Source organism: Lycium ferocissimum, chromosome 1, assembly GCF_029784015.1.
Source record: "Lycium ferocissimum isolate CSIRO_LF1 chromosome 1, AGI_CSIRO_Lferr_CH_V1, whole genome shotgun sequence".
NCBI lineage: Eukaryota > Viridiplantae > Streptophyta > Magnoliopsida > Solanales > Solanaceae > Lycium > Lycium ferocissimum.
This window is the reverse complement of record NC_081342.1, coordinates 2,258,152-2,329,507: the sequence shown is the minus strand read 5'-3', so window position 1 is coordinate 2,329,507 and position 71,356 is coordinate 2,258,152. Positions and strand designations below refer to the sequence as shown.

The 71,356-nt window shown below is 33.1% G+C and overlaps 8 protein-coding genes across 20 annotated transcripts in view; 4 read left to right on the top strand and 4 right to left on the bottom strand.

Moving 5' to 3' along the window:
• Positions 1–2,459, top strand: part of LOC132053725 (disease resistance protein Roq1-like) — a 79,412-nt gene extending 76,953 nt beyond the window's left edge. For 2 of the 12 annotated variants that reach the window (XR_009414231.1, XM_059446316.1), the window contains 3 exons: positions 847–1,094; positions 1,599–1,655; positions 1,748–2,419. Coding sequence is in view for 3 of the 12 variants with exons in the window: in XM_059446316.1 (XP_059302299.1) it covers positions 847–1,094; positions 1,599–1,655; positions 1,748–1,754 (312 nt within the window). In the remaining 9 variants the exon portion in view is untranslated. Of the gene's footprint in view, positions 1–359 lie in introns of all 12 variants that reach the window. The other 10 variants (XR_009414211.1, XR_009414242.1, XR_009414235.1 and 7 more) reach the window with 6 other exon arrangements.
• A 2,074-nt stretch (positions 2,460–4,533) lies between these two features.
• Positions 4,534–5,010, bottom strand: LOC132053657 (protein RALF-like 32). Its single transcript, XM_059445790.1, has one exon. It carries the CDS (start codon positions 4,997–4,999, stop codon positions 4,640–4,642), a length of 360 nt encoding a protein of 119 aa, XP_059301773.1. The 5' UTR covers positions 5,000–5,010; the 3' UTR covers positions 4,534–4,639.
• A 9,913-nt stretch (positions 5,011–14,923) lies between these two features.
• Positions 14,924–17,320, bottom strand: LOC132053594 (uncharacterized). The gene is made up of 2 exons (XM_059445703.1): positions 16,857–17,320; positions 14,924–15,306 (listed from the first exon to the last, which is right to left on the bottom strand). The coding sequence occupies exons 1-2, from the start codon at positions 17,047–17,049 to the stop codon at positions 15,080–15,082; spliced, it is 420 nt and encodes a 139-aa protein (XP_059301686.1). The 5' UTR covers positions 17,050–17,320; the 3' UTR covers positions 14,924–15,079.
• A 10,343-nt stretch (positions 17,321–27,663) lies between these two features.
• Positions 27,664–33,602, top strand: LOC132053508 (selenium-binding protein 1-like). The gene is made up of 7 exons (XM_059445608.1): positions 27,664–27,924; positions 30,156–30,351; positions 31,077–31,304; positions 31,703–31,934; positions 32,031–32,138; positions 32,227–32,499; positions 33,181–33,602. Exons 1-7 carry the CDS (start codon positions 27,783–27,785, stop codon positions 33,460–33,462), a joined length of 1,461 nt encoding a protein of 486 aa, XP_059301591.1. The 5' UTR covers positions 27,664–27,782; the 3' UTR covers positions 33,463–33,602.
• Positions 33,603–36,949: 3,347 nt separating this feature from the next.
• Positions 36,950–43,374, top strand: LOC132053431 (epimerase family protein SDR39U1 homolog, chloroplastic). Its single transcript, XM_059445500.1, has 13 exons — positions 36,950–37,095; positions 37,184–37,252; positions 37,625–37,700; positions 38,446–38,505; positions 38,603–38,721; positions 38,879–38,923; positions 39,000–39,078; positions 39,226–39,287; positions 39,353–39,455; positions 41,725–41,785; positions 41,909–41,979; positions 42,346–42,485; positions 42,881–43,374. The coding sequence occupies exons 1-13, from the start codon at positions 37,003–37,005 to the stop codon at positions 42,980–42,982; spliced, it is 1,080 nt and encodes a 359-aa protein (XP_059301483.1). The 5' UTR covers positions 36,950–37,002; the 3' UTR covers positions 42,983–43,374.
• A 1,898-nt stretch (positions 43,375–45,272) lies between these two features.
• Positions 45,273–46,205, bottom strand: LOC132060860 (F-box/kelch-repeat protein At3g06240-like). Its single transcript, XM_059453769.1, has one exon. It carries the CDS (start codon positions 46,203–46,205, stop codon positions 45,273–45,275), a length of 933 nt encoding a protein of 310 aa, XP_059309752.1.
• Positions 46,206–47,070: 865 nt separating this feature from the next.
• On the top strand, positions 47,071–49,915 carry LOC132053357 (pentatricopeptide repeat-containing protein At4g14050, mitochondrial). Its single transcript, XM_059445383.1, has one exon. It carries the CDS (start codon positions 47,876–47,878, stop codon positions 49,706–49,708), a length of 1,833 nt encoding a protein of 610 aa, XP_059301366.1. The 5' UTR covers positions 47,071–47,875; the 3' UTR covers positions 49,709–49,915.
• A 308-nt stretch (positions 49,916–50,223) lies between these two features.
• LOC132053222 (probable acyl-activating enzyme 16, chloroplastic) lies at positions 50,224–63,280 on the bottom strand. Of its 2 annotated transcripts, XM_059445187.1 has the most exons (18): positions 62,939–63,280; positions 61,454–61,645; positions 60,957–61,071; positions 59,134–59,221; positions 58,707–58,918; positions 58,358–58,476; positions 56,975–57,124; positions 56,719–56,786; positions 56,020–56,125; positions 55,319–55,477; positions 55,033–55,086; positions 54,868–54,948; positions 53,968–54,105; positions 52,671–52,830; positions 51,888–51,967; positions 51,670–51,815; positions 50,682–50,739; positions 50,224–50,587 (listed from the first exon to the last, which is right to left on the bottom strand). In XM_059445187.1, the coding sequence occupies exons 1-18, from the start codon at positions 63,086–63,088 to the stop codon at positions 50,495–50,497; spliced, it is 2,169 nt and encodes a 722-aa protein (XP_059301170.1). In that variant the 5' UTR covers positions 63,089–63,280; the 3' UTR covers positions 50,224–50,494. The 2 variants fall into 2 exon arrangements, with proteins under 2 accessions (XP_059301170.1, XP_059301250.1); XM_059445267.1 differs by lacking the exons at positions 50,224–50,587; positions 50,682–50,739; positions 51,670–51,815 and having other exon boundaries at positions 51,913–51,967; positions 52,651–52,830.
• Positions 63,281–71,356: the final 8,076 nt, after the last annotated feature.

The window sequence follows — 71,356 nt, the reverse complement described above, 5'->3', positions numbered from 1 at the left end:
TCTCTATTGAACTGATCATTTCATGCCATCTATGTGCAGCCTTTTGAATTTTCTAACACATGTAATATTAATTAGCATATATACTATCACACCTTTGAATTTAGTTGATATTTATTTTTTCATTTTATTTACTCTCATTCAGAAAATTTTCACATTACGCAGAATTGATGCATTTTAAGAAAAATGAATTGAGGTAACTAAAAGTTACTGATATAAGTTCTTAATTTGGATTTTTTCCCCTTTTTTTGGAAAATAATTTCTCACTTTTGTTTATCCGAGTATTTTCTAATATTATCATACTATTCTAAAAAGGGGATTATATAAAATATACTGCAGTTTTTAGGTAGTATTTGAAGGAGTCTCATCTTAGCTTTTTGAGCAATTTTAAATTCGTTGACCTTCTAGTTGTATAATTCATATTTCTCTCTTGATTTATGGAGTAACCATGTCTTAAGATCCTTTTACATTTACTGAACTATAGGGTTCCAAAAAAGTAGAAGTACTGAAGATAGATCGACAGACATTAAAAGGAGTCAACTTAAGCACTAAGGCATTTAAGAAAATGAAAATTCTTAGGGTGCTTATGATGGATGAGTTATATATTAGTGGAGATTTTGAGTTGTTGTCAAAGGAGCTCAGATGGTTGTCTTGGCAAAAATGTCCTTTAAAATGTATACCATCAAATTTTCCAGCTGAGAAACTTGTAGTATTAAATATGCAAGAGAGCAATATCCAAGATTTTGGTTTGAATTTACAGGTTTGTTACTCGATTCTACAATTTCATGTGTATTGTTATTGCAACTGCTTGAAAGAAAATCTTACCCGAACTATATTTGGTTCTTTTAGTGTTGTAAAAGTTTGAAGGTGTTGGATCTCTCTAATTGCAAGCGCCTCAGAAGAACTCCGAACTTTAATAGTTCACGAAGTCTCGAGACTCTGCGGTTTCATGGTTGCTCAAGGCTGATGGAGATCCATCCATCAATTGGCAATTTGGACAGACTAACTGAACTGTACTTGTATGGTTGCAAAAAGCTGATGGATCTTCCGAGTAGCATATGCCAGCTAAAGTCCCTTCGACTCTTGAATATTCATAGGTGCTCATCTATACAAACACTACCGGTTGACCTTGGAGATATCCGAGGTCTAAAATATCTTAATGCAAGTTGTACTGGTATAAAACAATTACCTGGATCTGTTAAAATGCTAAGAGATCTTGTATATTTAGAAGTGGGAGGTGAGGCCAAAAGGAGCTTTTCTCGAAAGAGAGTCCATTGCATACAGTCCTTGTAAGGCTTACATACTTTAAATTGTCTGAGGCTGATATTCCTAGGGATATTCGGAGTTTATCCTCCCTGAGATGTTTAGACTTGAGCGGCGACAGTTTTCTCTGTCTACCCTTTGGTTCTGTTGAGTTACGATTCTTGGAGTACTTGTGTTTGAACAACTATAAGAATCTTCAGACAATCCCATTAGTATCAAATTTAGAAAATCTTGAGTTTTATGAAATTGGAAATTGCAAGAAGTTGGTCGACATTACAGGGTTGGACAACCTCCCTTCTATAGAGCAGCTCAACATGCTTAATTGTAATGCTCTGCAGCATCCGTTCAATGAAGGCTTCTTTAGTGCATTCCAATCTAGAAAAAATTGGAATCTGGTTAGTCTCTCTCTCTCTCTCTCTCTCCCCCCCCCCCGCCCTCCCCCCCTCATGCCACAGTAATAATCGTTCGTCTTTGTCTAATAAACCAGGGGTTAGATATTTATCTACAAAGCAATGAGATTCCAGATTGGTGCAGCAACCAAGTTACAGCTCCGTCTATCTGCTTCATTATGCCCATGCATAATAAGGAGTATCAGTTTTTAGGGATGATTGTCTGGTGTGTTCGCAAGTTTGTCAATGTACCCTCTTCTGGTCCATGGAAAGGCTTGGGGTTTAGTATTGCAGGAAAAATGTTTCCAGATGTCTTCTCGCATGATGATAATGAATTACCTGCTGGACACGTGGAACTATCATTTGTATTTTACAGATCTTACACGCAAAGACCTTTTGATGGCCAGATGAAATGCGGAGAAAAAATGGAAGTCTTCGAGGTGGGCATAGAAAATACAGTAAAGAAGATAGGGATCCATTTGTTATATTTAGACCAACAAGGTTAAGTTACATCTTTACCAGCAATAGTGGATCAATCTCATTCTCAGATGAAGAGAAGCCGGGAGATAAGTGACAGAGTCTCAATGGAAAAGAACCCAAAAAGAGTTTCAACAGAGCATATCAACTCAACCCTTGATGAAAAAGCCAAGTTTTGAATGCCTGAGTCAATGTAGTTTTCCAAATTGAACTAATCATGGTGTCTTATACATGACAATATTAGTCCTATTTAGTGGGTCAAACAATGTATAATTGACTACGATATTTTCAAATATTTCTTTTACATTTTAGTTATTAAATATTTTGCTAAAAGTGGGCATCTGTATCTCTAAAATGAATCAAATAAACAAGGCTAAATACAGGGAAAACCTCTTAAACTTAACATCGTTTGTCAATTATTACATCTTAACTTTTTCAATGACCATTTGACCACGTCGTGACGTCGACATAATTAAGTCTTGTGAAAATTGCTTAGTACTTAATCACCATGTTAGAAGAAATTTGGAAATCCAGATCTATGTAGAAGGCTTATGATATTTGATATCTTTTGTATTCTTTAGCTGTGTACGTCGATGGGAAAATTATTTTCTAGAATTTATTTATAATCAAGTGAGAAACATCATGTGTTCACTAATGAATAAAAATCATTTCTCTCGCAATTATGTTAACTTCTAATTTCATATCACTTTTTTCAATCAACAATTAGACGTTATTGCCAATATGTAATATTAAAAAATTTCATCTAACTACAATCTAATTAGGCAAAAAAATATTTTTCATTCGCAAACAAAAACACCAATCCCAGATTATTATTTTTTTCATTCGTCATACCAAATACACTTGACTGCGGTCCTAGTTGTCTTCCCATAAAACATTTCGCAAGTGTATGTAAAAAATGAGGGCGGATCCACCATAGAGGCTACAAGATAGGCACAACTCAGTATTTTTGTTCAAATCTCCCTATTTATATTAAAATTCACTTAATATGTATAAATAATAGGGCCACTTACACAAATGATTACATTTTGGATTTTTTTTTTTTAAGGCATAGCTATATTTTTACTACTTACATTTCGAAGCAATTTTAAGGCATAGCTATATTTTTACTACTTACATTTCGAAGCTACAGTAACGCTTATTCAAATACGATTATATTTCGCTGCATTCAATTCGGATGGATTCAATATGGTTGTATTCAATCGCAACAACTTATTATATATATTTAATTCGGTTGTATTCAAACAACATAAATACAAAAAAATACAGGGATATTTAGTTGTATTCAAAATTCACTATATTCATTTGTATACAAAAAAAAAAAAACTCCTTTCGAAATACAAGCGAAAAATACATAAAGAAACTCTCTATTTTACACTCAAAAAATAATGAATACACTGAAATACACTCAGATCTGAGATACAAGAAAAAAAATACACTCAGATTTGAGATACAAGAAATAAAATACACTCACCTTAAAATACATTACCGACGATTTTTCCATCGCCGTCATCCGCTAAGGATCCAAGAAACCATTTCTTTCTACGTATTCAACATAAAAATAAATACATCTCAAGTAACAACAATGATAAATACTCAAATCTGAGAAATATATCCATATCTAAGCAAAATACACTTAGATCCGGTAACGGCGAAGTCCGTCGCTGTAATCGATCTTGAGTCTTAAGAATTTCGGTTGCAGATCTGATAAATACACTCGACCGAAGACGCTGGAAAAGATGACCCGCGGCGGAGGTGGGCTAGCTCCGTCAGAGAAGATGACAGTTTGGTTTGGAGTTAAACAATACAGTTTGGTTTATTGAAAAAGTGAGAAAATGTGCATTTCGTTAATTGTATACGTTGTTGATCTTGAAAGCTTAGTAACCTTGTAAATTCTTCGAAAATCTGGAAAACATAAGAACCTTCTTATGTAAGGAAAGACAAGCAAGTAAAGTTACAGAGATCAGAGTTTGGGGTTTGAAGCTCTTCCATACGCCCTCTTGTTCATGTAGTGGTTCAAGGCACAGCCGCCCTAGAAAATCTATTATGGTGTTTGGACTGTATGATCTGGAAGAAGAGAGAGTGAAAAAGGATAGAGAGTCGAGGGAGAAGAGAGAGAATGGGAGTTGAGGGGAAGATTATGAATTTTGAATTAGTTATCTTGTGTAATTAAAATATAACATTTAATTAATAAATATAATTAAATTAAAATATAGTTACTAAATATAAATATATTTATATGTTCTCTACACTATATAAAATTTTCTAAATAACATTCTACTAAGTAGAAAGGATCGGATCGTAATCTATGACACATAAACTCAACATCCTAATCCGCCTCTCACAACTAAGTATGACTAAATAATGTATCCATCAACAATAACATCAATAACACCAGCAAAAGCAAAATTCATTCACAACCACAATACAAAATCATAAGTATTAAGTAGCAAAAAAAAAAAACATATATAAACTCATAGACACATATTTTTCTATCATTGATCACCTCTACAACGATAATACTTAGAACAACCTCTATTATACGGATTCGACGGCGGCGGCAGGCAGCTCCGGGAATACGGTTGGCCGCCACCGCCGCCGTTACACACCGGTTTATCTCTTTTCAAAGCACCAGGAGAAATATATTTTTTTCTTTGTTCAAGAAATCTTCTACTAATATCAGATTCCATTAACATCTCCAACTCTTCATTACACTTAGCTATTGTATCATTGCATTGTGATTGGCTATTTACTGATGTGATTATAAATAACATGGTAAGAAAAAGAGTGAAGAAATAGAGGAGTTTTGTGAAATTTGAAGCTCTCATTTTTTGGTTTTTGTGTGAATGGTACATTTGGTTCTACTATTTTTAGTCCTTTTTATCGTGTCTTTTTTCAACCTTTTTTTGGTAGTGGAAGACCCACTGAGTACCAGAGGAACCGCACTAGTCCACCAACCAAAACTTAATTATTATATTCACAAACAACAGTATTCAAGTTTTGTATAGTATAGCGTGAGAAAATTTTATACAATTAGTGGGATTCACTCTATTTAATGTTACAATATCAGACTTGATATAAAAGTTATCTATATTGGTGACGTAAGAAATTTATATACCGATTGTATACATAATTTAAACTCAATGTGGTGCTGTGCTTTGAGATAGTTCAAATAAATAGGTGTGAGAAATTAATTATATGCTTTATGGAGGAAAATAATTAGCAATATATTTCTAAGGAAAATATATTCGAAGTTGTCATTTTTTGTCATCGTTGACTAATAAGCCTCGAGATCTTACAGATGTTGAGAATCGTAATTAATTAATCATGTATCGGACATATCAAAGCTACGAGTTCGACAGAACTCAGTAACTTTGATTCAAATCACGTATTTGTATTAAGACATTCACTTAATATTATGAATAATCTATCAAGAATATTGCAGTAAGCAAAATTCGTGGTTTGGAACACATAAATTCAAAATCCTAATTCGCTTCTCGTAACTAATTAAGTAATGACTGCAAATTGAATCTATCAACAACAACATCAATAGCAACAGTAAAAGCAATATTCATTCACAAATCACAACCACATGAATACAACGTCATAAGTAGACACAACAGCTTCATCTCTTTTTCCAGTTTTTTTTTTTTGTCCTATATTTTGTCTTGAATTTTAATGTAATGCCCCTCGATCTACTATGGGCTCAACCTTAAAATTGATACAACATATATTTTGTCTTGAATTGTCATCCTAATAAAAAAAAAAAAATCTCAAATGAGATCTCCTCTCATGGAGATATTTCTATACAATTTTTTTTGAGAAAGGTAACAGCTCTCAAATGAGATCTCGTCTCATGGAGATATTTCTATACAATTTTTTTGGGAAAGGTAACTATACATTGAACAGAAAAAAAATAGACCAACACAATTTAGGGAGCTAAATGTTTTGTAACTTCCAAAACTAAGTTTCTATGGGCCTGAATAGAGGGGTGATGCTAGTCCATTTGAAGGACAAGCCGTGCAATTTCTTGGACCCAAATGCCCACACACAGAATTCAATGGATTGCCCTTTAAATGCACTGGTCTTTAATTTTTGTCTTTCGCAATACTTAAGTGTTCGGATTGAGCCACATTTCAGGTAAAAAAAAAAAAAAAGGAATTTCGCAAGGCAGAGGTTTGAATTCGCAGGCAAAGTTTTTAAGGCAAAATTCTACCTTGCGAAGCCAAACTCTACCTTGCGATTTTTTTTTTAATTTTTTACTGAGCGGGGGTTCGAACCAGAAACCAAGGGATTTTTAGGGAAGGGCAAAAGTTAAAGATTTCAAATTTGAGGGACAAAAATTAAAGACCACACCAAAATAAGGGCATTCGTGCGAATTGCCCAGGAGTAAGATCATCATTTTTTTGCACGGATTGACCTTCAAAGGCGCTGGTCTTTAATTTTTGTCCTTCTATTAAAAAAGTGACCAAAAATATTCCTAGGTTCTGAGTTCGAACTCCTTCTCAGTAAAAAAAAAAAAAAAACAAGACAAGGCTTCGCGAAAAGCCGTAAAATTCTGTCCTAAGGCAATTTTCTTTTCTTTTCTACTCTGCACCTTGCCTTGAGTTCTTTATTTCTTATTTTTTTTTAACTTAGTTGGGGTTCGAAATCAAACCTCAGGATAGCTTAGGCGAAGGGAAAAAATTAAAGACCAGCAATTTGAGGGCCAAAAATTAAAGACCATACCCGAATAAGGACAATCGTGCAAATTGCCCCTTACTCCTTCCTAGCCCAAAAGTAAAACATCCCAGACTAGCCCAACTTCCCCATGAGCCCAATCTACTGACGTTGGTTCCCTCCTCATTTTGCTAAGTGCATACGTTACCGTTTACAAATTAATCATGTAATATGGTTTTTTTCGGTTGCTAACTACTCATGTAACGTTATTACTAGGAAAGTGGTAATTTTCTACAACAATGAAAGTCAAATTGATTTTTGTCCTCAATCCACCGTGATTTAATAACTTGCCAATACTCTCAACTCATTTCATATTATACTAACCTTAAATTAAGAATACAGAATGATCCTCACATTATATATAGTAAAACAAGGAACCGTGAATTTAATTTGTACAAGATCTACAAGTTGATATAAATCTATTTAGATAATGAGCAACTTTATTATAATGGCAATGAAGAAGGGTTCATGAAGAAGGGTTCCTTCTCTTTAGTTTCTTTGGTTTGTCTAGTTCTCATCACCATCGGTATGTAAATGTCTCTCCTATGCCCCTAGATCTCTCATTGAAATAGAAATCCCTACAGTCTCATTTGACATCTTAACATAAAAGTATTTTATTGTTGGGATTAATCAACTTAACTTTTGATTCCTTTTTCAAACTGATTAAAACTGTGTTACTTTAGCCGAGGATTTATCAGAAACAGTCTCTATATCTCCATGAGATAGAGGTAAGGTTTGTGTACACTCTACCCTTCCCTGACCCCACATGTGGGATTACACTGGGCATGTTGTTGTTAATTAACTTAAGGTTTGGGATTATAAAACATAGATACATGTTTGAGCAATTAATTATTCCCAAAGGACCATTCTATTCCAATTAATCCTTTTTACGCCTACGACTTATCGAGACCAAATTTTTTAGTATATTCTAGAGTAGAAGTATCAAATGAAATTTATCTCCATCTGTTCCAATTTATGTGATACCTTTCGCTCCCGAGATTCAAATTGAATGAACTTTGACAAACATTTTAAGATGTATTTTTTCACCAAATTGATAGGAGAAAGCTTTTAACTTATAGTTTTGGGATAAGGCACTGTTACCCCCCTGTACTATACCCAAAATTGCTGCGACACACCTTACCTTTTCTTGAGCCCTATTACCCCCCCTAAACTTATTTAAAATGGAATAATTACCCCTAAACGCCGATGTGGCAAGGAGAGTGTGTTTCACTCTCTTTGAGAGAGTGTAAACAAAAAAAAGGGGAAAACTTAATTTTTTTTTTCTTAAAAATCGCATTTTCTTAAAATTTGAAAATAAATCTAGTCTTCCACATTTAGTTTTAAAAAACGGGTTTTCCACATGTTAAGAAAATAATTAATTTTTTCAAAATTTTATAAAAATTCAGTTTTTTTTCACATTTTGGCAAGAAAAACACTTTTCCGGATTTTATTTGAAAAATAAAAGTGTAGTAAGAAAATGAAATCATGAAAATCAAGATTTTTAAAGACATTTTAAAAAAATAATCAAGTTTTCCATATTTTTAACAAATCCATTTTTCCATATTTAAAAAAAAAATCATTTTTCAGTTTTTTTTTCTTTTTCAAAAACGGGTTTTAAAAAAAAAAAACAAATTTTCAATTTTTTTTTTAAAAAAAGGGTTTTAAAAATCACTTTTTTAAAAGAAAATTCAATTTTTTAATCCATGTTTTTAGTTTTTTTTTTTTAAAATGGGTTTTAAAAAAATCAAATTTTCAAATTAAAAAAAAACGGGTTTTAAAATTCATTTTTTAAATGAAAATTTAATTTTTTATTTTTATTTTAAAAAAATTTAACACGTAAGCTGAAAAAATTAAAAAAAAAAGAAGAAAATAAATAAATACACATGTGTCAAGGAGAGTGTATGTCACTCTAAAAAAAGTATACGAGGGCGTCGAGCGTCAAGGGGGGTAATTATTCGTTTTAAATAAGTTTAGGGGGGTAATAGGGCCTAGGAAAGGTAAGGTGTGTCGTAGCAATTTTGGGTATAGTACAGGGGGGTAACAGTGCCTTATCCCTATAGTTTTCATATAGTTATCAAATATATAAATTTTAATCTTAAAATCTTGAGTTAATCTAATACAATTTAACTTCAAATTTTAATCAAATTGGCTCTCGAAAAGTGAAAAGTATCACATAGGGATGGAAGGAGTATATCCATTACCTACTAGTTGATATATGCAATTAGTTGATCCCAACAATTTTGGCATCAAGGTGTTGATCAGTTTTTGCAATTTAGAACAATACTCTCTTTAATTAATGTGGCTTTGCTATAATAAAATGATGGCCTATGAAATTGTATTAGTTTAATTTAACTACCAAATAGTTAGAACTATTTATCCAATCACTTTTTTACTCAAACACTTTGGTATACATATACTTTTGTGATTAAACAAATATTCTATTTCATTTTTTGTATATAGGGATGAAGAGTAATGCTGTCGAGATAGATACACCACCCACCGTGCAAGACATACAATGATTGCTCGGCTTTTTGCGGTCCAATGATCCCATTTTGTGTGGAGGGCATTTGCCAATGTGGTATTTCCCCAAAGAAGGAAATATCAAATGGAGTTATTAGAAAACTTTTATTTGCATGATTAGGAGCCGTTTGGACATGATTTCATCTTGAGATGAAATTATGTTTGGACATGCAATTTGAATTTCTTAAGTTGCAGTTATTTTTATAAACATAAAAATCCCACAACTTGTGAAAACCATCAAAATTTTCCCAATTCTTAGACGATGTTATCAAATGAGTATATCATAGTTCATAATAAAATTAATACGCTACTAGAAGGCCTTTCTAAAAAATACAACATCAATTGATCAAACTTTAATTCAATAAAAAGGAAAATTTAACATGAATAGTAATGTAACTACTCTTTAATATAATCCTCCCACATGGTACGAACAATATATCTACCAACTTATGGGTCTTTTTTTACAAAATATAAATGTATGGGTCAAATTTTACATTTATATTTTTTGAAATCATGATTTCAAATTCCAAATCATGCCTTTTTGGATGATTTGGATGAAATCGCATGTCCAAACGCTGATTTCTTCTCATGATTTCATCTCAAGAGATGAAATCGCATGTCCAAATGCCTATTAGAGTCTACCTATTCACAAGAACATTAATTAAATGTTCTTCTATCTACATTTCCTTTGATTTTTTGGAATGAAATATAGTAAAGATTAATTGTTGGAGTATTTGAATATAAAGTTGTTTCATATTAGTGGATGTTATAATGAGATAACGTTAATGCGTGTAGACACTCAATCATTTATTCTCTTTTGTGCTCCTTCCGCCGATATGTATAGTTGTTGATTTAACAGTTAATAGTTTGTTAATTTTGTGACGATGGATGTATATGCAGAAGGATGAAAAGTGCGCATTTCAGCTAACTAAGGGTTAAATATGCTTAATTAAAATATTACAAAGACCCAAATCAGATAAGTCGATATTTCAGGAATTAAAAGACATATTAGTCAAAGTTTAGCTGTAAGAAAAATGAAGAAAAATGAGTTCCGCCTAATATAAGTGAGGAAAGTTATTTTTTTCATTTTAATAATAAAAAACATTTTCTCACTACGAAACACCGAAACATGACTTTTTTATCAGGTAGAAAGGATCAATATGAATTTGCGTTCAGCTAACAAATTTATTCTAATTTCAAGAGCTCGGGTCGAACGTGCCAGTAAACATTTTACGCGCAAGAAAGACAAAATGTTACTTATTGTGAGGTTCATTTTATCCAACTAATTAATTACTGATGAAAGTGATGGTATACATGATTGGCAATGCTCATATTAAGGTCTCACTCTAACATGACACCTCCGAGAAACAAGTTTTCATGTACAAGTTAGCCTATTTGACCAAACTCTTAAATAAAAACACCTAATTTTCAGAAGCAGTTTGTAGCCTTTTTCAAAGAAATATTTTTATCTGATACTCTAGTAGTTTGTGTTTGGTTGAGCAAAAGATGGAAGAGTACTCATTCCTGGGGGGAAGGAGTACTGTAGAAGCCGAGATACGAGTTCGACCAAATTCAGTAGTTTCTATTCAAAAATATATTTGTGTTGAAAGAAAATCATTAAATATGTACAAATATTACGTATAGAACCTAAGGTTTTACACTTGAAGTATGTCATTTTAGAATTCAGAACCATAAAGTTGAAATCCTACTCTGCATTTGGATCATGCTGTACCATGGAGATAAAATCTCAGATGGTCATTCAACTAAGGGTAGTTTTCTTATAAAGTCACTCAACTTATTTTCTAATCCAAAAATCACTCAAATATTGGTATTTCACATAAGAGGTCACCCAACCTATTTAAGTGATTTTCATTAAATTTTGCTGACATGAAACTTTTATTTAAAGTCAAATCTTTGAGAAATAAAAAGGTACCCATTTTAATCATTTTATTGACCCGACCACACGCAAAAAATATATTGACCAAGACCCTTTTATTTTACCCTCATTCTTAATTTCTGCTTTTTGAGAAACGTCATTATTAATTTCTAAATTATTTAACTTTTATTTTCTTACAACTGAAAACTTTGTACTTTTGAAGTTATGATTTAAAATAAAAAAAAATTGTTGATATTTTATTAACTTTTTATATGTATATCCATACTCTACTTCAAATTGATTTGTGGGGGGCAGCTGCCTCTGTTGCCAAACTTTTATTAATTTCCTTTTCATTGATTATCTACACATGATTTGGCTTAAGTGAGTTCTAATTTCTCTTAGTGTGTTAATTAGCCAAATCTTATGCAAAGATTTAATGAATGAGGTGATAACAATTAAAACCTGAATCCGTAGCCGACTTACAGTTGGAATAGTTAGCATTTGCTGGATAACATTATCATAGGACTGAATAATACAGTAAATTATGTTCTTATGTGACATAATTATGAATTTTGAATTCTTAATGCATCTGCAAGTTATGTTCTTATGTGACATAATTATGAATTTTGAATTCTTAATGCATCTGCAAGTTATGTTCTTATGTGACATAATTATGAATTTTGAATTCTTAATGCATCTGCAAATTTCTTAATACTGTTTAATAAATGATACATCCAAATATTAAGTGGGGCGGGTCAATAAAATGCCTAAAAATATAGTGGATTTGGTCAAGTGCGGCCGTCAATAAAATGATTAAAAAGAGTACTTTTTTATTTCTGAAAAATTTGGCTTTAAATCTTAACTTATTTCAGTATTGTTCATGAATTATAATCGGTGCTCATAATATAACATATTTCCTATGAAAAATAAATGTGTCTTCTAGGGATTAATGGAGGAATTATTATAAATGGAATCCGTGTGATATCTTGACGCATTTATTTTCTATATAACGACTCCAAATCATCTTTTATTTTGTTAGCTGATTTATGAGTCTCAAATTATCAGCATAAGATAGACCAAGTATTTTATTTTACGGCAAAGGGTCAAATATACTCCTGTACTTAATACTTTTTGACATTTTTGTGTTTGTACTTACATGTTTGCTAGCTGAACCCTTCTATCCGTTAAAATTGAGCATTTTAAACACCTCTCATTCTATGTGGCATTTGACTCAGCTATGCGTGTGATACACTCCCTTTAGGCGAGTGAAGCCTTGTAAAAAGGCATTAACAGTCAATTTTTGACTTTTAAAAGCCACCTTCTTCTCCAAACATTAAACCACCATTGTTGAACCAATTTTGAGTTCTATCCCATAATTTTATCTCCAAATTTCTTTCCCTTTTTTTTTCTTTTCTGCATCTATTCTTCTTGTCTAGTGCTGTATTTCACGCTTACAACGAGTGTGATGAAGATTTGGACTAAGAAATAAAAAATAAAAACTAACAGAATTTTTTTAATTAAAAAAAAAAAAAAACTGTCTCTTTCTTTTCTTCCCCCACCCTCTCCCAACTCCCCCATTTATTTTTCTCCTCCCTCAATCAACTTTTTAGGATGATTGAACTTGGAGAGAGTTTAGAGGTAAAACCAAAACCCACCATATTATTGAAACTTGGGGCTTTTTTTGAGTTAAATTTTTTCAAAATCTGAACTTCAATATTGTTCAGAAACTTAAATTTTGTGTCTGTTGTTAATCTGAAATCGTTGAAATCTAGCTGAACTTGATGATTGTTGGATCGAATTTCGAACAATCCGCCATTATTGAATGATGCAGAGCTTGAATTCGAATTCGAATCTGAAAATTTCGAAATGGGTGTACTTATTTGGATATTCTGATCTTGAAGTCTGAATAGGTTGGAGATTCCGTGCTTTAAATTTGTAATTGGATTTGAACCAAAAAGATCATATGTTAAAATCGAGTTGAACTACAAAATTGAAAAACATTCACCATTAAAGGAGCTTTTAACGTGGAAACTTTTGGGGGGAGTGTGTTCATTAAGCTTGAGGAAACTTTTAAAGATTCACCATCAAATCTTTAAAGGAGCTACAAGGTTGAGTAATTAATAGAGGAGGGACTGTGTTCAAGATGTTCCTGGTGTTGGCTATGGCAATGGTTGGGTAATAGTGGAGAAGAAAGAGACGAGTAATGGTGGAGAAGAAAGAGATTAAGAAAAATATGGGAAAAAGTTAAACGGATTATTTCTTGTTTTCTTTAAAAATAAAAAATGAAGTGACATATTTTTATCCGGCTTGGATCTGACGTGTCCTCTATGTCACGGCGAGTGAGCAACACACATGGTTAGGGGTTTAAAATATTTATTTTGAACATGTTCAAGGGTTTGGATAAAACTTGTGAAGTACGAACACCGGGATAATAAAAATAGATAAATACAGGGGCCTAACAGACTATTCAGCCTATAAACACTATAAAAAATGGGTAATTTGCGGAGGTTGAGATTCTGATTTACATTTTAGCCTCCACTAGTTGCAAAATCCGCGAATTGCAACTTTCAACCCTCGCAAATTACCCGTTTTTTTGGTAGTGAAATAAGGGTAAAGTTTTTTTGATGAGAGAAATAAGGGTAAAGTTAGTTAAAAACCCCTCCTAATTATTATATTTCTTATGGAGCATGTAAAACAAAAAAAAATGTCAAATAATTTGAAACGAAGGAAGTATCAAATTGTGGCTTATGTTGATTTATTAAGCCTTGACATCTTACACGTATTAAGCGAGAGTCGTCATTAACCAATCATGTAGCTAATAAGGACTAGTTATAAGCCTCGAAATCTTACACGTATCGTCAAGAGTCGTCATTAACCAATCATCTAGCTAATAAGGACGTATCTACTTGTATCAACTTTGTGTGGCTAATTTCTGAAAATTGTGGAGTTAATAAATATACTTTATTTCCATATTATACTTTTCTTCTTCTTCTTCTTCTTCTTCTTCTTCTTTTTTTGGTTAATTTGATTTCTCCATATTATTCTTAGGAGATACAACCATTCCATCAATGTAAAACTTTAAATGATTTGCAAAACAAAATGTGAAACACTTCAAGCATCGATATCTTCTTCTTCTTTTAGATATAAAGGTTCAGTATCTTGTTATTACAGTCTACAGGTTCCTCCAAGAAAGCTACTTTTTACATTGTCTTCTTAGATACTCCATTAACACGCCAAATCTTATGTTATACTCCCTCCGTCCCAATTTAAGTGTCTTACTTTTCTTTTTTGTCTGTCCCAAAAAGAGTATATCTTTTTATATTTAGTAAGTTTTGCAAGTTTTAGACCACAAAATTTAAAGGACACACATATTTAATTTAAAACCACAAGATTCAAAAGTCTTTCTTTATTTCTTAAACTTCGTGCACAGTTAAACTAAGACACTTAAAATGAGATGCAGGGAGTACTATTTTAAATTGCACTTGCAACCTATTTTGTTCGGATTCTTCAAAAATATCGATGGGTGCGTGTTGGCGAAGTAGCATTTTTTAAGGATCTGATATTGATGCTGCAGCATTTGAAGAATCTTTCAAATCCGAGCAACATAGCATCTTTTATAACTCAGTGCTGATTCATGCAATCTTCAAATGACAGACACACTTCACATCAGGAAGCTATTTCTTTTAGTTTCCTTACACAACTATGAAAAATATACAAAATTCTTATAAGTGCTTCGAGGTTGTTGCTGCTTTGAGGCATTTGTACAAGATTTTATATATGACATCGCATTCCCAGGGCAATTGAAACAAATTTACATATACTAGTATAATGTGAAACCATCATCGTACGAGACATGCCATCCTTGCCTACAAGGTGGAGCATTTTCATCATACTCAGAACAACAACTCCATCTCTTCCAGTTATTTCTTCCTGTATTTGGCCTCTTATCCTTGTCGTTCCATTTATAGACGATTACTCCAGATCCATCGCTCCATTCTCCATCGATCCCTTGGTGAGGTGGTGCTAGGGAAAATAGTCCTTTATCTCCTGCAATGCTCAAAAGCAAAAATACATTCGGATATGATGATCTTGAATAGCCGCGAAAGAAATTAAACGAATAGAAGCTAGAATGCCAAATGACTCACTGAGAAATGCCTTTTATTCAGTTCAAACATTTGGATTTTTTTCTTGGGGTAACTCAACTAATGGCATTCACCAAAACCTGTTAGAATCTTTGAGAACTACATGCATAGCTCCAGACCAAAACAGAACACAGACAGTGGCAATTCCAGATCGATGTAAAAACAAGTGGCGGAATAAGTTCATGGCATGTATTTTCTGCTTTGGTCCAACAGACATAACGGATTTGTCCTTTGAGCTACGCCATCTTCGAGCCCAATAACGTGCATACCAGTTGAATTTGTGTTATGTCTTATAAAGCTCTTCACTTTCGCCTAAAATGTCATGTGCGCTCCTTCTTCAGAAACTTATCAGCCTAGAGACCCGTCAGTCTCTCTTTGACTCGCCTCCATCATGGTATCTATAACTCATATTGGATGGAAATGGCATCCCTCGTACTTTTAATAGCGTAAAAAGAAATATCCGAATACTATACTTGCTGCAACAATTTCTTGTCTCCAATAAATTCTCAATTAAAGTAACATGTGAAGGCAATGGGCAAGGGTTTGACTTACTACTTCACTAATTGGACCTCAATTTCACAATGCACAAATTTGTTAATCCAAGTTAAAACCCACTCTCATTAACTAAGCTTATAAGGGGCTCAAACTCTTCCAAATCTCATCAACATTGGAAATGGTTGGGTGTCATATAAGGGGTCAGGTAGGTAGTAAATCAACACAGAAGCAAAACAAGGATGGCCAAGGCAGGAGAACACTCTGCCTCATACTTATCAATTTTGTTTTAATATTATCCCGGGGTAGCAAAATCATCCCATAAAATCATGACCCGCCTAATCCGCTTATTTTGTTTGGGTGGGTCAATGACTCGCTTATTTTGTTTGGGTGGGTCAATGACTCGCTTATTTTGTTAACTCATCTCATTTTGACCCATTTATGTCAGCTCATTTAAAAAACCTGGCCGGAAATGTAGCCCAAGTTGATCAATAAGAAATTTCATCTAGATATTTTTAAAAAGATTATTTTTCATTTGATATGTTATATATATCCATAATATAAGGAAAGGAATTTTATTAAGGCCTTAATTAATTACTTAAACAAATTATAAAATAACAAATAAAGAACTTAAAACTTAGTAAGCGTCGGTTGAGTCGGGTTATCGGTCCAACTCATTTTAAGCCAAGTGACATTTGAGTCCAATTAACTTATCATCAAAGCCCCTCAGGTTGGACTCATTTTAACCCTCCTTTACTATATTCGGTTCCTATGTCGCCGCGTTTCCCGGTCCTTTTCTTTTAGTGCTTCGAACTCATTTTAACCCTCCTATATTTGGTCCAACTCGCTCATTTGATACCCCTTACGTTATCCCCTTTTTTGCTATATATTTCCACATATATACGGAGAAAAAAGTAAAACAAAGGTAAGAAGCAAAAATAATCAAGAATTGGGAGAGGATACCATTGGTGTGGCCATGGAAAGAGCAGGCAGTGGGGGAATTATCTTTGTCTTCATAAAGAGTATTGCAACGCAAACATTTCTTCTTATTTTGGGCATTCACTATTTGCAGTTTTCTTCGTTGGGAAATTGGTTTTCTCCAGCAAGAATTTGGGAACAATATATTTTGGGGATGAAAATTGTAAACTAAAGTCATGAGAAGGGGTTATGTGAATGCTGCCCACTGTCCAGTATGTGAATGCTAAAAATCCGAACAAGGGGGACAAAAAGAAAAGTCATTAGCAGTGTAGATAAAATAGAAAACTGACAAAAAATAAACCCTTGTGTTTGAGAGTAGGTTCAAAATAGTAACTTAAGTATGCACTGAAATATTTTGATCCTTTAAATTTGTAAAAAGTTATATACTTTTAGTTTCCATCAAATATTTATCAAACTCTATCGTTAAATTTGTCGGACACAATGAAAAAAAAAAGATTAGCAATATTATGAACATAAAAAAAGTCTCATTAAATCCTAAAATATCTAAAATTATACTCGACACTAAAAAGATATTAAAAAAATAATAGAAATTACACCTCAAAAAGTTAAATCACACTCTAAAAATAAATTTTTAAAAAGTAAAAACTATAAAAAATTATACCTCTAAATACAAGGTTCTGCTACTTTTCTTTGTTCATAGTTTCCATCAAATCTAACTAATAAAATTTGGTAAATATTTAACAAAAACTAAAAAAGTGTTAACTTAAAGGACTAAATTGTTCAGTATATGCTAAAAGAACAATTTTGAACCTACCATCAAATATAAAAAACCGTTTTATATCATTAAATAAGGACAATAAAACTTATGGATGAAAGCTGTAAAGATCCTTACTGATTTGGTTTATGAGTTTCCGTCTAAAATACGAAGCCTAGATGACTTGATACAAGATAAGGACAAAGCCAAAATAAAGAGACCCCTGGACTATTTTTTTTGTGTATTATTGGTATTATTGGTGGCGTGGACTCAATAATACCCAATATTGAGGGAAACTTTTTTGTCAATAATAACGATGTTATAGCAATTTTGGCCAAAGTTGGAGTGTGTTTTGAATACTTCTCCCAAGCCAAAATAAAGAGCTACGTGTTAGGTGAATAAATTTCAAGAAATTGCTCAAGATGTTTGCAGTAGAATTGGTATTCATTTTTTGTACATATTGTGTATGTTGTGAAAATAAGTTTTTTTGAGCTTACCGTCAAAGCAGATGATATATGTGCTTTTGCAATAGAAGCTGATATATTACAAGTTTCCCTAATAAATTATGATCGGAGTCAATAGTGAACTTATGACGATCTGATTACGTGGATTGTGAGTAACCCAACTTCATATATATCTCTATGAAGTCCAATTGATATTATGATGTCTTGTACATTACCGTAAACCTGTCAACCGGTCTCAACCGACCCGGAACCGGCACCGATTTACCCAACCGATCGGTTACTGGTTAAAAAATCGGTAACAGTGGTAGTTATCAGTTAACCGGGTTGAAAATTGAAAATCGTACCCGGCCGGATACAACCCCTAAAACCGTTATCCGGTTAAAAAAAAGTTTTTTCTTAAGTATATACATATTATAGTATTTCTTAGTATACTATAGGTATATTTATATATGTTATATAAGTTTATAACTAAAGTTTATATATTTATAAGTTAGGAATATATATATGTTATATATATATGTTGTTATAAATATATAAACTTTAGTTATATATATAACATATATAAATATACCATATATATATATATATATATATATATATATATATATATATGCTTAAGTTATATGTATCATAAATTAAGTTTATATATTTACTAACTAAAAACTTATGAATATTATAAAATTCTAGATTTATTTTTTCTAAGGTTATCACTTTCTATTTTATAACTCAAGGTCAAGTATATGTATACTATATAACATAAGTAGCTAAGCATATTGTAGGTATACTTAAGTATATTTATATATGTTATGTATATCATATAATATAAGTAGCTAAGCATATTGTAGGTATACTTAAATATATGTTATGTATATTATTTATATATAAATATACTTATATATATACACTATGTTTAAGTTATTTCTAAGTTTATAAGTTAAGTTACTATATAACTTAAGTTTTTTTTTTTTTCTAAGTTTACAAATTTCTATTTTATAACTCAAGTATGTGTATATTATAAGTAGCTAAGCATATAAGTTAATTTTTTTTCTAGGTTTATAGCTTTCTATTTATAACTTAAGTATATTTATACTAGATATACCTAAAATATACTAAGAATATACTATAATATAAATATACTTAAGTTATAAATAAATTTATAAACTTAGAAAAAAACTTAACTTACATGCTTAGCTATTATATATATATATATATATATATATATATATATATATATATATATATATATATATATATATATATATATATATATATATATATATATATTATAACTTAAGTCATTTTTCCAACTATATAACTTTCTATTTTTTAATTTAAGTAGATGTATATTATAAGTATATTATTAGTATATTTTAGGTATACATATTCCTAACTTAATATAAGTAAGAATATGAACACAAGTAAATAGAATAAAGCTCAACGAGCCATATATTTTATTCATTAATGGATAACATTTATTTGCAAGTTGTAGTTTTTTTTAATTAGCAAATAATACATGAGTTGCAAAAAAGTAGTACAAGAATAAAATCAAAAGTTTGAATCATTTTGCTAATCTCCGCAATATCAAAGTTGGTCATTGAGATGTCTTCAAAGTCTTCCATTTAGTCTCCTCCACTTACTATCAAATCTTCAATCTCTTCCTCTTCGCCTTCCACCGCTCCTAAGTTTTGGTTGCGTCGCTCGATCTAATTCAATCGCGAATGCAAACTAGTACTTGCAAAGCTAAATCCGGATAATGAGTGTCTATGGTCTCCAATTTGTTGTCTTCCTTGGCTAAATGCACTTTCCAAAGTCATGGTTGATATTTGAACCGTAAGGATATCTCGAGCCATTCTTGAAAGTATCGGATGACTCGCCTTGTATGTCTTTCACCATGCTAAAACGTCCAAATCATCCAGTTGGGAGATATCCACATTTGGTGCGTCAAATAAAGGTGAAGTTCATCAAAGTTTGCATTATGAGAAGGAGTTGGATGTGAATGTAAAACTTTTAAATTCGACAAGCCCTTTTTGCTACATTGAGAAGTAATAGGGCGTGGAGTAACGGGTGTAGCACTTTCTTCCAAAGTAGAATAATGAGTAAATGCTTTTTTAAATTCGGCATCAACCGCGAACTCGGCATCAATTAAAGATGGTTTAACTCCCTCAGAAATTTATAAAAATTCATAAATTTGTCTAACCAATCCTATAGAATAAGACATTTTAAAACAAGAATTTAAAAGAGAACCAAATACAAATAAAGTTGGGATGGAAAAAAATACTTCTTAAATTTTGTTGTCATAGAAAAAATAGCCGCTTGATAATCGGATTTATCTTTATACTCATATAACACTCTAGCTATTTTCGTTAAGTAGGCTAAAATTCCGGTTACCATGGGATAGAATTGTCTAGAAAAAGCAAGAGTTACATTATAAATTTTTTGTAAAAGTTCAATACATTTCTTAGCATCTACCCAATCGTTATTATTTATCCACTCATCACTTTCTGTATAGTGAAAGTTGTGAACTTGTTGTATGAGAATCCTATAATCATATGCTTGTTGTAACATAATGTAAGTGAAGTTTCACCTAGTGTCAACTTCTACTTGAATTTTCCTAGGTCTAAGGTTATTTTGCAAACAAGAATTCTTAAAATCTCTCATTTTTTCCTTATTAGCATTACAAAAAAGAAAAACAACCGCATGTCTAAAAACAACCGCATTTCTAACCCTTTGAACAAAATCTTCAAAATAGACAAGACCATCTTTAACAATCAAGTTTAAAATGTGATAACTACATCTTACATGAAAAATATTTTCCATTATATCATGATCTAAAAATGGATTATTTCCACCAATATTAATACCTAAATTAAGTGTTTTGTTCACAAATATTTCCTCCATAAACCCATCACTACCACTACCACCGCTATCACGTCTCACTCTCTTCGACATTATTAAGTAGCAATAATTTAAATCACGCGCAAATAAATCACAAGAAAATAAATTGCAACAAATTAAATTGGTAGAATTAAATTGCATAAATTAAATAGCGGAAAATAAAGATAGAGTTGGAACAAAGGTACCAAATTGCCGGACTAATTTCCACCAAAGTGAAGGCGGCTAGAATTGCAAATCCACCAAAGCTTTGGAGCTACTTCGGATTGTTGCAAAATCACCAACTCCACCAACAATTTTTTTTTATAATTGCAAAATATAAAATTGAAAATAGAATAAAACTTTATAGTATTTAATTGAGAGAAATTTAAATTGGCTAATTGTTTCAAAGTAGCTATAATTGAGAGAAATTGAGATAAAGAGAAGAGTGAATTGGTGTGGATGAAAATAAAATGGAGAGGGGTTTATATAGGGGTCAGGGGTGGGGGATGGGTTAAAGTGTATAAAAAAAAAAGTTTGGAGGGTTGGGGAACAAAGGGAGGCCAAATGGCCATTGCCAATGGTCCAGTAGGCAGCCTCCATTTTATTAAAAAAAAAAAAATTACCGATTAATCGGGCACAATATTTGAAAACCGGCCCGATATTGAACCCCGATAGATCGATGACCGATAAACCAGTCCGGTTGCGGAACCGGTTAAACCGGATCCGGTTACCGGTTCAACCGGCCCGGTTGACAGGTTTATGTTACCGTTCCAAAATGTAATTCGTTTCTTTTTGTAACTTAGAAATCATAAAAAAGGGATATGCTCATGAATCATGAGTGAAACGGAATAAAATTAAGAAAATATAGAAAAGAAAAAAAAGCAAATATGTTTAGATGAGGTATCACGAGTTAAAACTTGAATTTATTACAATCTGGTATAGTTTATGAATTAGATTGACTATAACATAAAATTTTATCGATTTGTTATGATTTACATGCTGATTTTGAAATGCCATTTTTCTTTTATTTGTATATAACTTTGAAACCATGACAATCTATTATGATTTGTAAGTAATTCTACATGACAACAAGCTTGAATATAAGATAAAAGTCATGCCGGTCTTATATGATTTGTATGCCACAATTTATCGATTTTGGTTCCTCTTACCGCCATGACTTAAAGGTATTTAAAATCAGAATTTTTTTATTAAATTAAAAAGAATATATTCGCACAAATATCAAAACTAAAGATAATTTAAATAGCAGCGAAAAAAAGGAGATATTTACACCGTGACAAATATTTCATTACTTTAAGAACTACTTTTGTACAAGTAAGGAGCTGGTCAAGACACGAGTTCTTCAAATGGATTGTGTTTCCAATCTTGTTCTAGGTTGTCACGTATCTTAGTCCTTAACGTAAAAGAAAATTTTTACTAGCCCTCAAAGTTCAAAATTGTGATCTCTAAACCCCTTTACAATTCGATAAAGGCACAAGTCCCTCCAAATTTTGCATAATACATTTCGTATATGACAGTAAACGTAATCTAATGAAAGAAAACATATCTTTAAGAGATAATGAGCTTATAACTTATAAGAGGAACTGCAGTGCAATTTTTTTTTCCAATTTAGGTAATGTGAATAGCAAATTAAAGTCCTTCTCTTTAGTCAAATATTGCAGTTCATTAGTGAAAACTTCAATAAAGTTAAACAGATAGTACTACTACTAAAATATCTATCTTTAACTCTAGGACATGACGTTATTTAAAATGCATTGTCATTTTCACTTAATAATCTGTTAAAGTTAAACAATTCTTCATTTGTTTGGCAAAGTATTACTCAATAAATTAATGCTTGGATGGCTTCGAATTCCTTGACAAATAGAAGTAATAGTCAACAAATTTTAAAAACATACAAATAATTTCCTAACACATCTTTTTATTTTTGGTGTCAAGTTCGGATTATGGCGTGTATTTGGTGCAGGGAAAAATGTTTTTCACAAAAAATATTTTTGGTAAGTAAGTAGAAAAATATTGTCTTAAAATCCTTTGTGTATAATTTAATCAAACACTAGGCGGCGGGGGGGGGGGGGGGGAAGGGTGTCGATGAGGTGGAGACAGTATGAAATATATGAAACTTGTTTTTCTTACTTTTATCAAGAAAGTCATTATCCTTATTGTTTTACTCTCATCAGAGAAGTCATTTATATATATATTTTAAAAAAGTTTATTCTAATATTTTGATCAACTAAATATGAAAAAATCTTGATCAATACCTCGATGTATTGCGTAAAGTGGATCCACGTTATAAAGGTTAAAATGAGAGGAGACAAAAAGTCGATTATAAGATATGAATAACACAAAGTTTTACTACATTATTTTTGAAAGAGGATTTAAAAAGTTGATGCTTTGGATGCCTTTTGAGTCTATGACGAATACTACTCAACAAATTTGCAAAATGTACATTCCAACATTTTTCTAGGAAATTTCATTGTTTGAAGTGAAAATTTTCGTTCTCATTTAATAGTTAAATTACAATTGCAGTTAAATTTTGCAAATGGTGTATTCTTGCTACCCTCCAATGCAATCCAACGTTGGCAATTCCTATATATCTACATCACATTTTTGTCGACAATATTGTTTTGTCAATATTATGACTTGAAGTATCTCAATTCTTATGGAGTCGAGGTGTCAGAAATATTAGAGCAATACAGTCATTGTCATAACAAAAAATATCTTCTTTCCTTTTCCTTTAAAAAAATTATTTTTTAATTTTTTGCTTCCAAAACCCGTTTGGCGAGCCAATGTCGGTATTTAAGTAAAATTAAAGCGGGGAAAATGAAAATACACAATTAAAGTGTCATACACCATTTTCTATATCCTTAATATAAATTTTCGATAAAAGTGTTCAACTGGCCGCCCTTCACTTTATGTGGGTTCACCACTGTTTGTTGTGGGGGTGAGCGGGGAAAAAACATAATCAACATGCAAACATAAAAATCACTACACAGTTATTGGTAAGTGAGAAAATCGACACACAAACGTTAATGATAAACACTTGAAAAGAGAGGCGAATCTAGGATTTCTATAAGTTGGGTACACTACTAAAGCCTTTTGTGTCATGGGTTCCAAGAAGTAATACTAGATATATTCTATCAATTATACACATAATATATCGAGTTTAAACGAGTGATCATGGATTCACGTGACCTTTTTTTTGTACTTAAATTCGCCCGTGATTGAAAACCATCGAATTTATGATTCACTAAAAGAAAAAAACAAGAAGCTCATAATGTAACTCACTTGTAACCAACAGAAAATATAGGCTTGTCGGATCAATATTAAAACATTACGTCTCATTTTATATTTTGCACTTTATTATATAATTACTTTGATGTAGGCTCATATATATCAGAAATATTAACTTTATTATGTAACGATGTTTGCTAGTGTAATGTTACTTAAATTATTTGTGTACATTTTCTTTGCTGCTCCTTTATTTCAGATTTTTCTAATGTTCTCTTTCATGTATAAATAGCTACGATTGTTTATCAACGTAAAGCAAGCTCCCGAAAAATCAACATTTCTTTGGAGATATTACAATGTCATAAGATATTTTAGAAATATTTTAATATAGGGTATAGTGGGTAAACCTTATTCACAACAATATTTATATCAAATCATACTAATTTGCTATAGTTAGTGATTAAGTGATAAATTAATACAAGTAAATGCATTCATTAGATATAATTTACTGATAATATATGTCAGGTATTTCTTGAATTGGTATACACTCGGATAAGTTTTTACCCTAATAGTGGGAATATTACCAGTTTACCACCACTTAATAATTATACCATCCTCTAAATAGTTTAACACTCCCAAAACACTATCATTAAAGAAAAATCTTTCGTCAAGGTACCCCTAAGATATAATCACATAATTAATCACTAAAACCTTTTTAATTTGTCAATGTGATGATTTGACATCAACTGCCTTGTTAGGGAGTATGCCAAAATTGTCAGGATACTCACTATCTGTCACGTAGACAAGATAGTGATGGATAATTTCAGGATTGAATTTTCTTATCAGAGAGTGAATTGTATTTATAATATATATTGTTATTTCAATTTATTATTAATTATAATAATTAATAGGGGTATATTAGTTGATGTAAATATTCAAACACGAATAAATGTAAAATTAGACGACAATATATTTTAATGTATAAATAGATGCATTGTGTATTAATTTGATTTTGAAGCAAGTTTTCTGACAGCACAACTCCTTTAAAAAAAGATAAAAGAGAACTAAGATATCTATGAAGTATTTGAATATAGTAGGCTCATAATGGTTAGCGCTACTTAATTAATTAGTTGACTGAATAGTTTAATACTCTTCAAATACTATAAAAGGAAAATCTCTCGTCAAGCTACACCTGAGAGATAATCACATTAATTAATAACCAACCTTATCATCATATATCTTAATTTGTCAATATTATTTAACATCTAAAACCTTATTATTATGATAGGTTCCTGAGTTGTCAAGATAATCACCATCTAAAAGAGGGAGGCCATACGAAGACATCCAACCCCAAACATTGAAAGAAGAGTTAAGGGTCAAAGTAGATTTGGACTATATTTTTTGAGAATTTCACACCATGATTATTAATTTTTTTTTTTTTTTCCTCCTGAACTCACTTTTTTCACCTGATAGGATTTAGGGTAAAAGCAAATATGGATTAATTGTTTGTCTGTTCTCAGATTATTATTCCTAACAATCATCATATACAAGTTGGTGTTCCCTTCGTTCATTTTTACTTCTCCTGTATTGACTTGACACACCTTTTAAAAAGTCAAATAAAATGACAATTTTGCTATATAACCTCTAATTATTACTAAGTTACTGAATGATTGAAATCAATTAAACATGCTTTAAAAGATATGCAACCACTAACAATTCATTAAAATTTCTAACCCAATTAATAGTCATAGTAAAATGAGTATAAAATGATAAATTATTTCTTTTTCAAATTGAACAAGTAAAAATGAACATCTATTTGAATAGAGGACAATTAAAAATGGACGGAGAGTATTAATGGATCGGGAGACTTGCTAACTCACTTTTAGATCCATTAATAATAACTAGTATTACATACATACAAATTTTACAAATTACCAAACATTTTACTGAGAAATCAATTTGTTAATATTTCTTTTAAAAGTGTAATTTTTTTTCTTTTCATTCAAGTGATATCTACAAGTAAATTTTCTTAAGATATGAAATTTATAATTTTAAAAATAAAATAGATTATATGCTATAATAAACAAAATGTGATATGGCAATGTAAAAAAGCTTCACGCCAAAAGTTCAACCCAACTACAGTGTTTAGATAAACATTCAAGAAAATGATTGTCCTGCTACCAAACATTTCAAAGGATAACAATAACCTGAATTTTTGAATCAATCCAAAAATCCATTTAAATTTAGAAAGAAAATAAACATGACAAATACAATTTGATTCGCTCCACCTAGACAAGTACCAATAACAATATTCACAAAATGTCCACACACTCAATACTTCTATGAAACACGGATAAAATTTTGAATTTATAAATTTTAAATTTTAGAAAAATCATCTTATATATATATATATATATATATTAAAATCAAGGGTTTTAAAAATTGCAATATTATTTTTCTCTCCGTCTCAATTTATATGATACTTATTTCGTTTTGGTCAGTCCAAAAAAAAAAGATACATTTCTATATATAATAACAATTCATACTTAAATTTGTCTTATTACCCTCAATGAAATAATAGCAACATAAATTTTTAAGGTTTATTTTAGATCATAATTTTTCCAAGTTTTCCTTTATTTTTAAGCTTCGTGCCTAATAAAATACTCTCGTATAAATAATACATTTTTATATTTAGAAATAATTTACTCTCTCCATCCCATATTACTTGGTCACTTTCCTTTTTACACGCTCTTTAAGAAATCATATATAAAAGTGCACTTTTACTATATTACCCTTATCTCTCCCCAATAAATTGCACTCTAATGTATATTGATTCTTTAAAAAACAATTATTGTTAAGGTCAAAATAGCAAAAATTTAATTAGTTTTATCTTGATTTTGTAAATGGACAAGTATTTTGGGACAGATATTTTTAGTAATGTGGACAACTAATATGGGACAGAAGGAGTAACTTAAAACTTATCTTTTTAACCTTAAAGAAATGATTTAGAACCATACAAATATCTATGACTTATTTTAAACCATGAATTTCAAAAATCTTCATTTCTTAAACTCTGTGTCTGATCAAACCTATATCACATAAATTGATACGAAGAGAGTAATATATAGAGGCTTATTCTTGATAAAGTTAATGAGTTTTGGATCTAAAATTTATGAATCCTGAGATTTATTATAGGTGCATAATTTATGAATTTCTCAATATATATACAAAATTTAAATCAATATCACTAAATTTTATCGAACTCGTACTTTTCATACTTAGCCCGTATATACTCCGTCGGTCTATCCTCCCTCATTATCTAACTGGCTAATTATTTAAAATATTAATTCCTGGATGTAGATTTTTGTAGTAATTATTATGGGATATATACATGACACATATGTATTTGGAATATTATCTGGTCTATATACAGACAAAATACTGCATGTCAAAAAGCCTTAAAAACAGCAACTACTCCTAGGATTCTGAATATTCACAACGTGTTTGGTTTCCCCATATATAGTTAAAACCAAAAAAAGTGAAAAGGGTGTATTTTTCTAGTCCATCTTATCACTGTTTTACCTATTTCTGATCTGAAAATTATCTGTAATTTTAATGGCGACAGATATGGAGGTGGTGCAACATGTAGCGGTGGAGAAAAATGGATGTTGCAAAAAAGGACCTGGTTATGCCTCTCCAATTGAAGCTATGTCTGGTCCTAAAGAATCTTTAATTTATGTCACCTGCATTTATACTGGTAATTTGTGTTCTTTTTGTATAGATTTTTGTGTTCTGTTCTTGAAATTAGCTCATAAAGATGAGGTTTTATTGTTTGTCTGTTTAATGTTTAAAAGTAAAACTAGCTAAAAATGAAATCTTTGTCTTTACTTTTCCTGATCAAGTGTGGTTCTTTTTATATAGATTTTGTGTTCTTTTTGTTCAAAATTAGTTCATGAATAAGAAATGTGATGGGATGGTGATGATTTTGTCTCTGCTTTTGCTGATCAATTATGATTCTTTCTTTGTTCTCTGATTCCCCTTTTGGTGTTTGGGTTGTGTGGGGAGGAGGGGTGAGTATAAAATTTTGATTAATTGCTAAAGAATCTGTCTTTTGTGGTAAAATGTTTGAAAACATGTGAATTGAAGATTTTGTCTCTGCTTTTGCTGATCAATTATGATTCTTTCTTTGTTCTCTGATTCCCCTTTTGGTGTTATTATGGTATTGTGTAAACATTATTAAGGGTTCTTCACACCTCACTATCTTTATGTGTTAGTTTGATTATTTTGCTTTTTCTCTTCTCTTTTGTGGTAAAATTTTGTCGTATCTTGATTGATTACTTTATGGAATCTTGTACAGTATTTTTTTTTTTTTTATTGAATATGGAGCTAGCCTACTCATATCAAAAAAGATCATGAAGAGTTCTTGCTCTTTATATGCATTTTCTGGTCCTTAAAAAGTGCAGCAAATAAAAGCCTTTTTTTTTTCTTTTTCATGAAAGTGTTGATCTTTCTAAGCCTCATATAGAAATTCCATAATGTTTTGTTTAATTATTTAACTATGATCTTTGGCTGACGATGTTTTAAAATGTTGATTCTGGTTTAGAAAGTTCACTGGCTGAACAAAATCACAACAACAACAACAACAACAACGACCCAGATGAAATCCCACACGTCGGGACGGGGAGGGGGTAGAGTGTACGCGGACCTTACTCCTACCAAGGTAGGACTACTGCTTCCGAAAGACCTCGGCTCAATAAAAGCATAAAAAGAAGTAAGATAAAGTTAAGAGATTCGGAAAAAGAGATTCAAAGCGATATGGAAGAAATAATGACGGGATAATACGGGGAAATAACGGATAATAGCGAGAAATCGGAGCGAGTAGAACACGGGATAATCAAAGCATAGGAAATAACGTATAATAACGGAAATCGGAGCATAAAAAAAATTATATTACAATAAATGCGACTACTAATAAGAACGGATAACGAGACTATCTACTAGCCTTCTACCTTAATTTGGCTCCAAACCCTCCTATCTAAGGTCATGTCCTCGGTGGGCCTCGCGCCATGTCGTGCCGTCCGAAACACATCCATGGCCAACCTCTCACACCTCCGCACCGGGGCATCCGTGTCTCTCTCCTCTTCACATGCCCAAACCATCTCAATCTCGCATCTTTTGAGTGTTATTATGGTATTCTTTAAACATTATTAAGGGTTCTTCACACCTCACTATCTTTATGTGTTAGTTTCTATTTTTCTTTTTCTCTTCTCCATTTTGAGACTGGGGAGGCTTATGGGTCGTATCTTGATTGATTACTTTATGGAATCTTGTACAGTATTTTTTTTTTTTTTTATTGAATACGGAGCTAGCCTACTCATATCAAAAAAGATCATGAAGAGTTCTTGCTCTTTATATGCATTTTCTGGTCCTTAAAAAGTGCAGCAAATAAAAGCCTTTTTTTTTCTTTTTCATGATAAGTGTTGATCTTTCTCGGGCAAGCGTCTTAAAGATGACATTAAACAACCTAGAAATTCCATAATGTTTTGTTTAATTATTAGCCAAAAACGTATGTTCTAAATCACCCAACACAATCTTTCAAGAGTTTGGAGAAGTATGATCTCCGTCTAATGTTTTAAAATACTTTGCCATGCTTCTTGATGCATTTTACTTGATCCACATCAGTTCAGCCTAAACAATTTCTGGTCCCCTCCTTTCTCTTCTAGTTCAGCATACAACGTTCAAAATCACAAATAGCTAGTAATTTAGCTGCTAGTTTTGGTTTTATTTCACTGTATTGTAATATGATCTGAGGCGGATGGAGCCTATGTTTTATCGTTTGGAAATATCACTAACACGGGAACAAATATTACATTTTGAACCTATAATTTCAAAAGTACGATGAGTTCAGTGATAAGAACTTTACAAGTTGAATTCATCAAGTTTTAGTCTTTTTTTTAATCCGCCTCTGAATATGGTTCGTTTCTTCAGGAACAGGAAGGGGAAAACCTGACTACTTGGCTACAGTAGATGTAGATCCTAATTCACCATCTTATTCAAAAGTGATCCATAGGCTGCCTATGCCTTATGAGGGTGATGAACTACATCATTCTGGATGGAATTCCTGCAGTTCTTGTTATGGAGATCCATCAGCTGCTCGAAGATATCTCATCCTGCCTTCACTAATGTAAGAATTATATCTCTGTTTTTATGATTGTTATTGACCTTTAGTCATCACTTCTGAGGTATCGAAATGGTACTAAATTTTGCTCAAAAACATTGGCATGATTAGGGCTGGCAAAATGGTTAAAAGAACAAGTAACCATCCAATCCGCCCCATTAAACATGGGTTGGATAAGTGACGTTTTATAAATGGATCAAATATGGATAATTATCCACTAAAAATGGATATTCACATGGATAAAAAATGTATTTCCATATTGTCTGCATGTTATTTTTCATGAGTACTTGCTTTTTGGGAGTCTTAAGTTTATTTTGGTTTTTAGTTTGTGTTCTCACCTAACTATTTATGAAACCATGGAAAATATTGATATTCATATTATCAGTTGGTTAACCCCTTTTTTTATCCGTGTTACATATGGGCGCGTTGGATATTTTATCTGTTTTTGTTTAACCCATTTTTGACATATCGATCTGACCCGCCCGTTTGCCTCTGCTAGGCATGATTATGAAATATGAACTTGTGTGTGGTGCTATGTTTTCTGTAAGATATGAACCCACCAGATCCAATATCTGGTAGGTTCTAGTGCATAGAGTTTAGTCTGCTAATTTATGGATCTCGATTTCAAATATAATACTCACCTAAATGTTCATGAGGAAAAAGAATATATCTGGATGCCTATAAGCAACTTATATGATATTCAAGCTTTTTGATAAATTTAATTCTTGCAGATCAGGACGCATTTATGCAATTGACACACAAAAGGATCCAAGAGCTCCGAGTTTGTATAAAGTTGTTCAGCCCGATGATGTCATCCAGAAGACAGGATTAGCATTCCCTCACACTGCTCACTGCCTTGCTTCTGGTGAGATAATGGTGTCATGTCTTGGAGACAAGGATGGAAATGCTGAAGGGAACGGATTTCTTCTTCTTGATTCAGACTTTAACGTGAAAGGAAGGTACTGTATTGTTGTACTCTCTTATGTCCTGAATTTTCATCTGATGGTTTTGTTTGTATCCAGCCGCCTTGGTCTCTCGCAAATGGTTATCTTTAAAAACCAATTAGTTGGTAAGAACTAGAAATTACAGAATCCCTGCATCTGAGGAGAAATATAAACAAAGCTGAATTAGCCAAATAAATGAATTGGAATATCGAGATGGATAACGAACTTTCATTTTCTATTTTAACGTGCATGTATTGGGGCTAAATCCAAGAACCTTTTGCTATTTTGTCCTAACTTTCATTTCGTGTCCTCTTGACGGTTTATTAAGGAAAACCGAAGTTATGTAGCTTTGGTGAAACTAGACTCTGCTTAATGTCTTAAGCCAAGGCTTATTTTGACTCATTATATTTTAGATGGGAAAAACCAGGGCATAGTCCCCTCTTTGGTTATGACTTCTGGTACCAGCCTCGACATAACATCATGATCAGTTCCACCTGGGGAGCGCCATCTGCTTTCACCAAAGGTTTCAACCTCCAGCATGTTACCGATGGTCTTTATGGTCGGCATTTGCACGTCTACACATGGCCTGGTGGTGAACTAAAACAGACGTTGGATCTTGGGAACACTGGGCTTCTGCCTCTAGAGGTAATTAATGAAGCTCCCCTTTCGCCCTTTGTAACTTCACGCCATGATTTGTCCTGCTGAATGTACAAATATATTCGTTTTCCTTCTTATCTATAGGTAAGGTTCTTGCATAATCCATCTGAAGCAATTGGGTATGTGGGGTGTGCTTTGACCAGCAACATGGTGCGATTTTTCAAGAATCCAGATGGCTCGTGGGGACATGAGGTTAGTAATCATTTACAATTTATTGGACTCATTTCAATTATTTGTTCGAATTGTATCGATCACCAAGTGAATTCGGGAACATATGCAGGTAGCTATCGCAGTAAAACCAGTGAAAGTGCAAAACTGGATTCTTCCTGAAATGCCCGGTCTTATTACCGATTTTCTGATCTCTCTCGATGATCGTTTTCTATATCTGGCTAACTGGCTACATGGTGACATTAGACAGTACAATATTGAGGACCCTGCCAATCCTAAGTTGACTGGCCAAGTATTTGTTGGAGGCGTGTTTCAAAAAGGGAACGCTGTACTCGCTGAGGCTGAAGATGGTTCAACGTACCAAGTGGATGTCCCAGAAGTCCAGGTAATCAGAATTCAGAACTGAAACTTACATCTCAATAGTGATTGTAATTCTGCAAGAAAATGAGTAGTTTTAGAAGGGTTTGGGCCCATTATCCGCTGAAATTTGCACCATGCACCAGCTGGCCCTCAGGTATTTTTCGGTTATAAGAAACAAGATTAATAATAATAATAATATTGATTGTAATGTTGCAGGAAATAATAAGTTTTAGTTTCTCGATTTGGTTAAAGAAGTACGATATGTTGCTTCCAGGTTCACTACTAATATATAAGAAAAATATGAATTCATTTGGTCAAGCTGTATAAGTTTGTTGTTATTATAACGATAACACCATGTAAACCATGTATAATGTGTTCACTTTTGAAATCCAAATATGGTATATACGGTCGAACCCCTCTATAACAGCGTTGTTTGTGTGGATTTGGCTGCCATAACGAGATGCTGTTATAGAGAACATATAATATAACATAACATGAAAAACTGGTGCAAAGAAAAGCCTTATAGTGAAATTTTGTTATAGAAGATGGCTCTTATGAAGAGGTCCTACTGATTTTTTATTTTTATTTTTTATGGCTAATACAGTTCATATTGTTAACTTAGTTTATGTCTACCCCTTTTCTCCCGAATGTCGCAGTAGAAATGTGTAGAAATCGATATAAAGGCCTTCTGTATTATTACTTCCAGGGACATCCGTTGAGAGGGGGACCTCAGATGATACAGTTGAGTCTAGATGGGAAGCGTTTGTACGCTACAAACTCGTTGTTTAGTACATGGGACCGTCAATTCTACCCTGAGATGGTGGAGAAAGGAGGACACATGTTACAAATCGACGTTGACACAGAGAAAGGTGGCCTTGCTGTAAACCCGAGATTTTTTGTTGATTTCGGAGCAGAACCTGATGGTCCATCCTTGGCTCATGAAATGAGGTATCCTGGTGGTGACTGCACTTCTGATATTTGGATATGAGTGGCTAAAATCTCAACAAGAATAAAGTCTGGTGACTCTGGTCCCATGTTGTATTTTATTAATGAAACACATCTCTCTCAAGTCTAATGTACCTTAAAAATACATACTTCAATAATGTTAGCTTGTCCTTCTTCTCTTTCCCCACCTTAGTTTTTCATCGTGTTCGAAGCAATTTCTGTGTCGGTTTCATTGTGTTTCTGCATCGCAGTCTCTTGCTGCGTTTTTGTTATCACAAACATACACTCAATTATAAAAAATATTATTTTCAAAATATTACTATCTGGTTATACAATGAAATGATTTTTGAGTAATTTTTTGAAGATGAGTTTCTCAAATTTGAAAAATTGATTTTACCAGTTGTTAAGTCAAAAAATTTTCCACTCACAAAATTTCAACTTTTTTTAAGTGAAATGTATGTACAAGCACAACTTCAACTTTTAATAGATAATACTGAATAGGCGATTCACATACACGAGTAGGTGAATTCATCTCTTTTTAATAAATTTGAAACTTCTGCTAAAATATGGATCACAACAACCAAGAAAATTTATTGAAAAACATTACAAGTTGTTGTTCGACAATCGAGTGATACACAGACCAAGTCATTTGGGCAAATGCCTAGCCCTATATGTTGACCTATGTTGCGATTTACAACTTGTGGAACGCCAACTTGTAATGTTTTTCAATAAATTTTCTTGGTTGTTGTGATCCATATTTGAGCAGAAGTTTCAAATTTATTAAAAAGAGATGAATTCGCCTACTCGTGTATGTCAATCGCCTATTCAGTATTATCTAGATCTCCTATTCAATAATCTGAATCGCCTATTTCATTTGGAAGTACTTTTTGGAATGGTGATCTAAAAATGCTTAAGTAACAATTTTTCAACAAAATTTATCATAACAAAATCACTTTTTTGTCAATGTGTTGTCACCACAATTGTATCTCGAGAATTGTAAATCGCAACATAGGTCAACATATAGGGCTAGGCATTTGCACATAGGTCTGTATGGAGATAATTAGGCAACATATAGGGCTAGGCATTTGCCCAACTGACTAGGTCTGTATATCACTCTATTGTGGAACACCAACTCTATCTGTATGTCAAATGACCTTCACTACCATCTGAAGCGTAGCCGACCGGTGATCCAAAGTATAAAATGACATTTCATTCAGTAGAGCACCGGTCGGTAACCCCTCATATGACATCACATACAGTGGTCAACCGGTCGTCTACGCTTTAGATGACATTCATATGGTGGTTATCATGGATTCCATCCATCCAAATACAGATTTTTCCTATTTTCGAAGAAACAATTTTTAAATACGCACAATCCACCGGGCGGCAACGCTTTAGATGGAATGCCTTGTGATTCACCTACCGTTTGCATGAGCTTAATAGTAGCTTATAAGCCCATAAGCTAAATATGACCTTCAATACCATTTAAAGGGTGAAGGGTAGCCGACCGATTCTCCACCGAATTAAATTTAATCTAAATTGTAGCCGACCGGTGGTCCATTGTATCAAAATGTCACGTGATGCGTATGCGGATGAAATGTCATTTCATACGTGGATTATCTTCGGATGATACTAAAGGTATTTGACAAATGTTCTGATAAGTGATATATAGACCTAGTCAGTTGGGGAAAAGCCTAGCCCTATATGGATCACCGATGGATGGTCTACGCTTTTAGATGACATTTCATTCATATTCGACCGGTTCTCAGCGACTCGGATGATACATTAAAAAAGGTCATTTGATCGGGTTAATAGTTTTTTGCTCCCTTAGCTATTGGAATTCTTATTTTAGTCCTTAAATTATCTCATTAAGTACATTTAACCTTTAATTACTTGAAATATGCACTTTTGACCCATTTGCTTGTGAATAATTATAAATTTTGATATATAGATCTATCATGTTAAATTGTTATTTTTGTTCCATATTTGAGGATAATGTACTTATGAAAAATAATGAGATAAAGCCTAGCCCTATATGTTCATCAAAATGCTTTTTGCGTGTGATGTGGCGGTCAACCCCAAATATTAAATGGCGGTCGTCTACGTTTAATTTTGCCCCATTTTTTATTAATTTCCCCCTCCATTCATATTCTTCTTTTTTTCAAAAAAAAAATCTCTGGTGATTCTCCTTCATCTTCATCAACATTATCATCATCATGGATACATTAAAAAAGTTGAAAAAAAAAATCACACCAACTTGCTCAAATCTAATCCAAACAAACCCTTAGGGAAAAAGAACAAAGTTCATCCATTAATTTGATTAATAGTTTTTTGCTTTCTCCCTTAGCAATGGATTGGAATTTTCTCCCCAAATCTTATTTAAATACTCCTTAAATTATCTCATTAAGATTTTTCACATTTTTTTTAATTTTTCCTTTTTCTTTCTTGATTTTTCATTTTTTTCTTGATTTTCGTTTATGGTGGAAATATGCACTTTTGGATTTTCCGGTTGAGATTTTCATTTTATAATGGATATTATGACAACAAAAAAATGGATATTAAATAGGGTGAAGATGAAGATGAAGTAGCCTAAAAATGGAGGGAGTTCAAATTTTATCTACTTGGCATCATATGTAGCTTAACCGTTTCACCATTTAGTTCACCCTTGGGCGGCGGTGTATTCTATCATGTTAAATTGTTATTTTTGTTCCATATTTGAGGATAATGTACTTATGAAAAATAATCTAAATAGCATAACATATATATTTCCCACATAATGGGACCAAAAACACATAGTTTTATTAATTAAAGATTAAATATGTTGCATCATATATCACAAGGACCAATATCATAGATTACCCATAACCAAGGGACCAAAAGTGCTATTATGGGTTAATAGTATTTTTGGTCCCTTAGTTATTGTCAAATTCTTATTTTAGTCCTTATATTATCTCATTAAGCACATTTAATCTTCAATTACTTGAAATGTGCACTTTTGATCTCTTTACTTGTGAATAATCATAAATTTTTTGAAGTATTAACTGTTTCATTATTTAATTGCTCATGTATCAAGTTAAATTGTTATTGTTGTTCTATATTTGAGTATAATGTACTTATAAAAAATAATCTAAATACTCCTTCTGTTTAAATTTATGTAAACCTAGTTTCTTTTTAGTCAGTGCCAAAAAAAATGACTTCACTCTAAATTTGGAAACAAATTAACTATTTGAAATTATTTATAGCCACACAAATATCTATGATTTTTTAAAATTATAATTTATAAAATTTTCCCCTTCTTTTGTAAACTTTAGAACGAGTCAAATAGGTTCACATAAACTGAAATGGAGGGAGCCTACACAATGGGACCAAAAACACACATTCTAATGAATTAAAGATTAAATATGTTGCATCATATTTCACAAGGACCAATATCATAGTTTACCCATAATCAAGGGACCAAAAATGTTATTAGGAGTGTGGAGTGGTTGAAATTAATACACGACATGAGACAAGGAACATGCTCTAATCAGGAAAAGGTTATAAGACTAAAAAGAAAGGTAGCAAATTAAAAGTATATTTCAAGATGAGGATGGAGCTATGCAGAGGACCAACTACATTTGCATGGACAAACACCATCTCCTCTACTACTACTCTTCAAGTCCCTCAGACTCTCTTTGTATGCATATCTTATATATCCCTCACTTAATTTTCTCATTTTGTATATATACAAATTGTATGTTTTATTTTTATTTAATTAAATATAGGTAGGTGGGTCTAAAAGAATTACTGTTTGGTGTGTGAATGGAAACATTGACTCTGCTTCCTCTCCCAAGGTACAATTCACATTATTCAATTTATCTGAGAAAGCTAAGTAGATAGAAGTTTAGCATAATTAGTATACTATATTCCCGCCGTTTCAATTTGTCTGTCTTATTTTTCGTTCTAGTCCGTTTCAAAAAAAAAAAAAATGTTTTCCCTTTTTGGCAACTCTTTAGGTTTAACTTTATACCTGGCATGTTTAAGACCACAAGATTAAAGGATATTTTAGTACATTTTATATAGATCCAAACGTCTTCGTTATTTTTTTAAAGTCCGTGTCTGGTCCAAACCAGACAAATAACTTGAAACGAAGGGACTATATATATGGAGGGAGTAAATTCTTTCATGCTTGAGTTAATTGGTAAAAAATTGTTTTACTGGTTCAGGAAAGTAAGATGATTGTATCAGTCACTGGAGCTACTGGGTTTATTGGGAAAAGATTGGTGCAAAGATTGCATGCAGGTACTTCTTAGTGACTATGGTTTTGGACTTAGCAACTCAATTTATTTGATTGGAAATTATATTAATGGAGTCTAATAAGTACAATTTGTTTCTTGGACCTACAATAAGTACAACAACATACATACCGAGTGTAATCACATAAGTGGGGTCTGGGGAGGGTAGAATGTACGCAAACCTTACCCCTATTTTTGTGGGGCAGAGAGGGTGTTTCCGAAAGACCCTCGGCTCAGAAGAAAAGAAAGGGAATTCGACGTAGATACAAAGAATATGACGGCAAAATAGCAAGATACAAAGCAAATTTGCAATAGATAGTACTCCTTCACAGCGAAGAAAAATTTACGCGATTACTAAATAAAACTACTAATAAGGGTACGTGGACCTACACAAGTATAAGTCAAAATTGGACTGTAGGGTACTAGTATTTAGGAAATGTTTCTGTTTGTGTGTGCAATTGTGCATAGGCACACACTTCCTTCATTATGTATCTCTTGACCATGACTTTGGTTATGAGTCTGCGTGGGTTGCAATTTGAGTTACAGAGCTCTTATAAATTGCTGATGCACTGGTTAGTGTGTCTCTAAAACTAATTAAAGCTGATTTAATAAACAATATATACTTGGTTCTTGGAATTAATTAACACTGAGCATTATCTTGTCGTGCATGAAGCTGTAAGTTACCATAAGACGTGAACATAACTTGTATTGTAGAAAAAGCAGGTTACTTAACTGGTTCGTCTTAACTGCAGATAAGCATCAGATTCGAGTGTTGACAAGGTCAAGATCCAAAGCACAGTCAATATTTCCGGGTAAGAAGGTAATGATTGTTTTGATTCACCCACTCTGCTTCTTTAGCACTACTATTTCTTCTATGGAAAAAGCTGAGATTCTTGTTGATATGTGCAGTTAAAGAGTTTCCAGGAATTGTAATTGCCGAGGAACCAGAGTGGAGAAACTGCATTGAAGGTTCAACAGCTGTTGTAAATTTGGCTGGAACGCCTATTAGTACTAGATGGTCCCCTGAGGTATCTTTTGTCTTTCCTAGTTTCTTGTAATCCGTTTCAAGATATACAAGTTATCATGTGGAGATGCATTATATCTTCATTTGAATGTTTGACCTTTTCTGTTTTGCATGTCCCCCATCATCAATGCATGTATTAACTTTTCAATGTAATGCTGCAGATCAAGAAGGATATCAAGCAAAGCAGGATTAGAGTAACCTCCAAGGTCTGTTAGCTTCATGCATAATGAAAAACATCAATGATATGAGCAAGAATCTGAGAAATGTCGATTGACCCTGTAGGTTGTAGAATTAATCAATAATTCACAGGATGATTCTCGTCCCAAAGTTTTCATAAGTGCAACAGCAGTTGGTTATTATGGTACGGGAGACCAAATTCATGTATTTGCTTTGTTTTTCTGTTCCTTTTATTTAGCTTCCATCCTAGAACCTGTAAGCATGGTGCTTTTATGGCATGTTGTTACTGGTAAAGCTTCAGTGAAGTGAGTTCTTGATATCCCTTGCTCAGGAACCAGTGAGACTCGAGTTTTTGATGAGCAAAGTCCGTCAGGAAATGACTACTTGGCTGAGGTAAATATGCTCAGTTGCATACATATAGAGCCATCTTTTTAGTTTTCATTTTCAATTTCTTTCAGGTTTGTAGAGAATGGGAGGCGGCTGCCCTCAAAGTCAATGATGATGTCAGGCTTACACTAATTCGTATTGGCGTTGTCCTTGGAAAAGATGGTGGTGCTTTAGGTAGTATGCTTTCTTTTTTCTGCTGTTTTTTTTTTTCTTTCTTTTTTTCCCGATAAATAATTAACTAGGTATACTTTCTTGCTTTCCACATTGTTGCTTCTTGATTATAACGATTGTGATTGAACACAAGTTTTGTGAAAAATGTTGTTCCTCTTTACATAAAAAGGTTGCCCATTTATGGCAGCATAATCCAGTTGATAGCAACTATAGGTGGCAATGGTTGTGAAACACACACTAGGTCGGATAGGGCACGGAAGTAACATTCATTAGGTTATATTTTAATAGATATATGATTAGAGTGGAGCAGACAAGGCTTTGTCTACTAGTTTAAACTGTTAGTCATCTTGTGGAAGAAGGAACGACAGGATCTAGGACCTTTATTTTTCCTTTGTTCTTTCTGAAGGGGGTGGCAATCCTATATGCTCATGCAAAAGTGTAGTTCTTTTACCAATTAGCAATGAGGTGTTATAAAATTTACGGAAAAGGCTCAAATATGCCATCGAACTATCGAAAATGGCTCATTTATGCCATTCGTCAATAGTTTGGCTCATTTATGCCATCGAACTATCAGAAATTGCTCATCCATGCCATTTTTCATTAACGCAGGTTTTACAATAATATGACACTTGGCCTCCAATTAGAAGTCCATGTCGTTTAATTAAAATGATTTGTGGGTTGGGTTTTAGCTTAATTTAGGATTTAATTTGTGCTGGTTTAATTAAATGACGTGGACCTCTAATTGGTGATCAAGTGTCATATCTGGTATTGTAAAACCTGCGTTAATGAAAAATGGCATGGATGATCCATTCTTGATAGTTCGATGGCATAAATGAACCAAACTATTGACGAGTGGCATAAATAAGCCATTTTCGATAGTTCGATGGCATATTTGAGCCTTTTCCGTAAAATTTATAAACTGCAAAATGAGTCGATAACCATCTATTGAAGCAAAACTAGATACCTACAAAAAAAAAAAAAAAAAAAAAAAAAAAAGGGCAGCCCGGTACACTAAGCTCCCGCTATGCGCGGGGTCCGGGGAAGGGCCGGACCACAAGGGTCTATTGTACGCAGCCTTACCTTGCATTTCTGCAAGAGGCTGTTTCCACGGCTCGAACCCGTGACCTCTTGGTCACATGGCAGCAACTTTACCAGTTATGCCAAGGCTCCCCTTCTCAAAATCCAAAAAAGGGAACAGATGTTCAGGTTTGAAGGAGTATATTATTTTCCAAAGAAAAAGACATTACAAAAATTGTCATCCCCTTTTTACTTTCTTAAAAATGGTCAGCTCGAAATGCCCTGACATAGCTGCAGTAGACCAAATGATTCTTTGTCAAATAAGTCAAGAGAGTGCTATGGTTCTATCCTTTATAAACTTTCACTTTGATGGCACGTCTTCTTGGTTTTTGAAATCCAACAGCTCTTTATTTCTGTAGAAAACATCACTCTGTGCATCTACCTTATCTCCTAACTTGTTTCCCTTTGTCGTTTACCTACTCAAAGGACTCAAGATATAGCTGTGGACTCAGGCATTTGGATTATGATGTTTAGCGTCAAAACCTCTTTTTAAGTTCCCCCCTTGGATTTTTATTTGAGGTACAGATTTGATAAGTAGTCATTAGTTTTTGGGAAAAGGGTCAAAAATACCCCTCTACTTTGGAAAAAGGGCTAAAAATATCCTCCGAACTTATTTTGGGTCAAAAATACCCCTCCCATCCTTAAAGTTTTCAAATATACTCCTGTCTTGTGGAAATTATCCCCAAAATAACCCAAAATCATTTTCTAAATCGCTCCATCATTTAAACCGACCCAACTAAATAATAACCCATAAGATCCCCTTATTCCCCCAATACGTAGGTTTGAAATTTGAGGGAATTGGGGGAATAAAGGGATCTTATGGGTTATTATTTAGTTGGGTCGGGTTTAAATGATGGAGCGGATTTAGAAAATAATTTCGGGTTATCTTGGGGGATAATTTCCGTCAAGACAGGGGTATATTTAAAAACTTTAAGGATGAGAGGGGTATTTTTGATCCAAAATAAGTTCGGAGGATATTTTTAGCCCTTTTTCCAAAGTAGAGGGGTATTTTTGACCCTTTTCCCTTAGTTTTTTGGAGTAACTACAGTCTACAAGGTTTTCTTATTGAATTTTTAGTGGAGAGCGGGAGACAGTGTTGCCCAAAGTCAGCTAAAATGTGGATCCTGTGACAGAACATAATATTTAGATGTTTAATATATCGCTTGAATCTTTCTATTGTTCTTGGTCTTTGCAGCTAAAATGCTTCCTATCTTCATGATGTTTGCCGGGGGACCTTTGGGCTCTGGAAACCAATGGTATTGTCCTTCGATTTTGTCCTTATTTTGCGTTAATATGGATCAGAGATATGTATCTGTTGAGATGTTTGAGTTTTAGTCCTAAAATTTTCCCCATTCTCACTTGGTATATTCTACTGACAGGTTTTCTTGGATTCATTTGGACGACCTTGTGGATTTGATATATGAAGCTTTATCCAATCCATCCTATAAAGGTAAAATCATCTATATTATGGATTTCAGTCGAATACCCTTTATGATGAGCGCTCAATTAATAAGGGATACATTTTTTTCTCTACTGTCAGACTTTTTCTATGTTTATCTGACAGGATAGTTCTTTACTTAAACTGATGGTCTATACGAAACAACCTCCCTACCTCGAAGAGGTAGGGGTAAGGTCTGTGTACACTCTACCCACCCCAGACCCCACTTGTGGGATTACACTGGGTATGTTGTTGTTGTTGTTGTTATCTAAACAGTATAGTTGCGGACTGACAGAAGAATAATCTAACCATGATGAAATTTTTCTGAATACATAGAGACGACCTCAATTAACTGATAGTGTTGTCTGCCAATGGCAGGGGTGATAAATGGAACTGCACCGAATCCTATAAGGATGGGAGAAATGTGTGAACAACTGGGATCCGTTTTAGGGAGACCTTCCTGGTTACCAGTACCAGAAATTGCACTGAAAGCTGTCCTTGGAGAAGGTGCAGCAGTGGTAGGATATTTGTAACCTCAGCTTATTACCTATTTTGTGGGAGAGGATAGGGGCTAAGCCTACTTCTCTCCTCTTATCTTTTTTAGTTATCGCGTAGTTTCTTATTTTTCGTAGTACTATTTAGCTATCTCATAGCTGCTTATTCTTCAATGTGTATTACTATCTGTTCTTTTTGCATTTGTTTTGTATCTTGCTATTCCGCTCTTTTCTTTTATTTTGAGCTGATGGTCTATTGGAAACAACCTCTCTACCTCACAAAGGTAGGGGTAAGGTCTGCGTACATCCTACCCTCCCCAGACTTCACTTGTGGAATTACATTGGGTATGTTGTTGTCGATTATTACCTATTTGTCTGACTCTTCTTGTATTGATCTTGCTAGAGTGTGTGTATTACAGGTGTTGGACGGGCAGAAGGTGGTTCCAACAAAGGCCAAGGAGTTGGGGTTTTCATTCAAATACCAATATGTCAAAGACGCTCTGAAAGCAATCATGTCATAACACCATCAACCATCAACCCATATTCTATATAGAGTATATATCTTTGAGTTTCATATATCTTTTGAGTTTCAACTCCATATGGTCCAAAAGAGTTTTGAGTTAATTCATTTCAATTGCATGGGAAAGGAAAGAAAACACAAATAATTTCTTCTTGTCTGGGCATATCTGTTTTTTTTTTCCCTTTAGTTTTGATCAGCCAAAATTCAATTCAAAAACATCAAGTTTGTACACTTCATATCACTCTCACAGACTCGCATATGCCTAGTTTACACTACGATGGCTCCTTATTTTGGTGGTCCTTTTCTTGATTTCAGAATTCTTACTGAAATTTTCTCTGGTTGTCCCTTTTTGTATGAGCTATTAAATAAATGACGCTATTTTTTTTATTTTTTTTAATTTACCTTCCAACTAATGGATCTTTTAGTTCACGGTCTAAATATCATTTTTAAGCAAATAAAAAATCTTATGAGAAAATGTAACATCATAGTCTGAAATTTTGTAAGTTATTGCAAACGTTAGACCATATTCAATGTTTTGTGAGCAAACTGAAAATCATATGAGGAAAAACTAGATTCGAGTCTAATATTTTTCGGAAGGATTAACTTTTCAAGGGGTGTATTGCATAACTTTTTACAAAAGCAATGCTTTTAATTTGATCTCGTTGAATTTTAGACTTCAGGGGCAACTGTATGAACATAATTCTTTGAATTTGATATCTTTTAATTCCCACATTAGTCATTTTTTTAGGGATTTGGTGGAGTTTAATCTCATTGATGTAGTTCTCTGTTGTGTTAGTTCATGGTACACTTAATTACTCCAATGATGGCAGAACTATATTGGTGAAAAGAGCCACGTTTCCAGATTTTTATTTTATTTTCATTTTTTTATTTAGAAAATCAGTGCAATAGATAATTATTGTAACAACTCTTACCTTATCACAATAACAGAAGTTGGATTTTAATTTGGACGAGATTTGAGTGGTGAACTTGTATCCACCATGACGAGATTATACGTTATTGTGCTTCAATAATCTGTTTAGTGTTTGCTTTACTGACTTAATCGTGTTGGTGCTCTCTGTTATCTCTACTTTTAGATATCCATTTCTATATATCGAAAGAGCTAATTAATAAATCAACTGTTTAAAACTTTGTTAGATCTCATGATGCTGATAAAATTGTGTCATTGTGATTCAACAGTAAATATGACTATCTGTTTGCGGGTGTTTTTAAGTAATGTCGATTAAAATAGTTTAGATAGTTTGGAACCAATTAGTTAGCTTAGTATTGGTATAGGAACTTAGTTACATTGTACTGGTTTAGGTAGTTTGGAACATCACTTGAGCTTTTTGTATGTCTAGTTGAATATTTTTTAATATTAAAAAAGAGGAATTGACATCAGTATCAGTTCATTATTAATTAGGGGCTGCAAACAGAGAATCATCATGCCTTCAAGAATGTGCCTTAAGAATGAGGATAAGTCTCTCAAAGATCAAGAGAAAGAGAGAATAAACTATTGATTATAAAATCTGTTCATGGTATCTTCTTATTTCAAAATGGAGCAGGTTCAGACCCAGATTACTAAACATTAGAACCTACATTTAATAAGTAAAATACCTCCAACTTGTCTGCTGAACTTTGGCTGAAGTATTGAATGACTTTTTGAGTTACAATGGACAACATATAATGACTTTTTAGTTACAAATCAAAGTAAAAAGACTTTCATAAACAATTTTCATTAGTTCAGTGATCTTATGAGAAATCAACTCCTCATACAGCTAACGGCTCAACAGGTGAGACATTCGCCTCATTCACTCTTTACGTCTGAATTGTTTGCTATTACATCAAAGGAACATCCTGCACATGCTTTTTTTCCCAAAATGATATCATGGACAAACATTCAAGGGGAGCTGGAGAATCTTGATAAATATTGTCACAATGAACCTTCAAGGCTCAAGTTACTGACAAAGACGATAAGTAATTCAAAAGCAGAAATAGAATTATCATGGATACATGTCTTGCTCTCTAGGCATGAAAACAAAATTAGCACATCATAATGAACATTCAAAACAAGGAACACCATGCTTCATCATTTTGATCCGATACCATCAGTAGGGATAGGTTAGTTGTTCCTAACATTGGCGATCACCTCCTGAGTGGTTGGAGCCTTCATTGTTGCGTTCTTGGTTCGTTTGCAAAAGGACAAACTAGACTCTCAACGTAGGAAGCAGCAAAACTGGAAATAGAGTTGGCAACCTTTAGATACCTAATCGAGTCATCCTTTGGATTGTATATCATGAATCTTGATCCAAACACAAGCAAAACTTCACCTTTATTTGATTTGCAAAAAAGTGGAGACCAACAATAGAAATATCATGAGAAAATTTGTTGGTATATATTTTTGCCCAAGACTCTTTGACCCCATATTCCTTCATAACCCACACATCCACGTGAGTTCTCTTATAATTACGAATCATGGAAAGATCATTTCCCAGCTTTCCCCATTTCTCGTCAGCCAAATCAATAGAAATGATGTCCCCATCATTACACCAAGGATGACCACCAGTAGTAACCCAATGAAGCTTCCCATTTATCAATTTAGCCAAACCAAATTGTATATGCCCACCCTGAAAATTATCAATTCTTCTCCAAGAGTCGTTCTTTAAACTATGTATTTCGACCTTAACATCATTGATAATAGTATAGATACGCAGTAACTTATAATCATCATGAAGTTCATCATATCCAAAACCATATACTTTTGGACCAAATTTTGGCGCATCTTTTGCAGTAACTTTCTTGAACTTCCTGATAGATGGATTCCATAGCAAAAATTCTTCTCCCCCGATGGTTAAACAAATCAACTCATTGACCGAACCCACAATTACATAATGGTCTTTAAGGGGACAATCCAAATCAGATGCTTCCATGACAGACTCATCATAAAGTAAAGACAGAATGGAACAAACCTTAATTTTTTTCTTAGGTCTAATAGAACTCAACATAAGTCTATGGTAGGTGTAATCCTTGTTATTAACAGATTGACTAAGATAGGACTTTACAAATTCAGGGCTAGAGATTAAAGCAAGCCAATATTTTGAAACGGACCTGAATTGCAAGAGGACTTTCACCGGAAGCCTTAAGAGGATTTCAGTGATGAGTTCAGATGGAAGGGTCAAGATTGAATCTGAAGAAGATTGAGCATGCTTTGTCTCTGTAGGTTTCATCCGTTTTGGGAGCTGATGGGAGGCTTCATTTTCCAGTTTGGGTTTCACGTTTGCAGTGGAGAGAACAAGACTGGGTATTCTAAGAGTGGCACAAGTCTTTTCCTGCACATGCTTTCTTCTGTATATTTGACAGCAACTTATATATTATTGAAGTATATGTATAATTAGGCTTAATGATAGGTAGTCCCCTTAAACTTTGTAGTATATTTTAGAGATAAGGATCAAAAACACATTCTAGCTATCACTTTTTTTTAGTTTCATACCTAAACTGTTATAAGGTTGAGAAAATTACCTAAACTATCATTATCTAGTTTGCAAAACACACCTGAATTAAATGTGTGAACTCACTCTCCAAAAAGTAAGTGAAGCTAAATTTTTCTCAAAAAAATTGTTCACATGGCATAAGTAATGATATGGTGGCATCTACATGAAAATTAAAAAATAATATTTTTTTTATTAAAAAAACTAGTATATCTTTTTTTTTAAAAAAAATTGCATTATTTTTATTAAAAAAAATAAAATGTGGATTTTAAAAAAAAAAAATTGTAAAAAAATATCAAAAAATTTAGAAAATCAGAAAAAAAATGATTTAAAAAATGGAAAAGTTGATTTTTTTTAAAAAATTGTGAAAACTAAATAATCAGTTTTCTTATTTAAAAAAAAAAAACTTTTCCATTTTTTAAACTTTTTTTTCTATAATTTTTGATATTTTTTTACAAATATTATTTTTCAGTGTGTTTTTTAAAACAAATAGTTTTTTTTTTTAAAATTTTCATGTAGGTGTCATTGTGATATTATTTATCCACGTGGATAACAATTGACAATATTTTTATATAAAATGGAGAGTATAAGTCACATGCCATTCAAGAATAATTTGAGGTGTGTTTTGCAAACTAGATAGTGATAGTTTAGGTAGTTTTCTCAACCTTATGACAGTTTAGGTATGAAACTTAAAAAAAAAAGTAATAGTTGAGGTGTGTTTTTGACCCTTATCTCTATATTTTATTTAAATATTCGAACTAAGTTCTGTTCTAAGTGAATACCTCAACACCTAATAAAATGCTTTAATTAAACACTTTCGATTTAAATTTTAACTTTTTTTTTTTGCATGTGTTTTCATTCGTCTATTAGTTAGTTAAGTTAACCATATCAAATGTGTCATTTTCTTTAATTATACGCACTCGCCTTAATAAGTAGTAAAACCCTAGGCATTTTTTACTTGAGGTTGTGCGCATCATTAAAAGAGATATATATTTTATATGATTAACTTGACTTAGGAATGAAAACACATGCAAAATCTTTTTTCAATTTTTGAACCGAAAGTGTTTAATTGAATTTTTTTTATTAGGCGTTTAGGTGTTCAATTGGAACAGAGCGTAGTTCGAGTATCTACATACAAAATCCTGACAAGTTTAAAGGGCTGACTATATATTAAGCCTAATCTATTTTATATAATTAAATATTTGATGACCTAGCATACAATATACATTATTATGTGCATATGTTGTTATGGCTAAGATAATTCAATCAGTTTTCTGGAAAAAAAAAATTATTTGAATCTTATAACAATTTTAGATAAAAATAATATTCCAATATAGTTTCATATATAAATGCTATTTCTATTTTCAGAAATATTTGAAGTTAATAGCAATTTTAAAAACTGGTTATGAATGCAGCACTTTCAATTTCTTCACCAACTTCAACAATGTGCCAAATTCCATTTCCCTATAATTGGCAAAAAATTACATGCCCAAATAATCAAGATTGGTTTAAACAATTGTTCCTTAAAGCTTTGCAACAATCTCATAGACATGTATGGAAAATGTGGGCTTTTAGACAATGCTGTCCAACTGTTCGACGAAATGCCTCAAAGAGATTTAGCTTCATGGGCTTCTATTTTTACTGCACACAATGAAGCTAACCAACACAAGAAAACACTTTCAATATTTCCTAACATGTTCTTGGATGGTTTATTGCCTGATCATTTTGTTTTTGCTAGTATTGTTAAGGCTTGTGCTAATTTGAGTGCTTTAAAAGTTGGCAAACAAGTGCATTCTCAGTTCTTGAAATCGTCGTTTTCGTGCGATGATGTTGTTAAGTCTTCTCTAGTTGATATGTATGCGAAATGTGGATTACCTGATAATGCAAAATTGATTTTTGATGAGATTTTGGTTAAGAATTTGATTTGTTCGAGTGCAATGATATCGGGGTATGCTCGTTGTGGGAGGAAAAACGAAGCGATTGAGCTTCTAAGGAAGTTGCCAGTAAAGAATTTGCAATGTTGGACTGCATTGATATCGGGTTTTGTGCAAAATGGGAACTTTCTTGATGCCATTGATGTGTTTCTTGAAGTTAGAAAAGAAGGGGTCGATATGTGGGATCCATTTATTCTTTCTAGTATAGTAGGAGCTTGTGCTAACTTAGCTGCACTTCAACTCGGGAAACAGATTCATCGTGTTGTTTTAGGCCTTGGTTATGAATCTAGTTTGTTTGTTAGCAATGCCCTTGTGGATATGTATGCAAAATGTAGCGATATTGATGAAGCAAAGAAAATATTTGATAGCATGTTGAGAAGAGATGTTGTATCTTGGACCTCGATTATTGTCGGGATGGCACAACACGGGCGAGCTATTGAAGCATTATCGTTTTATGATGATATGATTTTGGCTGGTATTAAGCCAAACGAAGTGACTTTTGTTGGATTAATCTACGCTTGTAGTCATGTTGGATTAGTAACCAAAGGTAAGAGTCTTTTTAAATCCATGATTGAAGATTTTAAGTTAAATCCTTCTTTGCAACATTATACTTGCTTGTTAGATTTGTTTAGTCGATCTGGTCACCTTGAGGACGCTGAAAACCTTCTTAACACGATGCCATTTCAGCCTGATGAAGCTGTTTGGGCTGCTTTATTAAGTGCTTGTAAGAAGCACGGAAATACCAAAATGGGAGTTCGGGTTGCTAATCGGTTACTAATTCTCGGACCAAAAGATCCTTCGTCTTGTATACTGTTGTCGAATACATATGCTGGTGCAGGTCTATGGGAGAATGTATCTAAGTTGAGGAAGCTGATGGAAAATTTGGAAGTTGGGAAAGAACCTGGTTATAGTTGTATTGATTCGGGAAAAGAACTTACGACGTTTTATGCTGGAGAGGCGTTTTATCCAATGAAGGATGAGATATTTGGGCTTCTAAATGAGTTTGATTGTGAGATGAGGAAGAGAGGTTATGTTCCCGATACTACGTTCGTTTTGCATGATATGGAACAGCAAGAGAAGGAAAGACAGCTTTTTTGGCATAGTGAGAGATTGGCTGTGGCTTATGGAATTTTGATGACGGTTCCTGGATCAGTAATAAGGGTGGTGAAAAACCTTCGGACTTGTGGCGATTGCCACACTGTTTTAAAATTTATATCAAGCATTACAGGTCGCGAAATTGTTGTTAGAGATGCAAATAGGTTCCATCACTTTGATGATGGGAGATGTTCATGCAATGACTTCTGGTGATTATGTGTAAGTATCTATAGCCATCGAATTTTTCAAGCTGCACGCTATTTGACATCGATCCTTGGAGACTCTTCAAGATTCGATATATGTGCTTAAAGGTATCAAAAGCTGATGCTGAGAGTCTTATCATGTATAATTGTAACCAAATACCTAGAGTTATTCCTTGGACATTTGACATCTCCACCAATGCCTTTGAGGGCATATTATACACTTACGGCCTACAGCCACTGTACAGCCACCAAGGCCTTTGAGGGCATAATTTTTTTTTTGAGAAGGTAACATTTCGTTTTTGAGGGATTTTGTGGCATTGTTCTCATAAATTTTGTTTGCTTATCCTTATGTATGTATTGTTCTGTTGCTCTATTTCTTAGATTTTCCTTCCACCAGATCAGTTTTACGTGAGCGAGCATTACCATGTAACTGTTGAGGTATGAGTAAAGAATTGGTTTACTGTGATAAAAGGAAAATGAAAATACACATGGAATAGAAAAAGATAAGCACCAAGTAATTCAGCATCTCCCAAAATGAAATCTGGATTTTTGCAGGAGAAAAATGTGACTACATGCTTATTGAATAAGTTTGTGGTACAAAAGTAGTTAATATGCCTTCATTTACAACTTTTACGTCCTCATATATGTAATACACGAAGTTCAATTAGATGTATTCAATTTCGACCTCTATATATTACAAACACAGGTTTTTCGAACGAAAGCAATCTGTAAATCTACACTTTGCAGATCTTGCAGCTTTCATTGTTAAAAAATGAGAGGATTCTAGAGACAGGAATCATTTGTACAAGTTGTCAATTTGATCTTTGTAAAGGGCTGCAACTCTGTCTCTCTTAATCTTCATGGTTGGTGTTAGTAAGCCACTATCAATCTGCATTTCAAAAGGATTTGTCTAAGATATAGAAATAGTTTTGACATTTAACTCAAATCACATTGTCAAAAAGGTACAATTAATAAAATGGTACCGTGAAAGGTTCATCAACAATAAGAATAGGTCCAACTTGAAACGAGCAACCTGAAGTCCTGCATTGTTACAAAAGGGGGGAGAGGATTTTTATTTTAGCGGAATTGGAAATAGATTATTGATACGACGCAAATAGGAATGCAATTTAATATAAGTATAACAGACTTAATAAGTAGCAGACCTAGGATTTTTAAGTCGTGGATTTTAATCTAAAGTTGGAACTGGTCACAGAAGGGTGCACAGTCAAGTCTATTTGTTTGTCAATACTAGTTTCCTATGTAAAAGTATAGTGCTCAGTTCAAAAACAATGGGTAACTAGTAGTGTCTATGTAGATATGCCATTTGATGCCGTCTAACTACCCTTTCCATTCAGAGTTAGCTCTACGATCCAGCATTATCACCGTTATAAATATGTAATCAAAGTCAGAATTTCCATTTTTGATCCGGCATTTTCAGCAGAAATTACTATCATTTCAACAAGGGTTGATGTACTACATCAACGAAGGTCATGTCTTTCTCCAATTGAAGCTAAAATGATGTACTCGAGTCAACATACAATAGAAAACACCAAATTTCTAATGGTCATATTCTTGTGATACCATCTCTCAAGCAGTTTATGTTTTGCTAAAATTGGTAGGAACACATTTTAAATCCATTAGACAAATTCATCTTGCAGCTCATGGAAGAACGACAAAAGCATTTGCTGAAGCATTCAACAATTTATTTTTGTGCAAGCAACTCATTTTGCTTCTCTCTCTCTTTTAATTCTACGACTTCCACTTCACCTCAAGAAGACTTCAAAACTACAATAGGTATGTCATGACGAACGGGGTTAAGACCTTTCCACAATCTTATAATAGGGTTAATTTGGTGATTCATTGCATCATTTACAAATTTCCATTAGGAAATGTTCATTTGCTATGTAAAGAAGTTTCCTGAAATACGATATCCGAGTGGATTGGTCAAAGGTAAAAGCTGAAAATCCTTACCATTTACTTAACTCCTCGTGTAATAGGGCAGCTGCTTTTTCTTTGCTAACTTCAGTGGTTTCAGAATCTACAATAGCTGATCTTTTAGCTGCTAACAGAACCTCTTCCTTATTTGGTACAATTATAGCTCCAGGACGCCGTTGATCCTACATGTTATTCATGTCAAACTTGTGCAACGCAAGAGAAAATGTTCAATTATGCATTCAATAAGTTTTCACCTGGCCAATGACAACAATCTGCTGGATCAGACTACTTCCCTTTGCTGCTTCTTCAATCTCTGATGGTTCAATATTCTCACCTAATTTTTCGCAACAAGTACATTCAATAAAGTTCAAAGCTGTGAACTGCAAAATATAGCTAGTAGAATAAAGCATGTCTCTTCGAAGTTGAGGTCAAATTTTGGATGGGTTTCAACTGGTTGAGGAATGAGATTACTCTGACTATTCAAAATCAACTTCAAGTAGGCGTGTCAAATGGGCAAGTTAGGTCAAATTTGGACGTGTTTGAACTGGTCGAGTAAATGAAACCAATCATCTTGCTTGGTTTAAAATAAGTTGGAACACCATGTATTTAACAGTGCATCATAACCCAAACAACTCAACTCAAATCACATTTCATTTGTTTATTTTCCTTAAAAGATCTCTATCTAAATCAATATACCACTCACCCAACCCGTCCAAACTCGACCTAAATGAATACGTCACTTACTAGTACATTCAAACTTGGGCAGGTTGTATGGAATACACATTCATGGGTTAAAATTAACACTTATACTTCTGAATTATTATTATTATTTTTTTTTTTTTTTTTTTTTGTGGTGGGGGATTTCTGCCAATTATTTTTCATCTTTTTATATGTGGCAGGGAAAGGTGGTTGGGGATTTCGGGTTTGGCGACAGTTGATCTTGATTTGAACGCAACTGACAACACCACAATACAGACAAACTTCCACGTGGCACGAGTAGTCAAAGAGCAGACATACTGGAAATAGTTATAGCTCACCAGTTGAAAGGACTATGGTATCCTTTGCACGGCCTTCAAGGACTATGACACCCCTGCAATTGCGACTTCGCCCTACAGAGTGATCAGGCACAATCCAGCCAAGATCACCAGTGTTCAGCCATCCATTCTCATCGATAGCTTGTTTCGTTGCCACTGGATTCTAGAGAAGATTTACAAGTTATTGATGGTTAATCAACACTACTAGTGGAATTAAGTTCCAGAGTAACACATACAGCACAAAATGACTGCCAATGAAGCTACTGAAGGCAAAGATGCTTTTGATGACTTTCATATAGACCAACAGTAACTCACTGGGAGATACTCCTAGACAGGCTTTATGGATCATGCAAAAGTTGTTGAAGGCTGGTAAGTACTACTCTGCAGCTGGCTATACAATTACTGAGATTGCTCAGCTGAATCAGTTCCCTATACTAGAAATTTAGGGGTGACTTTCCTAAAGTAGAGTGGAGAAGACTTGTCTGCAACAACATTGGGCTACCTATATGTATTTTCACACTTCCGCTGGCTGCTCATGGTAATTTGTATACAAGGGACAGGTTGAGTAAATGGTGTGTTACTACTACAAAGGTGTGCCCTCTATGTGACTTGGCGGATGAATCTCATTTACATCTTTTCTTTCTTTGTGTGTTCTCTGGACAAGTATGGCAAAAGCTTTTGAGATGGCAAGGAATCATTAGAATAAGTAAACGCTGGGTAGATAAAGTTTCATGGGCTACCAGGCATGCTAGAGGAAAGAATGCTAGAGCTGAAGTATACAGGATGTCTCTTGCTGCTGCTGTATTTTATATATAGAAAGAAAGGAATTCAAGAATAATTCAAAATACACAACAACCTGTTGATAGACTAGTGAAGCAAATTATCCAGGAGATTCACTTTCGAGGAAATATGAAGCTGAAGGTTGTGCAATGGCTGGCCAGATTCAATTTTTATCCTACATAAATATGCATGTGTAGGTTGGCTGCATTGTTGGTGTGTAGTGTCTTTTGTCTCTTTTTTGTTATTAGTGCTATTAGGAGTTTCTGTAGCTGGGCTGAAGTTCTGGGGCTATTGCCCATTACTCAGTCATCATGATTTATACTGCCTATCCAATTTTGGTAATGAAACTTCATTAGTTACCCAAAAAACAAAAGAAGTAAAAAACGAAGCTAATGATGCCTCGTCATAGATGTCCAAAGGAGAATATTTAATTCTGATCAAGCGCATTGCATTGCATTAACATGTATAACTAAGAGGAACTAAGAACTCATTACCCTCAACCAAATATTTGTGCACTAACCTTATAGTACCCCTTCATTATTAGTGGCCCTCTGGCTTTGACAATGCCTTTTGAGCCTGGAGGAAGGACTTCATCGGTTTCAGAATTTACAACTTTTACTTCTACATGCCGAATGGAATGCCCAATTGAGCCAAGCACCTTCAGAGATTACCGACGACTATGTTATATGAATACCACATTCAGAAGTATGCATAGTGAAAGCAAAAAATTATAGGAAATAGCCTGAGAAGGTGTAAATAACAAATTGCATTTTCGTTGGTGGGAAGCAACAAATGTTTATGAAAAAAATTCACGTGATGGTAGAGGTATTATGACATCTTTAATGGATACAACTCAATGGTACACAGGCAGATTTAAATTTTATGAGTTCAATCTTTAACGTTCATAGTATTCAATCCATCATATTTTTGAAACTATGGGTTCAGACCTATACATAATTTATATAAAATTTATGCTCCGCGTTAAAAAGTATTGGGTTCATCCTATACATAATTTATATAAAATTTATGCTCCGCGTTAAAAAGTATTGGGTTCAGATGAACCCGGTGCTTCCATCGAAGCCTGAGACCTGAATACTCCGCAATTTTTTTAAAATTCTTGATGAATGGAAGTGCATGAAAATTTTTGCATCATGAAGCCCGAGTGTCTGTCTTAAGATAACGTTATGCTCTTAGATCAATAGATATTAACTTATCGGTAGCTATATTTGTTTTTGCTAGATTCAGAGGAGGATTTTCGTATATTTCTTAAAAACTTCCTACATGAGAATCTATAATTCAAAGATGCTAAAAGCCTCAAGGAACTGCTCTGCACCAATAATACAAGATATACCTATAAGAAACTTCAATGTCGAAAAAGTTGGATTCTTTTGGTTCTGTATGTTAAAGATACACTACTCACGTTACACGTCAGACGCCGGGCAGCAATCACAGGAGCTGACTCTGTCAAGCCATATCCATTCTGAATCTTTATGCCAATTGCCTGTGAATTACCAAAACGCATGTAAGAAAAGAGCACTAATCCAATTGCCTACTTACAATAGTTAAGATTATAGGAGCTACTAACTTCAAAGAATTTGTCAACATGTGAAGAAAGACTACCGCCTCCACTTACGCCAGCCTGTAGAATGTAAAAGGAAGGTAATCAATTAGTGTCTTCACAATCCAGCGGACCTAAGTCACGTTTCCCCATGAAGAATTTAAGTACAACAAAACACCAGCCCGATGTTTATGGAAAAGAGTAGGAAGTCTAGAACACAGGTCTTAGTTTGTTTTGCCAGTTCAGGAAGTCTTAGACTTCAAAGATGCACAGATAACGAACATCACAAGTCACTAACAGTTGCATATCGGACCTTTGAAATACCAATGCTTGAGTGTATTTTACTGTAAACGATTTTCTTCGCCAGCATATGCAATGGCCATAGTATAGCAGCAATAGTTCTGGCCCACAACCAGTCAAGCAATGATACAATATATGAAGGTTGCTTCGTGTCCTTCGTTAAACATTTCCCCTGCATCAGAGACCATGATGTCAAAGAGTTAAATCTTTGGCATCCATTTTAAAAAGTAACATTTTAAAAGTCCCACTATACATGTGAAGCAGAAATGCAGTTGGAGAGGATCATGTATTATATGTGATCTTCCTTAAGCTAAGTTGTACAGCCCAGGGCAATTGTTAAGACGTTTAGGGATTGATGTAAAATCAGATAGAGCAAAATGAGCTTTGAAGTTCCAACTTTTTTATTTTGGAAAAGATTAGGTCTGTGTTATGCACCCTTTCATGGTCACAAATCTGTTTAAAATTGCTAACCACCCTACGACAATGCTCACACGCTCAATATGCTTCAATATTCAAATACTATATTTGTTTCCAAATATTGCAATGTAATTATATTACATAAAGTTTCAAAATGAAAAAATTAAGAGTCCGTGCCCGCATATATCTAAGAACTCATTCCGTGAAAAGATGACAGACTTTAGGACTCTGTGCTTATTCACTGCAATAATGGTGCATACAAGCTGAAAACTTAGTACAATAAAAATAGGGATTAACCTCATAAATCCTTTTCGCCTCCATGTAAGCCATACTGATCCTTAAAAATAATTGGGCAATGAGTTTACGAGCAGCAGAGTTAGAATTGATCTGCTTTAGAATTCCACTGTAAAGTTCACAATATAGAATAACAAAAAATTGGTTAAGATGCGGATATCTTAAGAGAAAAATGTCATAAAGCACAAAATTTTCCAGCAATTTAAGAAACAAGAAAATCAAATGAAACAGAAGCTTTATCTAATGCATGGTGACATAGGGAGCAGAATTTCCATGATATTCAAGCAGTAAAACTGGTTTCAAAAGGTTAAGGGAACAAGGAGATTTATACCAAAGTTTCTATTCAGTATTTGTTCCAGAAAACATTCCTTGGAGGACAAAGCACTGCCGTCTTTTATCTTTCTGAAAGTTAGAGTTTCCTATTACCCAATCAGTTATCAGCATGCAACTGCTTTTCCTCTTTGTCCCACAAAAAATGTTATCACATAGAGGAAAAGTTTCTCTGAATTAAACCAGCAAAAGTTCTCCATGACATATAGCCTGTTTGCCCTAGCTTCTAAAATCAGCTTATTTTGAAAAGTGTTGTTCTAACAGGGCTATTCAGAAAATTACTTTTGGTGAGAAACAATTTGTGTTTGGCAAGAGAAGCTTGGCCAAACAGGCTAATAGTCTTAGAATTGCCATCCACATTTGAGGATATACCTGTATAATGTCTCATACACTAGAGGAACACTTATCAAATAATGTGGCTGATAATACCGCAAATCTTCCTACAACAGTAAAAAGGTTGGTGAGGCAGTGGTAACAAAGATTAATAAACAAAGTATCAACATATTTAAGCAGACAAAATATTGGGCAGAGATAAGATTGATGTTTTAAACTCTTCCAAAACATGATTTTGGGACGAAATAAGGGATACAGATTGACTAAATAGGCAACCAATATAAAATGGACACACCTTTAAATTCTTTACGGTTGTGTACACTTGCTCTGTTCCATATGTGAATATGAAATATTCACAAGCACGTTCATATGCATGCCAAGGCGGAAGCATACTTAGAAATCTGTCCCCAGGTACAGCAGGTACAATCTCCCCCAAGTTCAAAATCTAACAAAAACAAAGGGATGTCAACACAACTTTATGTACCCAAAAACTAGCAGTACAGCATACTTATCAACACCACAGATACTTTTGGAAGTTATAAGAATGCTTGGAAGTTAAAACATTACTAAATGATGGAAAACCAGGCAAACAAAAGATCAATCAGAAAAATAGCAGCAACAGCAGAAACACTATTTTCCATATACGATGGTAATAGTAACTAAACAGGCACCATCTAAGTAATTAGGATCACCAAGTACTATTGCAAATTCATGATGCACAGCTTATATACCTAATGTTCCTCAATAAGAAAACCTCAGCCATAGAACATAGAACTGGAGGAAACAATCGTATCAGAACAAACAGAAGGTTTGTAACATTAGCATATCTCTGTTTTCTTGTTTTTGTAACAATAGCAAATCTTTATGGAAGAACATTTTGTTTTTGGATAAAAGTTGCATTTAACAGTTAAATCAAATTGGAGAACACAAGATCCACTAATCAGGACATCTAGTTGCAGATAGACAGCCAAAATTAGTCAATGACAGTACAGTGGACAAACTTGATTTAGGTGGAAAGAAAATCAGGCATTTCCAACTTAAGTAATGGGAGAACTACAGATTAACATTCTTTTTCAACTACTTATTGTAAGTTGTGACAATCCTTTGACAGAAAATAATGCAAATATGAGCATCATTAAACACGCTATATGCCAGGTGGTATAAGGCATTTCAGCATTAAAACTTGTTGAAATTATTATGTTGGTTAAAAGATAACTAAGTATGTTGTGTAGAATATTCTTTAGCAATTACTACCTTAATCATTCGGTAATCCTTCTTCTTATCTGAGCTTGGGACAAACTATGATTTACCAAACTCATATAGACGAAGTTAGAACAAAAACTTTTCTTAATTTATATAGCTCAAAACTCTTACTTTGTCAACCTTACTTTTCTTCACTCAAGTCTTTCTTCAAGGGTATTTTATGCATTTCACTGCCAGAAAAATCACAAGAGTGCGAGAGTTTATTATAGCACTATTAATAAGATGACATGGCACTCAAGTTTAAAGAGAGATGGGCCTATTTATCCTATCCCTAAATTTGTGCCTCAAGTTAACAGCTTCTTTTCAGAACCAAGACTAGAACAGCAGGATAAAGGTAATAAATTACTGATGAACCTGCAAAAGTTATATACAACTGAAGAATTCTTAGCAATGGAGTAAATGTACAAGTGCTAACCTGGTGAAGCAGATTTTTATGCGTAAGCATGACACCTTTTGGATTACCGGTGGTTCCACTGGTATAAACAATTGTAGCCACGTCATCAGAGTTGATTGCTTCATATGAATATTGTTTCCCTAAAAAAAGCATTTGTTAGCCACTGATATTCTCCCCAATAGGAATTCAGAACTATATTATTGAAAAGTGCAACTTCAGAATCGAAGACAAAATAAAAAGGTCACCAAACTGAATATCGCCTTAAGCATAGAACTTATAAACCAATATATCATCTTAGGAAGCACTAATTAGTTTTAAGCAAGAAATATTTTTTAAACTTGAATTATGCCTCTTACAGTAAATGTCTTACTGGCATCTTCAGAATCAAGTAGATCCACACGACTCTTGTGACCCAATTCTATAATCTCCTTATAAGTATATACAGGATATCCCTGCATGGCTTCTCTTACAAGGCTTGATTTCTCTCCCCAAAGTAAAATAACAAATCGTACAGCTGCGTGGGACTCAAAGGTGTCTGCAATCCGGTTGTACATCTCAGGATTGTCAATAGCAAGAGCGACACTGGCAAGGCAATGATTAAAAACATAATGATAATAATTTCATCAGTCAAAATGCATGCAGAAGAAAATTGATTTTGTATTGTTGTCAAGAGATCTTTCATTTAGTATTGCTATCAACTAACAGTATTAACATGTTTAAAAATGAAGAAACAGGGGAAACAATTAACATGCTCATTAACAGTTTAATTAGAACAACCAACAAACATCTGCACTAACCTTTCAGAGTGGCTGTATAATTGCAATAGCTCTTCAATTGATGACCTTGAACCCCTTACAACGTTGATAGCCCCACTTGCCATCATACCTAAAGGAAACTGGACACTTAACAACAGAGCTTCCAAATAAATTGAACATAATTTGGATTGTGATTTTACACTATATCCCTACTTCAACATATCATAACAACAACAAAACCACAGTACACATAGGAGTCCTTTCAAATAAGTGCACCACTGGTTAAGGCCTAGGGGTGTCAAATGGGCGTGCTAGGCTGAATATCGGCTGGTCAAATCAAAATGGGCTAAGTTGACCCGCCCAAAAGTTACTTGAGCTAAAATAGACTAAAAAGCGGGTCATAACCCAACCAACCCAATTCTTACTATGTTTAAATTTCTTTATTTGCTCTTTTATAATTATTTAAGTACCTAATAGAACTACATTATTATGGCTATAAAAGGGCAGCCCGGTGCACTAAGCTCCCGCAATGCGCTGGGTCCGGGGAAGGGCCGGACCACAAGGGTCTATTGTACGCAGCCTTACCTTGCATTTCTGCAAGAGGCTGTTTCCACGGCTCGAACCCGTGACCTCCTGGTCACATGGCAGCAACTTTACCAGTTACGCCAAGGCTCCCCTTCCACATTATTATAGCTATATCAAACAAAAAAAAGGTCCTTTTGCAAATATTTTGACAAGGTTTCTATGGATCAATTGGGGCTAATCATCCCAATTTGGAATACATATCACCCTAATATTTAGTTGGGCTGAAATGGGTTGGGTTGAGCTAATAAATGGGCAGGTCAATAACACGCCCAAACTTGCGGGGGTTGGGCAGGTCATGTTTTTATGAGCTAATTTTGCCACCCCTAGATTAAGCGACCCCATTTACCATCTCGTGGCCATGTTTGAGTTCAAGTTATTTTACAGGAGAGCATATCAGCTGGACCTTATGAATGGAAATGGTGATTGAAACGTTTGCAAAGGATAGACGAGTGAATATGAATCACAGCCTGCTGACTTATACCATATTTAACCAAGCTAAATCAGAAGCTTGGGCACTTGGCCGCTGTTGAGTATCTGAATTTTGAGTGATCAAGGTAAATCATTTCATCTTTCTTTTAATCATGCTGCAGACAAAAGCCTGGTACTTAAGTGGAGGAGCATAGAGGAGCGGGCCCATTATCCACTGAGTATCGAACAGTGCACCACTTCTGTCTGCTTATATAGAGGAAACTCTTTCAACAAGAAATTTTACCTCTATAAGTGGTGAGCCAATAACCTAAATTCTATTGTCCTTTTCATTAGCAGATGATATATAAGTTTTATGTGCATATTTTAGGCTCAATCCGTTTATGATAATCAAGGGCTTAATTCCATGTACCTAGGATTATCCTAATCTGCCAAATTGCGATGGCTAAAATTTTAGTGGGCGTTTGGCCATAAAAATTATTCACTTTTTTCCGGAAATTTTTTTCACTTTTTTAACTTTTGGCGCTTGGCCGTAAAAATTATTCACTTTTTTCCGGAGTTGTATTCCGGAATACTAAAAACAAGAAAAACTTGTTTTTCAAAAATTTTCAACTTTTTTCACTTTTTTACACTACATTTCACCAAAAACTACAATTTCAAAAACTATGGCCAAACACAACTCCAACTTCAAAAATTCCAAAAAAAGTGAAAAAGTTTTTGGTATTTATGGCCAAACGGGCCCTTAAACTCCGAAAAATGGAACAGGAAACCAAAAGAGAAAAAGGTCATGCATAACAAATAAAACTACAGATTCGCCATTTATGGGATTTACAAAATAGGATCAACTGATTTACCTTGATCTGCAACTAGCCATCGACATGAATTATCAGCAAAGAGTGCAATCTTTTCATTTGGCTTTAACCCAATAACTCTCAATCCTTCAGAGAAATCCACAATTTCCTGATCAAGCTGCAATTTTTGGCAACGCATTTAGAGAAAATATTATGGAGAGAATAGTAGAACTGATAACATAGTTAAATGTACTTAATTTCTCGATTATCTAGTTGCCTTCTTGCAAGAATTTGATTAAGTAGTAAATACAGAAACCAGGCATCCGATTACACCAAAAAGGCTTTTGACTAGGGAGACCACAATTTTACTGCATTATCCTCTGCTATCATTCTAGAGAAAAGGCTCTTAAAAACAGAAGAAAATTTATAGCAGGATTTAACGAATTCTCATTCTGCACGACTTCATGTATTGAAATAATAAACAAAATAGGTTAGATATTTCAGCTTTATACCAAAAGAGGATATTACCAAGAATAAAATGAGAAAAGAAAAAAGTTGACCTGTTTATAAGTCATGCTTGTAGGAGGATCATGATACGGGTCGATGACTGCTACATGATCACCAAATTTCTCTGCCGAACTCCGCCAAATGTCGGGAACAGTTCTCCACTCCGTCGAGGGAAGCATACCATTACCGGACAATAATTCACTTTCTAGAAAAGGCGAGCACTTCCTGATTTCCACTTCTGCCGTCTGGGTACATGATTCGATGAATCCCATAAATAAATACACAATAGAAGCAGTAGCTGAAATAGATGATATGCTGCATATAATTGACTCCTTACAGCTATAAAAGGGATCAGTCCAGCAATTTTATACATATGATCAGACCTGCTAGGTGCTGCTCGAACTATCAATGAAATTACTTAACTTATATCAAAAAAATTATTGCAAGAACGATACATGAAATGCATCAAACACAAAACTGTAAGTTGGAGGCTAACTAAACTTAGTTGGCATTAACAAAATTTTCATTAAAACACAAAAAAGGTACTGAAATATCCAATAAAAAAACTTTTGACAACATCCATTCAAGAAATTCCACTCCAAAAGCACTTATTGCCACTTATACTTCCCAAACTTAAGTCAATTACAGCAATTATACTTTCAAAGCTGGACTCAGTTATAACAAATAGGAACAGCATTGCACAATTGATATTTATATATATATATATATATATATATATATATATATATATATATATATATATCAATTATTCCCTTTATCTGACACACTTGGATCTTCTCCTGTAATTAAAGTATGTATTTTATTGGTAAAATTGTATGGATTTGCTCCGGATTTCAAAATGTTGAAGAATCTTTTGAGTTCAGCCAGGTGCTCTTTGGGCCCCATCGTCACGTGAACTTTTTCAAAAGAAAACTTTATCTACTTGTCCGCTAGCTGATCTGTTTTTAGCCTGTCTAAAGAAAAAGACACCTTTCTATCTCGGAAACTAATAAGTTTTAAACTTCCAATTCATTTTAGACCTTAATGACATGATTTTATAGTCCGACAATGTTTTAGATCACAAATTTCCAAAAAAAATCTTTCTTTCTTAAAATCCATGCCAAGTAAAAGACTAGTAATTTACAATGATGATTATGTTCGAAATATAAGGTGGGCCCTTTGATAATATCATAGGCCACAACAAGGATGGAATAGGGAAATGGACATTAAGCACACTTCATATCATTAGTAAAACTCCACTCTTACATAATAACGTTACAAGGCGGTTTATATAGGTGCTAAAGGATAATTCTAAACGTAAAATTACTAAATAGTTTCACACACATACTAGAACTTGCCATATTGAAATCATCAAATCCATGCACCTAGATTTCCAAATATTCATATGGATAACACCAAACATATCAACGTAGACATTTAAACATTTAAGTTTACTATTTTCAACAGTTTACAATTAACAACACAGCAAGTGCATTACATAAAATAAATAAAAAAGGTAAAGGGTATTCAAGCATCACCTTAGAGTGGCAGTAAACTCGACCAAGTCTTCTACTTTTAGAAACAAGAATTGTTACCAATTGCTTTTGAGACCAAAAATGGGAAACCCCATGTCTTCCACCACATGGGGTAGCACAAAGATTGGATTTTAAACTCATGCTAGTAATCATCACTGCTATCTACAAGACTCCAACAAAATATTTTCTTTGATAAGAGAAATTTTGAGAGTATTAATGGTGAGAAGAAAGAGTCAAATTGGGAAAGAAAAAGAGCAACATTGAAGTATACAAAGAGAATTGAAGGCCGGAAAAAACAGTGAAGGATTTGTTGGCGTTTAAGAATTAAATACTCCTGTCTCAGGATAAGTGTCAATTAAATATCTCATAATAAGTGTCAGCTAAAAAATCATTTATAAATTTAGATAAAAACTGACAAATTAAAAATAATATTTAAATGATAATTAAAAAAGTCACACAGTAACTTATATTGTTAGATTTTTAATGTTAAAAAGTTTATTACTTGTGCATGCTTTACTCAAAAGAAAAAAATAATTTATTTTATTATATAAGTATAATTTAATAAATTTTAAGTTGCATTATTAGTTTCCTAATATTTGTATTTTTTATTAAGGTAACATTTATTATGGGACGAAAGTAGGGACAGAGCTAGCTCTTCGGATGTGAGTTCATTCGGACCCAATAACTTTAATTCGAATTATATATTTATATTAATTTTTTTTAAATATGTATAAAATATTAATTTAAAATTAAATAATTTTAAAAAATTAAAATTTTAAATTTATAAACTTTAAATTGTGACTTTGCCTGAAGGAGTAAAATTTAAGAATGCTGACAGGAGGAGCCCATAAGAGGGAGTGACAGTGAGTACTGAATTTTTCTATTTCTGTGTCACAGCGAACAAGTGACAAGTACAACCAACCTATAGGCACACTTTTTAATACTTTAGGGTCCTTTGGTTGGTAGGAAAAAGCTAATAATTTCGGTATATCTCATGGGATTATTTTATCCTGCATTTGATAACAAGTATTATTATTTAATCTAAGGATTATTTCATCCCTCTATTTTACTATAAATGGCGGGATAACTTATCCCATATCAAAGGTTGGATAAAATAATTCCATGGGATATCCCAACCCACGGGATATCTTTATTTATCCCATCCCACCAACCAAACCACTCCTTATGCTATACATACATAAACATAAATAGCAATTTGGCCGAACAATCAAGATTATGTTTTTTATCCGGTAAAAGAGTGTTTTTTCCAAAAAAAATGGTTTTAAAGAGTACTATTTGTGTTTAATTAATTAATTTAAAAAAAAAATCTATTTAATAATAAATCAGTATTTTATGTTTAAGGCTCCAAAAGTGTATTTGGGAAAAATTTGTTTTATCCAAGCTTTTGAAGATTAGCCTCTGTTACTATTCAAAATACTTTTTTTTTTTTTTAATCTATCTAAAGTCTAAACCCTTGACCTAATATCTCAATTCTCTAAAATAAGCAACAACAAAAAGAAAAGTTAAAAAAAATATTTTTGATTTTGCATAAGCTTAGCAAACAAACTATAAGTATCCAATGAATAACAGCCTTAATGGTATCTAAATAAAAATGCCTTATATATTACTAGGAGCAGGGGCGGATTTATAGCATGCCGAGAGTGTTCAAACACTCTCGGTAAAAAATTACAGTGTATATATTGGATAAATTTTCTGTATTTATTAACTTTTGAACACCCTGAATAAATGCAAAAAGTTAGCTCAAGCGGTACAGGGTGTTCAAAATTGTCATGTGTCCTAGGTTCAATTTCCATTGACAATATTATTTTTTATATGTAGCTTTTATTATTTTTTTCGAATCTTTTGAGTAAAAATTCTGAATTCGTCACTGAGTAGGAGTAACGTTGTTATCGGTTTCCTAAGCTAATAGCCGAATAAGTAGTTGTAGGCACCTTGTAGTTTTTTTTTTTTTTTTTTTTTTAATAGGAGTCAAATGAGCTAAATGGATATTTCAAAAGGGAGTAACGTTGTTATCGGTTTCCTAACTATGCTAATAGTCGAATAAGAAGTTGTAGGTACCTTGTATTTATTATTTTTTTAATAGGAGTAAAATGACTTCCAAAAGGAGTAACGTTGTTATCGATTTTCTAAGCTAATATAGCCGAATAAGTGTTTGTATTAATTTGTTTAGGATAATTAATAGAGGATAGGGGCATGTGACGGATGCGCACTGGACGAATTGATGGCATCCTACGTCGTTTCGTCCGAAAGATTAGTTTTGATCAATTCAAGAATGTCGAATAAGCCATTAAGAAAATAGTTACAATTTTTCTTGTAGCCTGGTTAGCCAAGTTTATTTTTCTCTAAAAATATTTTATTTTTTTCAAAAAATGCTTATTTTAAAAAAATGATGTGTTTGACCAAGTTTTTGAGAGAAAATAAGTACTTTTGGGAGTAGCAGAAGCAGTTTTTCAGAAGCTAAAGTTTTTCCTCAGGTACACTTTTTTAAAAAGCACTTTTGAGAAAAATATATTTAAAAGCATTTTTTAAAAATTTGGCCAAACGCTAATTACTGCTCAAAGTACCTTTTAAAGTAATTAGTCAAATACAAACTGCTTCTCACATAAAGTAATTTAAAAAAAAAAGTATTTTTCAAAATAAATTAATTTTAGAAGCTTGGTCAAACAAGCTATTAATTGTAGTTTGAGCAACTATTCTAATCTTCTGTTAAAGTCGCTTGATTCTAGTCAAAGTACTGAAAAGTGATAAGGTTAAAATATTTGAAAAACTACACCATTTAAATTTATAATTATTTTTATTTTTTGTCTCCTTCTTTGTGACATTAAGTTATTGAAAGATTAGTTTGATATTTTTTGCAATAGCACAAGTCCAAAACCAAGATTAAAAGTTAAATTTATAATTTTTTTTATTTTTTTCTCGCTCTTTGTCACATTAACTTATTTAAAGATTAGTTTGATATTTTCTGCAAACTCTTAAAAATTAAAGGCTTCCCATATATTTAAATTGCATAAAAATATTTGAAAATCGAACACAAATTCTTTTTTTCCCCTTACTTTACACTTTTTTTTTTTTTTTTTTTTTTTTTTTTTTTACCTTCAAACAAATACATGACATAAAGTCTCTCAATTTTTTAACAACATCCAATATGAACTATAACATTTTCTTCCAAAAAAAGAAAGAAAGATAGTTTGGTTCTAGAGACATCAATTAGATATGTTATATTTATTCTTTTGTTGAGATTTTAATGAGGTTACTTATAAATAAAGATAACTTTCAAACAAATAAAAATAAAATTTCATACTTTGCAAATGTTTGTAGATGTTAGTTCAATTATATACAAAGTATACGAAGAAAAATTAATTAGTTTTCTTAATATAATTAGACTTTGCTTTTACTTTCTAAAAATTTACGTGATGAGAAAATGACATTTTTTTCTTTTGTTAGTTCAAATGGTACATTATTTTATAAAATGTACATTTTAATTATTTTCTCAAACACAAATGAAGATTCAATGCCTCATGATTCGTTTAATCATGTTTCCCTATGCTAACAAACACCGCCTAACATATTTTTTACCCGCATAAAAAAAATGAAACTCAAAAAACATAAAAAGTTTACTCCCTTTTGTCACAAGATGTTTGACATTACTACTGCTTGAAAACTAAAAATTGTTTCATTAACTACATATTTTTCAAAGATGTTCTCAATATACCAAAAATTGAACTGACTGACCGCGTGGTATGCCTTGCATTTCTTTTTATATGAATGTGGTATAAACTACAACTTACATTGTTCGCTATGCATAGAATGATAGAAATATAATTATAGAAATATAATTAAGTATGCGTGCATCAAATTTAAAAAATAAAAAATCATAATACACCAAATAATATCCAAAAGAGAAAGTTAATTTCTTAAGCAAGAACGATATGGGTAATCAACGTACAAACAAACAAAACATGCCGATGAAAAGATTCAAATTTCAATATTGTTAACAAATGATTAGATAAAAATAAATATTTTAGGTAACAATATCTAATCCAAATGAAGACCAATTTTATCTATTAAATTTTCAAAGTTTCACACTGAACAATTAAAGAGCTGTTAATTAGAGAAATTTCAATTTTTGTGTGCAATACATGTTTTAGTTAAGGTAACTGCAAATGTGGTGTATTCTCTCATTCAAATTATGCATAGTGACGTGTTTTTTTTTAATGACATCATCACAATTCACAATTCTTAAGCATTTTAAGAGGGCCTTAAAATTTTCTAAATTTACCAAAATTGGTGTGGCACCTTAAGTAATAAAGAAATAAAGTAGGAGTAAAAATAAGGCATATGAAGAAGTTATAGTACATGTCACATTAACTTCAAACAAGTTAGTCAAAGGGATTTTCTATAATAAAAAAAGGCTTGAAAGTGCCTTAATATTTCTAAAATACCCCATAGTAGAGGAAACAATAAATGACAAATATAGGGATAAATTTGGAAAAGGAAATCTTTAGTTGGTAACCCTTAGTTGTAATGTAACTAAGAACTCTAACTAAGTACTACAAAAAGTTACATTGGCCCTTATTATATATAGTAATAATAGATATTGAGTTCTCTTGATTCTTCGTGTGTCTAATTTCCTCATATTAGAATCCCTTTAATTAAAATTTTGACTCCACCATTCCCTACTAGATCAATAGTTTTGGTGCTAAAGACTCCTACTATATTGGAACCCAAAGTTTTTGTTAGAAGTAAAAGTGAGTCTTAAAAAACTTATTGTAGCATTTGAAGTGTATAAATTTATTTCCTTTAAAAAGACAGACACAAACTTTATTAAGATGCTAGAAATATTTAGGGTAACTTACACAAATGACTACATTCTTTTTTAGGTATAGCTACACTTTTGTTAATTACATTTCGTAGCTACAGCAGCGTGTATTCAAATTCGGCTGTATTTCGCTGTATTAAATTCTGATGTATTCAATGTTGTATTCATTCGTAACTACTTTTACACCGTATTCAACTTATTGTATTTTAAATTCGGTTGTATTCAAACACCATAAGTGTAAAAAATAATGGGGATATTCAACTCTATTCAAATTCACTGTATTTATTTGTATACAAAAAAATCTCCTTTGAAATACAGGCGAAAAATATATAAAGAAATACTGTATTTTACACTAAAAAATAACGAATACACTGAAATACACTCAGATTTGAGGTACAAGAAAAAAAATACACTCAGATTTGAGATACAAGAAAAAAATACACTCAGATTTGAGATACAAGAAATAAAATACACTCAGATCTTAAATACAGCGCCAAAGATTTTTCCACCGCCGGCAACGGTGCCGTCGTCCGGTAAGGATCCAACTAGTTCTTTTTATGTATTCAACACATAAGAAAATACATCTCAAGCAACAACAACGACAAATACTCAGATCTGAGAAATATACTCCGTCATCGGCGGTGGTTGTGGTGCTGATTGGAGACGGAGCTCCAGCGGCGATGTCAATGGCGAGGAGAACAGCGCTAGATCTGAGAATACACTTAGATCTTAGAAGAGGGAGCAATGGGTTTCGTCAGAGCTCCCGCGGCGATGTCAATGAAAACGAGAACAGCGCCAGATTTGAGAATAGTGGGTTTTGGTAGAGCTCCGGCGACGATTTCATGGTTGCTGGCAGCGGCGGCGGCGGAGGGAGAAGAAGCATCTCAAAGCTAGCCCTAAGATTCTCAGTCAAGAATAAAAATAGAATATTCTACTTTAAATATATAATATAGCTATGATAGGTAATTCAAATACAACATTGAGCTACTAGATGTAATTAAAATAAAGTTTAATTCCTAAATATAAATATCTCTTGTATGTTCTCTACACTATGTAAAATTCCCAAATATTTACCTGTTAAGTCATGGGCCTTTTCCCTATAATTTCAAAATGTAAGGCTTAAAAGTAAATTGGGCCTTAGCCCAGTAACTCCAAAAGAATATGGGCTCTGGACTAGCATAACTTCCCTTTTCTACCACTTTTCAAAGGGAAGAACGGGGGAGTGCACATATAGCCTATTATAATCGAAGTTCTTACATTTTTGCAAGTTTAGCTACTTTAAATATGAGAGTCTGAACTTCTAAAAGCTTCATACATATGTGTCTGAAGATTTGCTTGTCAAAGCCCACCTTCACAATATTTGGAAGCAAGCAAACTTCTGAACTAAACGTTTGACATTTGGGCTAGCGCAGTCGAACTTTCGACATTTTTATGTAAAGTTGTAGGGGCAATTCGCAGAATTGCCCTTCGTTTGGGGTGGTCTTTAAATTTTGCCCCTCATATTTGAAATCTTTAAATTTTGCCTTCGGCTAAAACTCATGGGTTCTGTGTTCGAACCCATGCGCAATTAAAATTTTAAAAAAAAATTCGCAAGGCAAGTTTAAATTTCGCTATGCCCTCAACTAAGATACACTTGTGAAGGAATTACCAAAGTTATGCGGACCGTATACTTATGCCTTATGCGACTTGGCATAAGTATGCCGGTCCAAGATAACTTTGATAATTCATTCAAAAGTTTATCTTGATCCGCATAAAAGTTTGCTCATTAAAAGTATGCCCCCCGATAACTTTGTGAAGGAATTACAAAGTTATGCGGACCGGCATCTTATGCCTTATGGGCAGCTTGGCATAAGTATGCGGTCCGCATAACTTTGTGAAGGAATTATCAAAGTTATGCCGGACCCCGCATACTTATGCCAAGTCCGCCCATAAGGCATGAGTATGCCGGTCCGCATAAAATGTGTAATTCCTTAACAAAAGTATGCCGGTCCGCATACACGCGACCCAAACCTTGTCTTGCGATTTTTTTTTTTTAATTTATGCTCGAGCGGGGGTTCGAACTCGAACCTCATTATTTCGGCGCGAAAGCTCAAAGTTGCAATGCGAAGGGCAAAAATTAAAGACCAGCAATATGAGGGGCATAATTTAAAGACCACAAATATGAGGGGCAAAATTTAAAGACCACCCCAAAAGAAGGGCACTCCGCGCAAAAACATGAAGTTGTAGGACCATTAGCAAAGAAAAATTGGATGACTGAACTTCAGTCATTTGTGCATGAAGTTTAGGTGTCACCTAGTGTCTCTCTGTTTATCTTTGTTCTTCTAGTATGAAATATCAAAAAACTCAATTTTATGAATTATCTAATTCAAATTATCAATCATGAATTGACTTGGAGTCAACTAAATGAATTATATGTATCCACCTGGAATAAAATTTTACTACTTAAGCACAATCATAGATACAAAAGGACAAAAAAAGTGGTTTCTTACCAAATTGCTATCACGAAAGGAGTATCAAAATGAAAAGTTTGTTTCAATTTTTGCTTTTTACTTGTTGAAGATGTGCTTAAATTTTGTTTTGCCTAAGTTTCTTACCAAGTTGAGAAGGAGAAGCTCAACTTTGTCGACATTGATTACAAGTTAAATAATAAAACTTGAATATAGCTTAAATAGCAACGTAAAATCTGACTACCGGGTGCATTTGGCCTAATATCTGCATTTTGCACAAATAATTGAAACAATTAGAAACTGTAGAATCTTTTCCCCCAAATTAATCATAGAAGATCCACATGTAATTGAAACTTTTCTATTATTTATTTTTATACATCGAAAATGGCTTTCAACATACCAATGTTCTGTTAGACCCTTAAAAAGCAAGATTCTTCATTACTTTAATAGATTAATTAGCAATAGATTTCATTTAGTTTCTGTATCATTGGATTACTAATTACTCGGCATGTGCAACTTTTGCAAAGATAAAGAGGCTTTTACATTTTTAGTTGCGAAAATGTCCTAATGCAAAGACAAATTCTACATTCTTTTTTGTTGTCATCCTATTTTTTCTTCTTCTAGAAAATCGAAATATAGCCTATCATTGCATTTTTGCACTCATACTTTCTTTTTTGAAATGTAATAAAATCTACTCCGTATAAAGATAATCCAACAATTTATTTTGCCAATGAAATTATATCCCATTGTTTGGTTACCCTGTATTGATAAAGAAAAAAACTTATCAAAGAGAATATTTCTTTATGTTCGGCTACCTTGTATTGATAGAAGAAAATATTTTTCACCTTTTGATTCTTTCATTTAGAAGAAGTCATTTTCTTTTTACAGACATAACAACAGTTTTATTTATTGTCAATTTTTAATATAAGAAGAATCAGCAAAACGTTTCAAGTATTATAGTTTCTTTGATCTTTGATTTGCTTTCCTTATTAAAGTGGTATGCCATAATCAACTGATGCCAAGTAACTATACTCATTTTTAATTCTAAGACACTTAGATTTTTATCTTACAAGAAGCAGAACCAACATACGGACTTGATACATCTAACATGCCACCAAAAAAAAAAATTAAAAA

Bases quoted from the DNA above. Each gene is read 5' to 3' on its own strand.
- LOC132053657 (XM_059445790.1), bottom strand. From the start codon at position 4,999: ATGTACCATTCACACAAAAACCAAAAAATGAGAGCTTCAAATTTCACA.
- LOC132053508 (XM_059445608.1), top strand. From the start codon at position 27,783: ATGGCGACAGATATGGAGGTGGTGCAACATGTAGCGGTGGAGAAAAAT. The intron at 27,925-30,155 runs GTAATTTGTGTT...TCGTTTCTTCAG, and splicing joins TGTCACCTGCATTTATACTG to GAACAGGAAGGGGAAAACCT. The intron at 31,935-32,030 runs GTAATTAATGAA...TCTTATCTATAG, and splicing joins CTGGGCTTCTGCCTCTAGAG to GTAAGGTTCTTGCATAATCC.
- LOC132053357 (XM_059445383.1), top strand. From the start codon at position 47,876: ATGCAGCACTTTCAATTTCTTCACCAACTTCAACAATGTGCCAAATTC.
- LOC132053431 (XM_059445500.1), top strand. From the start codon at position 37,003: ATGAGGATGGAGCTATGCAGAGGACCAACTACATTTGCATGGACAAAC. The intron at 38,506-38,602 runs GTAAGAAGGTAA...TGATATGTGCAG, and splicing joins AGCACAGTCAATATTTCCGG to TTAAAGAGTTTCCAGGAATT. The intron at 38,924-38,999 runs GTCTGTTAGCTT...TTGACCCTGTAG, and splicing joins GGATTAGAGTAACCTCCAAG to GTTGTAGAATTAATCAATAA.
- LOC132053222 (XM_059445187.1), bottom strand. From the start codon at position 63,088: ATGATTACTAGCATGAGTTTAAAATCCAATCTTTGTGCTACCCCATGT. The intron at 58,477-58,706 runs GTAAGACATTTA...TGCTTTTTTTAG, and splicing joins ACTTGATTCTGAAGATGCCA to GGAAACAATATTCATATGAA. The intron at 55,087-55,318 runs GTCCGATATGCA...TACATTCTACAG, and splicing joins CAAGCATTGGTATTTCAAAG to GCTGGCGTAAGTGGAGGCGG.
- LOC132053594 (XM_059445703.1), bottom strand. From the start codon at position 17,049: ATGACTTTAGTTTACAATTTTCATCCCCAAAATATATTGTTCCCAAAT. The intron at 15,307-16,856 runs GTATCCTCTCCC...TGAGCATTGCAG, and splicing joins TTTCCATGGCCACACCAATG to GAGATAAAGGACTATTTTCC.
- LOC132060860 (XM_059453769.1), bottom strand. From the start codon at position 46,205: ATGAAACCTACAGAGACAAAGCATGCTCAATCTTCTTCAGATTCAATC.